The sequence below is a fragment of the Theobroma cacao genome, chromosome 4 (genome assembly GCF_053813885.1).
Source record: "Theobroma cacao isolate CCN51 chromosome 4, ASM5381388v1, whole genome shotgun sequence".
Lineage (NCBI taxonomy): Eukaryota > Viridiplantae > Streptophyta > Magnoliopsida > Malvales > Malvaceae > Theobroma > Theobroma cacao.
The window spans coordinates 36,827,385-36,899,064 of record NC_142642.1 but is presented as its reverse complement, the minus strand read 5'-3'; the positions used below and the strand labels follow the sequence as shown (position 1 = coordinate 36,899,064).

The following is a 71,680-nucleotide window of genomic DNA, read 5'->3' as shown; positions in this document are numbered from 1 at the left end:
TTGGTTACAGAATTAAGCAAACAGTTCAAAGAAATCAGCTTCAACCATTTGCCTCGAGAAGATAATCAGATTGCTGATGCTTTGGCCACCCTCGCAGCGATGTTTAAAATAAAAGAGGCGACCGATGTACTCCCTTTTGATTTAGAAGTCCGTGAAGTCTCCGCACACTGCTTGAATGTTGAAGAAGAGGTTGATGGTAAGCCGTGGTATCATGATATCATGCAATACATCAAGCACCAAACATATCCTGAGAATGTCACGGATAATGACAAGCGAACTCTTCGAATATTAGCAATGAGTTTCTTCCTTAGCAGAGAAGTGCTCTACAAAACGAGTCGAGATCAAGTACTCTTGAGATGTGTAGATATTGCGGAAGCCAACAAAATAATGAAAGAAGTCCACGAAGGAACTTGTGGAGCTCATGCTAATGGACATATGTTGGCTAGACAAATTATGAGAGCTGGTTACTATTGGTTGACATTGGAATCAGACTGCATAAACTTTGCTCGAAAATGCCACAAGTGTCAAGTATACGCTGATAGAATCCATGCTCCACCAGCCCCATTGCACGTTTTCTCGGCACCTTGGCCATTTTCAATGTGGGGAATGGACGTGATTGGACTTATTACGCCAAAAGCCTCTAATGGACATCGATTCATATTGGTGGCCATTGATTATTTCACGAAATGGGTAGAAGCAGCTTCCTATGCCAATGTGACACAAAAGGTGGTGTGCAGGTTCATCCAAAAGGAGATTATATGTCGGTATGGGCTGCCGGAAAGGATCATTACTGATAATGCAAGTAATTTGAATGGTGCGATGGTGAAGGAGGTGTGCACTAAATTCAAGATCAAGCATCATAACTCGACAACTTACCGTCTGAAGATGAACGGAGCGATAGAGACAGCCAACAAAAACATCAAAAAGATTGTCGAAAAGATGACTGAAGTTTATAAAGATTGGCATGAGAAACTTCCGTTTGCCCTACATGCATATCGAACTTCTGTGCGTACCTCCACCGGGGCAACTCCGTACTCATTAGTATACGGTGCAGAAGCAGTTCTACCTGTTGAAGTAGAAATCTCATCATTGAGGGTGTTGATGGAGACATAATTGGAAGATGCTGAGTGGGTCCGCTCCAGCTACGAACAGTTGAATCTGATTGAGGAGAAAAGGCTGGCGTCTCTTTGTCATGGTCAGATGTACCAACGAAGGATGATGCAAGCATACGAGAAAAAAGTTCATCCCAGGCAGTTCCGAGAAGGAGAGTTGGTTCTCAAGAGAATACTCCCTAATCAAACTGATTTTCGGGGAAAATGGATGCCGAATTGGGAAGGGCCATACGTGGTAAAGAAGGCTTTTCCAGGAGGAGCTTTGATTTTGGCTGACATGGATGGGGGAGATCTGCCTAATCTAATAAATGCGGATGCGGTGAAGAAGTACTATGCTTAAAAAAAAAAAACGGAAAGGGTTTGTGCTGAAAACCCGAAAAGGGCAGCTCGTACATAAGGGAGGAGGCTCATGCCGAAAACCCGAAAAAGGGCGGCTTGAGGCCAAAAAATAGGAGGATAGAATGGAATTTAGGGATGTCAGCCTAAGGATTGAGGTAGAAATACACCATGAATGGAGCTCCACAATTTCACAAAATAGGGGAAGCTAGGGAATCTGCAACCTACAGATTTGCTCAAAGCATCAATCAATGACAATTCTTGAAGTCGAATATCAGATTGTTTTCTCTTAGTGGTCGAGTGTTCATTATTTAAAGATCTAATGTTTGTCCTGTAAATTCTTTTTGCCTTGAATTATTTGATTTCTTATATATGAAATTCTCCTTCGCCTCTTTATTTTAGCCCTTTTGTTATTTACCATCCCATGATTCACATAGTGATTGTCATAGACATGAATGATAATTGGTAAAATGAATAAACTAATTAAGCAAGAAATTACACTCATTGTTTAGCAAAAGACTTAAGGATGAAAAAAGGAATGGTAGAGCCTTGAACCAAAGGCAAAGTCAGATGTCAAAAGAGAGGGTACTTAAGGGAAAATTTGGAGTTACCTGAATTCTACAGGAGGAAAGAAAACAGGCAAAGAAGATCGAAAGTTGCAGTGAAAAATCGGATGAAGCAAAAGGAAGGTCTTGGAACCTTAATGAATCGTAAACATGAAAAGCATTCAATCATGTCAATCATGCATACATGCTTAGCCACGCACTCGACAAGAATCAAAATTAATTCATGTCCCAAGCGTCGAAGGTAGAAAGTCACTCGACCTAAAGGGTTGAGATTGTAAAACTTTGATGGAAAGATTTGAGTTTTTTCCATTTTATGTTAATCCAATTAAGTTAGCATTAAAGAATTTAAATCGAATCTGTGGTGAGATAGGTCGAGCCTAGATTAAGTCTAGGAATTTCAATTTTTAGATCGAACCTGTTATGAGATAGGTCGAGCCTAGATTAAGTCTAGGAATTTCAATTTTTAGATCGAACCTGTTGTGAGATAGGTCGAGCCTAAATTAAGTTTAGGAATTTCAATTTTTAAATCGAACCTTTTGTGAGATAGGTCGAGCCTAGATTAAGTCTAGGAATTTCAATTTTTAGATCGAACCTGTTGTGAGATAGGTCGAGCCTAAATTAAGTTTAGGAATTTCAATTTTTAAATCGAACCTGTTGTGAGATAGGTCGAGCCTAGATTAAGTCTAGGAATTTCAATGTTTAGATCGAACTTGTTGTGAGATAGGTCGAGCTTAGATTAAGTTTAGGAATTTCAATTTTGTTTAAATCGAACCTGTTGTAAGATAGGTCGAGCCTAGATTAAGTTTAGGAATTTTAATTTTGTTTAAATCGAACCTGTTGTGAGATAGGTCGAGCCTAGATTAAGTCTAGGAATTTTAATTTTGTTTAAATCGAACCTGTTGTGAGATAGGTCGAGCCTAGATTAAGTCTAGGAATTTTAATTTTGTTCAAATCGAACCTGTTGTGAGATAGGTCGAGCCAAGATTAAGTCTAAGAATTTTAATTGAATTTGTTCTAATATGGGTCGAGCCCAGATCTAGTCTAGAAATTTTATTTTTATTTAAATCGAACTTATTTGGAGATAAGTCGAGTCTAGATCGATTTGATTAAATCAACTGGCTTCGAGATAAGCCAAATGTGGTGTCTACGTCTTTGCACTATCCTTGATTCTCAAGAATGTACAAAGAGGGGCAACTGTAGACACCTAAAACGAAAAATTTAAATTATAATAAAACCAAATAAAATAAATAAAAAAAATATATAAATAAAAAAAAAAGGATGGCTGGGCGTACCCTTCGCCATCCCTTCCCCCACCCACTACGCGTGATGGGGGTTCTGGCCACCAACTCCAGGGGGTGCCAGAACCCCATCACTGGGTTATCCAAATTTTTGGACAACCCGGCTCCTTAAAAACCACTTGGAACACAAACACAAAAAGGGGGGGAACAAAAACAAAAACAAAAAATCCTAGATCTACCAGCAGAAGAGCCTAGCCACAGAAAAACAAAAAGAAAAAAAAAACAAAACAAAAAGCAAAAAAGAAGAGGGGGTTAGATCTGAGAGAGAAGGGAAGAGGAAGCCGAAGAGAGGGAAAGAGAGGGGTCGGCCGGCGAGTAGAGAGAAGAGAGAGAGAGGCCGACGAAAGAGAGGGATCGATCGATAGAAGGAGAGAGATCTGCTAGGGGAGAGAGAAGAGAAGAGGCCAGAGAAGAGAGGGAAAGAGAGAGAGAGGCCGACGAGAAGAGAGGGGAGGACGCCGGCGCCGGCGAAGAGAAGAAAGAAAATCTTTTAGAGAGAAGGGAGAGGGTGTGGCTAGAGAGAGAAAAAGAAATTGGAAAATGGATAAAAAAAAGCTAAAAAGGGGTTTTTATACCCAAAGGAAAAAGAGCAAAATGGTGCCGTTTCAGTGGGGTAGCTGAAGACGGAAGGTCCAAGCCCAAACGACGTCGTTTTGAGCACCCCCACAGGCACCAAACGGTGCGTTTTGAAAGCCGCTTTGTGGATCTCAAGAGGCAGGCCGGGCGTAACAGAATTTGGCTCTTGCGGGCCACCGAATTGGGCCAATCGCAGCCCAACAAGGTATAACCCTTTTCTTTTTTGCTTGGGTTTGTTAGTGTTGGGTCTAGCCCATTTTAATTAAAATGCATTTATTTTTTAGGAAAGAAATATTTATATAATATGGACACTTATATTTAATATTAAAAAATCAAAAAAATAAAATAAAAAATAATGATAGTAATAAAAAATTATGGTAAAAATGCATGGCTTAGAAGAACATATATATAAAATAAGTAAATAAAAAATTTCATAATAATAATAAAAATAAAAATTAAAAAAAATATAAATAATAACAATAACAAGTGAATAAAAAATATTTATATTATAAATATACTTAAAGGCTTGCAAATAATAAAAAAATAAAAAAAATAAAAATAAAATAATAATAATAATAACCTGGAATACTAATATATTAATAATAACAAATAATATAAATGGAACAATTATTTGAGTATTACCACCTAAAAGGGGCAAAGAGTTGTCTCTTTCGGGTGGGTCACTTAAGTGCGGAGTTCGAAACAAATTTTCACCGAAGCGTCGAGATAAATCCGAATTCTATACTCCTATACCCATTAATCCGAGTAATTGTTGTTTAAAATAATATATATAAAATAATGGTATATAATAATAAACATAAGTCAATAAATTACCTGAAATTATTAAGCATGTTATTATTATTATCAACCAACTAATTAATAAACACGGTCATATAGATTTCATCATTTCATCCTGTCATAGCATGCTATCTTTATCCTGCAAATGGTGCGGGAATCCCGATGATGGGATTTCCTCGAGGAGCTTGTAGAGACGAGTTCTTCCGGGGATATCTCTAGGTGAGGAGAATTTCGAGACTTCACCAAAGCGTTGGGATGGTCTTCGAATAATTTTTCAATAAAAGATTACCGACTCCATCATTTAAAATAAACAAATCATGACATCATTCTACGCTTGCATCATATGCATACGTAAAACCAAGTGAGAAACTCAGTCTGACAATTCAATAAAAATTTAATTAATAAAATAGGGATTAAACTAAGAAAAGGCTATATTAAGATAACTAAAGATTAAATGGTACCGTTCGTAGAACGAGCGTCACGGAGGTGCTAACCCTTCTCCGTGCGTAACCGCACTCCCGAACCCATCTCTAAAAAACTCGGACCGGATCTCGTTCTTTCGACGAACCTAAAATTAATTTAGGACTTCGTCAATTAAGAATCGGGTTAGTAGGTGACCAATCACACCTTAGATAAAAAAGATTGGTGGCGACTCCCACACATGATTTTAATTTTCGCCCGACGTCTAGCGGACGGGTTCCCGAACCCACTCGTTACGACAGTTCTCTTGTTTGGATTCACCACCACCAGCTCTACTGGATTCAAGCCAAGTTCGATCCTTGCATCAGCTTCGGTCTTAGCTGTTTCATGTTCAACTGTCCAATAACTTTTTCTTGGAATATGCTCTTGTCTGTAACTCGTTTGGTGACCAAATTAGTCTTCAAAAGAGAATTGGCTTCGCCATCAATATCAAGATCAAGATAATGTTATGAAGTGATCGTGGTGTACACCAATGGTATTGTCGGATACGAGTGTACCATAGACTTGCTCTTTTATTTGGTCTGTGTGGGTGTATGGTACAGCCTTCACTTCTAGCACTCCTGTTAGTCCAACCTGTGGAGGAGAAACAATGGAAACTTTAAGAAATTAAGTAATTATTAGATCATCGATAACAGGTAAAAAGAGATAAACAGAATTTATCTACAAGAGTTATAGACAAGTAAAATGTTTACATTGTTAAGTATGTGCTCAAAACAGAGTCAAAACTATATTAGGAAGAAGATTTTTAATTTATATTATACCCCAAGTTTGATGGATCCACTTGGCTTGAATTCCCAATCAAAGACATAATCATAATTGCCAACAGTTGTGAACATTCTCACCACAAGGCTAACTTCTGGTCTCACTTCTCTTATCTGCAAACACCACAATTTATTATTTAAATTAAAACCGCTATTTTAAATCAAATCATAAGTTTTTTTTTCTCGGTCAATTAAAAAGATTTCATTACATTAATAAACTGCATAAAGCAGTGGGATTACAAGCAGTTTACTTTCCGATGCAAGCAGGAAACGACAAAGCAACAAAAAGAGATGGCTTAAGCAACAAAAAAGCTGGCAAAACTACCACCAACAAAGCAAAGCAGAAAAATGAAAATTTAAAACATCGTGAATTATCAAACCAGAGAGATAAAGCACCAACACGCTGAGAACAAAATGCCATTGGGTCTGAACAATTGACCAAATTCATCCCTGAATGACCCAGAAATAAGCTTCAGGTTAGAGATCTTTCAATTTCAGCACAACAGCAAAGCTAATGATCTTGGTTGCTTGATTTCCAAGCTTGAAATCCATTGTTTTGAATAAGAATAATTTACCTCTACATTTGGAATCTCTGCCTCTGTATGTCTCCACGTTATGTCCCCGGGATGTCTTTCAAATATGCACATTGCATCTTCCACTTTGACAGGCTTGACATCTTGGCCAGCATAGTAACCATCAAAGAAAACTGCATTGGCCGGACAGTCGTTGAGGGGCTCCAATGAAACTGCTAGGAGACCGCAGCCGAACTCGCCACAGTCGAAATATGTTAATTGGTACCATTCCTCGGTTGTGTCCTGGTATGGAATGAAGAGCTCGGATATGAATCCTCTATACATTACTTGACGATATTTTCTCTTCTCAGAATCGTAGATGGATGCTAGAAAGATTACTGCACCAGCTCGAACATCAAATCCTAGGTGGAACCTCCAATTCGCCCATCTGAATTAAATTGTTGCATTTGATTTACTTATCCCGAGGATTGAAAAGAATTCCGACTCCGAATAATATAAATTGGTCAGGAAAAAAAATTATAATAATTTAGTACGTCTTTGGACAACAGAATGAAAATAAATAGAGCATTGCGTCCAATTGAACAAACAAAAGAAGAATTATTCTTTAGCCTACACTTACAAGACAACAGTTAAAAGTCATAAAATGGTTCTGTTATCACGTTGTTATACTTGTAGATTAATTATTTTGTTAATATTTTGTTGTTCTGAGAGAATAATTTCTTAACATAAAGCCAAATGAAAAGGTTATTCTTCAATTATTCTAAAAAAAATCAATATCATTAACTAACACAAGTGATTACTTTTTGAATATATAATATTTGTAAGCAATTGAGAAATGGAATAAGCTGTGTGTTATTTTATCAAGGATGGCTACGAGTCTGTATATATACATTTGACAAAAAAGAACCAGAAAACTTGATTACAAGACTGATTATTTACGTCATATCACAATATCTTATTTACAAAGACAAAAAATTGAAAAAAGAACAGTGGTGAAGAGTAAAGATCGCATAAGAAAAGACATTAAAAAAGACATTGAGAAAATACATGTAAATTTGTATGTAGCAACTTTTCTAACCAATATTAATTTGCACTGCAACTCTCCCGAAATCATCATTTGTAAAAGCAAGAAACTATAAAGAAGACTGACCTGACAGTATTTCCATCAATCTTCAACCCTGTTTTGCCTGGTTGTGACGCGGGAGCACCATTGAGACGTGGACCGAAAGGTGGTGTCACCATGGAAGCTCGATACTCAGTTCCCTCTGCTTTTGGCATTGGAACCACAAATCTGTCAGTGTATTGAGAAATTTTCATCTCTTCGAGGTCAACAGCTATCGATATTCCTTCTATCGGCCTCAAGTACATATTTAACCGACCCATCCAAATAGTAACAATGGATTATCAGCTCTCTTTTGGTCTTCTCTTCCCCAAACCACCCAATGGTTTGAGTGGAGCAAACAACTTCGGAGGCATTAAGGCCTCTCTCTTTTTAAGTGATGCTAAAAACAGTTCATGTTTAACTGCCAAGCCAACCGCAGCTGCTTGTTCCTCGTTGGTTAGGAAAGGGTAGCCAGAGCCTTGTAGACTTCATCTGAAATAATGGAATGTTTTGACAAGTCTACTACAATTTTATGACTTTGTTGAGCAAAGCAATGAAAAAAGCTCGGTGAGGTGGGCTTTGACAGCCATGAATGCATGACTGGTTTGTCTGGCTCTTCTAAGCGTACATATTGGAAGGTTAGCTTGTACTTTGAACTGGGGCAGGATTGGTTGACAATGGCTAGAACATGGAGGAGCCCGGCTGTAGTCAGGGAGTCTAACGGATGGGGGTTAGAGGATGTGATATAGAGAAGATAGAAGAGACAGAGAAGAGTAGTACTACTTTAAATGGTGAAACCATTTTTCTTTGTGGGAAAACCTAGAGCTCCGTTGCCTTTTAATAGCCTGACAAGCGATGCAACATGGAAGAAAGCAATGCAAGATAGAAGAGGCATAAATGAATATCTATGTCGGGTGGAAAGTTAGGATTATATTATATGACACCTTTTGAAATAAAATTTTTATTGATCCACTTAGCCTAAATTTAGGTGATAAAAATAATATAGGAATATGGATAAAGTTCAAATGTTTGGAGAAATTGGTGCATGCATATATATGTGTATAGATATATATAAATTTTCATTTTGTACTATAAATTAATAATATATATAAAAGGAAATCTCATTAGAAAGGAATATTATACTATTATTAGATTTGGCTGAGAAAAAAAAGTGCGAGCAATATTCCTGTAACAATTGTTTGTAACATTTTTTTCTTGATTTTATGGTCTTTGTGTACGGCTTCTTTTTTTTCTTTATATTCTCCTATTTTCTTTCTTTTTTGACCAAATAATTTCCTATTTTATTTTCTCGTCTCTATTTGTTTTAATCTCATTTTTATTTTTAATATATCCTCATCACTTTTATAGTATATAGGAATGTTTACGTATGATTCTCATATTTCTTTTTTGTTAAATAGAGATTCGTGAGTTTTTCCAAATTTTAGACCAATCAATGGAACTTGTATATAACTTTTTTGACAACAAATAGTTGAGTGAAATGACATAAAGCAATTATAAATTAATGAGAACTAGATAGGAAACATTGATGCGAGGAGGGCAGAATTACCCGATTCCATATTTAACATACATTTGATAATTAAAAAATAATTTGTTATGAGAAAATTTTTTTAGTGTAAAATATTTTATAAAAAATTTAATGTTTTTAAATTTTTGAATAAATTATCAAAAATATTTTTTATCGTTTGGTCCATTTTGTGAAAAATATTTTTTACTATTTCATCATCATTAGTGGAATTATTTGGATGTTAAAGATGATAAATATGAGTTGATTAAAAAATAATAGTGTCATTTGGTTTTCTCTAATTCACGATCAAAATTAAAAATGAACATGAAAATAGGTAAAATCAATAATGATATTTTTTAAAATATTTAACATAGATCTATGATTAAAGTAAGTTCTGATTTGAAAAAAATTTCTATCTTATTGCTTTTTACCATAATATTATAAAAATATTAATATTTAGGAATTGTGTAAGACATTCAAAACCTATACTTATGTGTATTCATCAATCATTGAAGTATTTTTTATTATAATTATTAGTAAGATTTATTCAATTTATAAAAAATTTAATTGCATTTAATGATTTCATTAAAAAAATATTTTTAAATTTTAATAGTATTAAATCATTTACATATTAATGTTTTAAGTTAAATTTTTTTTTATTTTAATAATAATATATTTTTAATTTTTTTAATATATTAAGTTATATGTTAAAATTTATCAAACCTCTATTCCTAGCAGGGGCGGAGCTAGCCAATTTTTGTTGGAGGGGCCAAAGACGAAAAAAATAAAAACCAAAAATTTTTAAAACTAATATGTTGAATTTAACCAATGATCAAAATATTCATAATAGACAATAATTTTATATAACATGTAAATAAAAAAATAAAAAAAAACTTATAATAGTTATCTAAGAAAGTTGTGATCGACGATGTTTTCTAAATTCAAATTCATCAATTATTGACTCTGTACTGAAAAGACTGACAATATTTTTCTCAATATAAACAATTAAATTATCTGCAAGAAACTCATCATCCATTTTGTTCCGGAGTCTTGTTTTCACAATTTTTATTGCTGAAAAGGCTCTCTCTGTAGTTGCTGTAGAAACTAGAATAGTCAAAATAAGGCGAATTAATCTATCAATCAAGTGGTAATTCTTTGACTTTTCTATTTCTGCTAATTTCTGGCACAATTCAGAAAGTGTCTTAATATCTTCAAAACTTTGATGATGAGGTATATCGAGCTCGTAATACCTCAATTATAACCTCAAAATAAGCCTTTCTTATTCTGTGAAATCCTGAGAATAAAAACTTTCTGCTAACTTGCAGATATTATCAATATTGAATGATTTGTTATTGTTATTGGGATCCAAAACAGTGCTTAAAGTTAAAAGTTCCACAGCTGGCTCATTGAATTTCGAATTCAATTCTTGTAACTGAGTATCTATCGTCACTAAGAATATATCAACTCGATAATGATGCTCCACAGTTACATCTGGTTGACAAGATCAACCTCTGCCCAAGATATATTGTGCACCCATGTCAAGAAATTCTATCTCATGTTTTTGACAAAATTTTTTTACATTCTCAAGTAAATTAGACCACCTATCATCTCTCAACTTCTGAAGGAGTGATTTTGTAGTAAAAACAAGATGAATTGCATTTAAAATATCTTGAGAGCGTAATTGTAATGCTTGGCAAAGAACATTAATGATTCCCATGATCTCATACATCAAGTGTAATATAAAAATAAATTCAAATGATGCTAATATTTTACTAGCAGCAGAAACATCACCTCTTTGTGAATAATTGGCCCCTTCGTCAATAATACTTTCCACAACAGTGTAGGTTGCATCAAACAGTCTCATCAAGCTACAAATAGAATGAAAGTGTGAGCTCCATCGAATATCTCTAACTCTTTCTAGAGTTCCCACTTGATTTGCTCTTCTACTCGTTTCAAGTTCATTACTAGTAACCATGTTTGCAATGTCAATTGCTTGAGTAGCTTGTAATTGGTCATGTCTTTTGGAAGAAGCATTAACAATATTTACAATAGAAGTCAACTATGTAAAAAATTCATGAATATGAACTACTTCTCTAGATGCTGCAACCAATGCTAATTGTAATCTATGAGCATAACAATGCACATAATATGCGTATGGATAATCGTTAAGTACCAAAGCTTGTAAACCATTCCATTCACCACGCATGTTACTAGCACCATCATATCCTTGACCTCGAATACTTTCAACTTGAAGGTTATAATGAGAAAGAACAGACACTAACTCTTTCTTCAAAGTCATTGCACTGGTATCACTAACATGTACAAGATCAAAAAAACGTTCTTGAACAAAAACATCACCATCAACAAATCTCAAAATAATAGCCATTTGCTCTTTTTTAGACTCATCTCGAGCTTCATCAATAATAATACAAAACTTAGCATTTCCCACTTCCTCTCTAATTGAATTTCTCACCATATTAGCCAAAATATGCAAAATCTCCTTTTGAACATCATTGGATGTGTACTTAGCAACACGTGGAGCATTTTCCAAGACAAGCTTCTGAACTTTGTCATTGTAAGATCCTAAGAATTTCAGCATTTCAATGAAATTTTCTCTATTTTTTGAGGATAGACTTTCATCATGACCTCTAAATGCACAAGCTTGAAAAGTTAACCATCTAACACAATCTATAGAAGCTTTGAGCCTAAGCCGATTATTCAAGATCTCTTTTGATGCTTGTCTTTTGATAAGCCTATCAATATGTTGGGATTTTTTCAATAAATCCTCACAAGATTTTATAGCAACATTATGTGGGGAACTTGGATTTTTCCCAACATGATTCAAAAGTGGACAATGTTCTCCACTATTTACTTTCTTCCAACTTCTGAAACCATTTTCAATAAATGCATTTGAACTTGGACGATTCAAGGTGTTCTTACCAAAAAGGTAGCATGGCAAACAAAATATAGCATCTTTGTCACAAGAATACTCTAACCAAGAAGGATATAATTCAAACCAAGAAGCTTGAAAACGACGAGGATGATCATCATATGATAGAGGATGCGTCTTAAGAATGGGTTGACATGGCCCACGTTTGAGATAAGTACGACAAATTTCATCTCTTTGATTGATAGGAAATTCTCATATCATTGGTCGTAATCCAAGGTCAAGTTCTATATGAAAAGCATCGATTTCTTCAGGATTGAGCCTTGGATGTTTTGATTCGTACTGCTCTTGTTCATGAGTTGAAGTATTAAGGTTTGGTGGCTCAAGTGTAGGACAATCATTTGAGCGATCCACCTCTTTTTTTAAAAAAAAATTGTCAATTATTTTCAACTTACTCATATTTTAATCAAACTTGAAAAAAAAAACAATATAGTCAACATTCAATATTCTTATTTATTTATATTTAAACTTAAAAAATAAAACATAAAACTATAATGAATAAAATATAAATAATTAAATACAAAATACAAGATTTCATATAATAGTTAAAAAATATAAATAGAAAGAAGAAGGTAAATGAACACTTTACCTCTTTTTAAGTTTACACAATGGTGGTGGGTGATCTCTGTCTTTCCTTGTCCAAACTCATAAGCTCATAAATCTCTTTTGAAGAATAAGGTGTGTTTTAATAGTGAGTTACAAGAAAAGAGAAATAAAAATAAAAGACACAAAAGAGAAGAGAAAAAGAAAAAGAGAAAGAGGTGTAGAGAAACTTAAATTAGGGTAAAGTTAAGTAAGTTTGTGAGGTTGTTTGATTTTTTTATTTATATTAATTATTAAATAAAAAATTTGTTTTGAGTGGGCCATTAATAATATATAATAAATAAAAAATTTTAAAAATTTTGGAAGGGTCATTGATAAAATATATATATAAAATAAATATTTTTAAAAATTTTGGGAGGGCCACGGCCCCCCATTGTTGGCTTACCCTCGGCCCTAATTCCTAGGCTTAGCATAATAGTTTTTTTTTTATTCTCTAAAAAATATTTAACATCGACATAAAACATTTTTCATGATCAATGGGCGTTTTTTCAATTAACTCCTAAAATGATTTATATTTAGAATATATTTTTTATCTTTCAAATAAGTATAAGTATTGAAAATATTTTTTAAAAATATTTTACTTCAAAACAAATTAACCTTTAATTATATATAAATATCCATCCTATATATTGGGTCCTCAATAATTGTAAAGCCAAAAAAAACGACAAAGGGGTCAATAATTTTGTGCTTGCAAGCTGATAAGGTTTTGAGGGTGGGGCCCATTGTATCATTGGAAAAACTATTCTAATAATTTTTTCAACTGATCATATAATAATTAGATAAGCTCCCGTGTTATGTAGTGGGTTTATAAAGTATTTTAAAAACTTGGTACCATATTGATGGTAAAAATTGTGAAATTAGTTATTAATGTAATTTTTTTATTAATATTTGATATATGTATAAATAATATTTTTTAAAAAGTATATAAAAATTATCATAAAAATATATTAAAATTGTTTTTGTATTATATGAAAAAAAAAGAACAATAATGTTATTGATTTATATTAGACATATGTGTAAATAATATGGTACAAAACTTGTTCTGTAATTATGAATGAGCACAATGTTATCTAAAGACTAGGTGCTGTGTCATAGTTGTACAAACAGCAAGTTATGTATTACAAAAATAGATTTCATAGCAGTTGTTTGAGATCTGATTTACATCATATACCAAAACGTGATTTCACGATATTGAGTTGAGATGCTCAGCTATATTTGTTTTGTCCGCATATCACGTTGTAATAGGATAGGAATGATATTTTAATTAGTGCTATAAGGTAAATGTTGTACAATAATATGATAAAGATGTCATTTCTAGTATTTTACAAAAAAAAAAATAGTTGATTGTAGAACAATTGATACTGAATGAAAAACAATAACAATAAAGGGATGAATAACAATTGATGTTTCAGAAACTTTTAATGCTAGTAGAAAAAATAGGTAGAGATGCAGTCCATATGTCAATCATTGACTCTATCCAATATTTGTGATAATTATGAATAATTAGTTTGTTATCTGTGCATTGCACTTGGAATGGTAATTTTTTTTTAATTGAGTTAAGAATACTTTGTGAAATAGATATGTAATAATTATATTATTATATCAATTATTAGTGTACATTAACATATACAAAATATTATTTTACAAAATATATAATTATTATTATTGTAGCCATCGTGGTGGTATTTGTGATGGTGTTTCCATACAAAACACATTTATAAACAATCTCACGATAAAACAAAATTTTAATAAAATATCTAAACTTACGATCGAACAGAAAGAGAGAGGCAGAGAATAGAGAAGACTGTGGAGGCATGTGACCCTCAACAAATTCACACATGTCCCATGTATAAAAAGTCAAGGAAAAATTTAGAACATCAACTATGAGATAAAAAAAAAAATCTAAACTAAACCCAGCCCATCAAATCTCAAGCCTATGCCCTAAAAACCCAACCCCATCACACTTCAAGTCCAAGCCTCAAAAACCCAACCACATTTCAAGCAAGAATCTTGCCTTTAAATCACCAAGTGGCTAAGTGTGAAAGTCCCGTTACAATGTCCAATTTTTCTCCAATTTATTTTCAAAAATTTTTCATCAAAGGCATAACAGGAGCCGGATAGCACCCCTTAAATTTTAAACTATAATTATATTTTATTTTAAAAATAATTATTCTTTCATGTTTTAAAAAATAATTAATTTTTATTTTAAATCAAATCATTAATTTAATTTATAATTTTGTATAATATTTTAATTATTTTTCATGTAAAATTTTGAAACTGAGGCTTGGAGCTCAAACCAAGCAATCCAAATAATATTCTTGTATAGAAAATAGCATATGTTTCGTTCTAATCATGTTGTGGTGATTTGGTAATTGAAGTAAATCCCTCTTATCTCATAGATTTGAAGTTTCAGTTAATTGTATTGAGTGTTTATTTGACCTGATTTTTTTTCAGCTTATCTACTTCTTAAAAGTAAAAGTCAGGTCAAACATAAATTTTGAAAAACTATTCACAAAAAAAGTAATTTTTTTTAAAGAATAAAATTTTGAAAAAAAAAATTTCAAGAAAAGCTCTTGTGAGGAGCATTTTCTTCCCTTTTTTTTAAAAATATCAAAAAATTTTTATTTTTGTTCCAAAACTATCTTCATCTGTTAAAAAATATTATAATATTACTTTTTTTATAAAAAAATCCTTTACAATAATTTTAACTAAAATTATAACTTATAAAAAAATTTATCAAATAATTTTAATTTAATTTTAAAAATTATTATTTTTTATAAATTTTTTATAATAATTTTTAAATTAAAAAAAAATTAAGACAAACGAGTTCTGATAACAGTGTCCGTTGCGAGAACACTATCTCCACGTAGATGTGATTGATCCAATCAGTCGAATTTCTCGGCCCAAGTCCAAACCCAACACCCAACATCATTGGCGTTCCATCCTACTTCTGCCGCTCCTTTCATCACCACCATCCGTACGTTTCCTTCACCCAAATTTCTGATATTACTTGTGCTAACATGAATAGCATGTTTGGTTGAGCCATTCCTCCTTTATTTCCAAAGAATTTTTATTCCTTTATTTGATTGGAAAATGATTCAAGGAATAGTCATTCCTATGGAATAGCTATTCTTCAAAATTCTTTAAAACCAAGGAATAGCTAATACCACCCTTCTCCATAGTATTAGCTATTCCATAGTTGAGGAATAAATTTAAAAATTAATAAAGACAAAAATACCCCTTACAAATTTGAAAATTTACAACTTTATTAGTATAAAATATTATTTTTCTCTCTCTCCTCTTTCTCTCACTTGATTCCAATTTTTAATAAAATATTAATATTAAATTATAAATAAAATATTAATATTTAAATTATCAATTATTAATAAAATAAATTATAAATTATTCCTATTTAAAAACAAAATAAATTAAAAATAAATAAACATAATATCATTTAAATTAGATAAACAATATTAATAATTAAATCATCAATTATTAATATTTAAATAAATTACCAATTATTAATATTTAAAAAATAAAATAAAAAATTAATCATAATAAAATTTAAATTAAATAAAATATTAATATTTAAATTATCTATTATTAATATTTTAAATAAATAATCAATTATTAATTTTCAAAAATAAAATAAAATAAAATAATTGATCATCATAATATTTAAATTAAATAAAATATTAATATTTTAAAAAATAAATAAATATTAATATTGAAATTATCAATTATTAATATTTTAAATAAATTATCAATTATGAATATTTTAAAAATAAATAAAATAAAAATTAATCATAATAATATTTAAATTAAATAAATGTTAATATTTAAATGATTTATTATTAATATTTTAATTAAATTCTAGATTATTAATATTTAAAAAATCTAATAAAAATAAAATGTCACATAAATAATAAATGGTGTTTTTGTCTTTTTATTTTCTATTCCTTTCTTATTTCAAAATTATTGTTACCAACCAAACACTACAATAAGTCATAATAATTATTCCTGTTCTATTCCCTTTGTCATACCAAACTAAGTAATAACTATTCTATTATATTCTCACCTCATTCTATTCCCACATAATAACTATTCTATTCCATTCCTGTCTATTCCACCAACCAAACGTACCAGAAAGGTTTTAAGAGCCGCCAAAATACGTCATAGAATAAGATATACTAATTCAGTTTATTAGCAGGAACATGGTTTTTTTATAACTATGGTGTTCTATAAGTATGAATCAAATTAATATTTATGAATTTCAAATAAGAAGAAAAGGTTAAGAAATATAATTTAAGTAAAGTAATTCGGGATGGATTTTTTTTCCTCTTTCTCATTAATCGAATTAACTGAATGAATTATTTGCTTGCTCTTATTCATTACTTATTTTTTAAAGATAAAGTTTTGCTTAATCATTAATTAGGAACAATTTTGTCTAATTTGTTTAAAAAATATCCTCACTTTTATAATGATCTTCAATTGTAACCCTTCGTATAAAGTTCTAATCACATTCTTGAATTTCAAAACCGTTAAATAAAATGGTAGAGGTTATGCGATAAGAGAAGCGGTTCCTATTGTATAAGCTAAGATAATTCAATGAACTTTCATATACCGAAGAAAAAGACAATGGAAAATGCATATATGCGCATAACTGTCGTTCAAAATCATCAATACCATCGATCCCAATGGTGACCAGGCTGAGATAAATACCCTCTTGTCATGGAACAACATAAAATCCTTCACCACAAGACAAAATAGTAATAATTTTACCAATACGAACAAACTTGGTAACAGAGAGCTAGCAAGCAAGGAAAGGATAAGGAGACACCTGAGAGACGCAACAAAATGACTATTGATTTTAAGGGCCTTTTGATGAGGGCTTTGGGGCCATTATCATGTCTTCCCAATTCAAGAAGGTGGGTGAATTCATCATCACCGCTCAAAACCCTTAAACCCTTAATAGCGAGCAGATGATTCTTTGCATTCATGGTTGGCCTGCCAGTGTCCTATCCCGCATCAAAAATTTAATCAAAACCTCTTCTTCCTTTTCTCTCATGACCTGGAGTGAGGGCACATCACGCTGATGCCAACATCACCTCATATAAAAGCCAAAACCATGCTCGTAGCAGGGTCCCACACTAGACCTAAATTATGGGTGACAACATGGGAATAGCTTTCGACAAGTGCCAAAAGGACTGGATAAATTGGTGAAACTCAACAGCATCTAGAAGGAGATATTTGTTTTTGTTTTTGTTTTTTTTTTTTATCATGGCAGGGTTGAAAAACTTTTTTTTTTCCCAACTGCAAGAAGGATTTTGATGGTGATGGAGGTGATGATGAGTGCGCCTGCGCAGCACGCCCCATCCTCTTCATCTTTTCAAGCAAAGAGAATATGATGATGGCTTCAACTGCACGCCCTTCTCTTCTCTCTCTCTCTCTCTTTTTCTCTCTTCCTCCAACCAAGATTTTGCACACATTTTCTCAACAAAAGAATAACCAGAATTTTCGGCAATTGTCACCTCCCACACTATAATGATAATCATGCTATTTTATCCTTTTCCCTTCACTCTATAAAGGGTTCCATTTTTCTTTCCACCATCATTATCCAACATGCATTGCATGCTATCCTCCTAATTAAGCCTTGGCTGCTGAGAGAGAGCTGACCTTATACAGATATATATATATATATATATATATATATACATATATGCCCGGACATGACTTATCCAAGGTATAATATATTGCCTCGTCAAACTCAACTCAATCTTCTTAATATAAAAAGTAGCTTGGTCGATTACATGAATCTTTTTTTGTTACTTTGCGTTGTTTTGCCTGATATGATTTGAGATGTATCTTTATAGACGCTTAGGCTCCAACACTAGGAAAGGTTGGAAAAAAAAAAAAGGTAAAGGCAAGAATTTTCTTTTTGTTTTATTATTATTATTATTATTTTTACTAGAAGAAAGCATTATCGATCTGAGTTATCAATCTAGGTGCGTGTGGATGCATTTTGGTTATTTATAGTGAAACTGAGATGCAAATAAAATATAAATAAAGCCCTAATTAAGATGAAATTATTTTGTCAAAATGTAAATTCTTTAAATAAAAAGGGAAAAATAAATTTCCAAATAAAGAAAAAACAAAAAGTGAGTGCCGATATAGTTAGCCAAATATTCTTTCCTTTATTATCTTGCAAGTATATTTTTGGAAGAATTTAATGTCCATTCATACACGTAAAACATTAAAACCAGAGACTAATTCTCTGGCATATGTACATGCATTGGTGGCGAATTTGCATTGACAAGACGGTCACGTATGTACAAACTGCAAAGCATTTTGAAATTATTAGGAATAGAAAAGGGATAGAACTTTCATGTCGACCCGACCTGAACAAAACCACGCGACCAAATCAAAGTTAGAAATCACATATTGTCTTCCCACACTTTTTATATGTATCATAAAACTGCGGAGGATTCTTTTGGGACTCTTCTCTTTTTCAGGCCCCCTTAAGGAAAAAAAGAAAGAAAGATATTGTACGCCAACTTCGATAGATTTTTCACAGCTCTTCCATACCCTAAACCTTATCAAGTAATCATAGTTCCTTTTCGAATTCCTTGCCACCCTCGCATTTATATTCTCCGTCCATTCGTCCTTCCTCTTCACTCCCTTGGCTAGTTACTAATCTCTTTCTATCTTCTTCTCTGTCTCTGGTTCTCTTATCTTTCTTGGTTTCCAGTGTGTATCGGAGGTGATCCTTTGAGAGCTACTTGTTAAGGAAAAGAATGGGTGAAATTTCTTGCTCTAATGGGATTAACAATGGGAATGGAGTTAATGGGAAAATTCATCCATTAACAGGTTATAGAAAGAGCTGCTGGTACGAAGAAGAGATTGAAGAGAACTTGAGATGGTCTTTTGCTCTTAATAGGTAGTTTATAACTATATATACACGCACATTTATCAATAATATTCTTCTTTAATACTTTTAAAATGCAGGTTATTATCTCCTTTATTTAAAACTCAGAAGAATCATGCATCAGGCGTTCCAGTTTCCATAATAAGTTTCTAGTTTCCAACTTCAAAATTTGTTGTTTTTCGTTTTCCTTTTTTTTTTTTTTTTATGGATACTTAATCCTTAATTTTACTTTCTCATTCTTACTTTGTGTTGGCTTTTTTTTTCCTCTGTTTTTTCCTTGTCGTAGGGAGCGCATATGTTAGGCTGTTAGCAGATATCGTACTTGCCATTTTTTGAGAATAAATTATGTCTTCCTAGTAAATTTCACGGAAAAGAAACATGGACAAATCATTAAGAGAAGCTTCAAGAACTGAAAATATGAAAAAGTGAAACACTTTTCCATTGATTACGTGAGTCAGAAACGAACTATAGTTGGATTTCTGGATTTTCGGCTACTTCTTAGCCAACTAGTGGTTGTTCATTTTCATAATGGTAATAGATTTACAAAGTTTCACTTTCACAATTAAAGAAGAGAGAGTTCTATCCATTTTTTCCTTAAAAGCGAAAAAGGCTTCAAAATCCCGGTCATGAAAAGGCCAGACAAGACACAAGAAAGTAATCTTTTAATGAACAAAATTCTAACGACTCCATTCTTTCGAGTATTCGAGTAATCATTTTGTTCTGCTCCTGTCTCAGTATATTGCATACAGCGGCAACACAGTACCAGGACATTGCCCTGTTGGACACAAAGCCCTTTGGAAAGGTTCATATTTCTCTTTTTCCTTCAATGTATTTTTCTTTATCATTTTGTCTTCCTTTGATCAATAGTTTTCTCTTTGAGTCTTAAAACAGGCGTTAGTGATTGATGGAAAGCTTCAGAGTGCAGAGGTGGATGAATTTATCTACCATGAATGTCTTGTTCATCCAGCACTTCTTCATCATTCATAGTATGTACTTGTTTTCTGTCCATAATAAACTTTTTCTTCTCAGATTATTATTTGGTGGAAGGCCAAGTTTTCTTGATTTGGATCTTATCTGAATTTTCAATTTTAGTGCAAAGTCCATCTTCATTATGGGTGGAGGTGAAGGCTCCACCGCTAGAGAAATACTTAGACACAAGACTATTGAAAAGCTTGTCATGTGCGACATTGACGAGGTAAACTATCTCTCTGTCTAAAAGTCTTGAAAATTTTTTTCCACGTACTTTTTTTTTTTTGAAAGATGGATTTTATTAGCCATATCGCCGGTATGCCAATGTTAGTCTAAAGCTGTAATTCCACGTACTTAATAGTGACTTTTTCTTGATTTGGCTTTGCAATGAAAACTTTCTCTTTGTCTTGTTCTTCATTGTTCCCATTATTGAAATGTGAACTTGGAGTTTCTGAAGCTCCTTTATCTTCATATGTCTATCACCAAAGACAAAAGAAAAGGGTAAGCTGAGAGCAAGCACAAGAGAGAATCTGTCTTCTGCAAATTTCACGCTTACAAATAATTAGAAGAGACAAAAATAGTTTTTCCAAGGGAAGTTCCTATTCGTCGGTGATTATTACCAACGAAAACTTCTGCTAATGCTAATGGGAATTTCTTGTTAAATGTCACATGGTGGCCTGACTAAACAGTAGTAAAAACAAGAATCTATTGCCTGGCTAAGAAAAATTAAGCCAAACCATGATAAATTATTGGTGGTACAGGAGGTGGTTGAATTCTGCAAGTCATACCTAGTAGTTAACAGGGAAGCCTTTTGCGATTCAAGAATGGAGCTCATAATCAATGATGCCAGGTTCAATTCTGAAATTTACACATTCTTCTACTCTATCTCTGAAGTTATTGTTAGCTAGTATAATTTTGTTCTGACAATTAACATTTGGTATGCAATCCAGGGCCGAGCTAGAAAACAGAAAAGAACGCTACGATGTGATCATTGGCGACCTGGCAGACCCAATAGAAGGAGGCCCTTGCTATAAGCTTTACACGAAATCGTTTTATGAGCTCACTGTCAAGCCTAGACTCAACCATGGCGGCATATTTGTCACACAGGTAAGTGGTTATAAACAAGTTTGTGCGTACGTAGGCGCTTACGTGTTAATGAATGGAAAAGAGAAGATTCATTCACCAAGGTCATTTTCTTCTAAATTTGTAGGCTGGGCCAGCTGGAATTTTCAGCCACACAGAAGTATTCTCTTGCATCTATAACACTTTACGGCAGGTTTTCAAATGTAATTAATTAGCCTCTATCTAAGCAAATTTGCTTTTGCTTTTGCTTTTGCTTTTGTCTAATTACTTTCTTTAATTAACTTCCGCAATGCTAAATGCCTGATGTCAGTTGATTTGATGTTATAATAATTTTATTTCATGTGCAGATGTTGTACCGTATTCTGCTCATATTCCTTCCTTCGCTGATACTTGGGGATGGGTTATGGTAAAGCCGCCAATACTCTCCTAAGTTTTTCAGGAATATTTTTGCAAATCTTTAGAAAGTTGGTCCTTGACCAAATGGAATAAACTGCATTATACAAATAATCAATAATGTTGTTGACTACGATGAGAACATATGCTCTTACATTCGGAATTAATAGTATGGACTAAAGTTGTTGAACATGACAGGCTTCAGATTCCCCGTTAGAGCTGAGTCCTGAAGAGCTAGACCTGAGAATGAAACATAGGATAAAAGGAGAAAACAGATACCTGGATGGGAAAACATTTTCATCAGCCTCTACCTTAAGCAAAGCCGTTCGAAATTCGTAAGGCTTTTGAAAGTTTAAAACTGGTTTAATTTTCATATGTTAATGTTACTGATTTGAGTGATTAAAATTGATTTGTGGAATGGGAAATCTTGGCAGACTGGACAATGAGACTGAAGTATACACAGAAGGAACAGCAAGGTTCATATATGGGCATGGCAAACACTGCCAAGAATGAGAAATCGGATAAAAAGGAAGCCGCTATCAGCAAAGCGACACACAACACTGCAAGACACAATCTTCTGCTTCCCCTTTTTTTTTTTTTCTTGTTTGTTTGTCTCCTGCTGTTCTTTGTCTTGTAATTTATAAATTTTTCTTTCTGCTTGCTTATGTAGTTAACTCTAAGGAACAGTATTATTGTAATGTATGGGCCTTTTTTTCGAAGTGTGAACGACCACCTCACTCCCTGTTTGTCGTCGATCCATCAAACTCTTCACTTTTTGAATGACAATATATATGTATATAGTTGAATGCATGGAGCTAATCAGATCAAAGATGATTTCCATACATGTTGCGCAATGGCTGCAGACAATGCTTAGATTTAAAAGATATTCATATACGATAAAGACAAAGGACTGCAAAATCAAATGAAACCATTATTATATATGTTCTTTGTACCACAGTGATCTCTTTCTCGACTTATGTCAAGGAGACTAATGTGAAATCAGAATGTAATGCAAAAGTAGTACTGTAGTTCAAAGATTCTTTATGAACAACACTATTTTTTAAGCCAGCTGTAAAAGAGTTAAAGTTTCATAAAACATCTGATAATGTTAATTTTTTCTGTTCTTTTAACATAAACCAGCCCCTGGTTTTCAATTGATATAAGTCAATGAATCAATTGTATTTTGATAAATGCAAAAGTTCATTTATATCCGACTAAAAACGTTATGCTTAAAAATCTCTTCCCCAAATCTTATCTAATAAAAAAAAATCTATGAATCATCACATAATGTGTACTTTCTTTCCTTTTTCACTGCCTGCGCCATGATTTGATTCCTTCAGCCATTAAGTTCTGAGGTAGCAATCATCTTCTGAAGTACTAGTAAATACTAATGTGTCGAAGTGCTCGTAACAAAGTTTGCCCATGGGACCTACTTGACCACTATGTCAAGCCCAACATTTAGTGGGGCTTGGAAATGTGGAAAAGTGCCCAGAAGCCTTCTTGAAATATACACAATATAGGCCTAAAAAGATAAAGCATCCTCAGACCTCTAGGCCCATATCCCAAGAACAAAAACAACAATCCCAATAAGGAAAAAAATTAAAGCAAAAAATTGGGCATTTGGGAAATGGACCCAATCCTATTCATCAATTTCTTTTCGACTTTTGTGATGATAAAGAACTTACTGTACGTTTGGTTTAGAGAATAGTTCTCATGGTTTTGCTCTATGATATAGCAAGGAATAACTATTATATAGTAATAACTATTCTTTAAAATAAGGTAAAACTCAGATATAATTACACTCGAGTTTCTTTATGGGTTTTGCTATTTCATGACTAAGAAAATAGCTCTAAAATGTGATAAGATTAAAATATTTTTTATAACTTAAAAATATTACAATCTTAGACCTATAAATACTTTTTTTTCTTCTCATTTTCCCTTCTTATTTCTCTCTCTTCTTAAGTTCTTTTCTCTCTCATTCTCTCTCTAACTAGTACTCAACACCGGAGATGACATTGGTGGAGGCAATGACGACGACGACGGTTTCACTACCGAATATGATCGAAAAGCATCAATCTAGTCATTTCTGATAAGATTCAACCAAGATCCAGCTAGATTTGATCGCAGAAAGCACTGGATCTGGTGCTTCTCAACCAGATCTTACGGTTGGATCTGACACTCCACGGCTAGATCTAGCAGTAAGGAAGCGCCGATTTAGCACCGTAGTGGTCAGATCTGACCACCTGATGGGCTAGATCGGCATTTTATTACACCGATCGCCTTAAGACACGTTTGGTTTGCGAAATAGACAGAAATAAAATATAATGGTTATTATATGAGAATGAATGAGGTGAGAATAGAATAAAATAAGTATTACGTAGTTTGATATAATGAATGAAATAGAATATGAATAATTATTATGACTTATTACAGTGTTTGGTTGGTAGCAATAACTTTGAAATAAGAAAAGAATAAAAAATAAAAAGATAAAAATACCATTTATTATATATATAATTATTTATTTTTATTTTTATTTTAAATATTAATAATTTATAATTAACTAAAATATTAATAATTAATAATTTAAATATCAATATTTTAGTATAGTTTAATTATTAATATTTTAATTAATATTTTTATTTATAATTTAATATTATTATGATTAAAATATTAATAATTTTTTATTTTTTATTTATACTCATTAAAAATTTAATATATTAATAATTTAATAAATAAAACATTAATAGTTTAAAATATTAATATTTTAATATTTTAATATTTTAATCATATTAATATTAATAATGTTTAAATTATATATATAATATTAATATTTTAAATTTTACAAATAAATTTTTTTTTTATTCTATTTTTTTCCTTTTTCCTTTTTTCTTCTTCATGGGTCGATCGCTGAAAAGACGACCGATGTAATAAAACACCAATCTGGCGCACCATGTGGTCGGATCTGGCCACTACGGCACCAGATCGACGCTTCCCTGTAACTGAATCTGACCATAGAGTGCCAGATCTAACCGTGATATTTGGTTGAGAAGCACCAGATCTGGCCGTTGAGTGCCAGATCTGGTTGGATTTTGATTGAATTTTGTCAAAAAGGACTAGATCGACGCTTTTCGATCATATTCGATAGTGAAACTACCGTCGTCACCGCTGTCGCCTCTGCCACCAACGTCATCTCTGGTGTTGAGTGCCAGTTAGAGAGAGAATGAGAGAAGAAAGAACGTGAGAAGAGAAATAAAGAAAGAAGAAGGGAAAATGAAAAGAAAAAAAAAGTATTTATAGGTTTAGGGTTGTAATATTTTTAAGTTATAAGGGGCATTTTAGAGACATTTTCTCAGTCATGGAATAGCAAAACCCATGAAAAAGTTCAGGTGTAGTTATGCCTGAGTTTTACCCCATTTTAAAGAAGAACTATTACTAGATAATAACTGTTCCTTGTGGCATTGCTGTACTAAATGGAGGTAGAGCAAAACCATGGGATTAGATAGCGAATAGCTTAGCTATTCCCTGTACCAAACGTGCAGTTACTATCTTTTTGTTGTCATTGACCAATCATCTGCTTACTGTGAATGGAATTTTGTTAGTACTAAAGAACAATAGGGTCGAGGGAGGGATTAAAATGTTGATGTCTGTTATAGATATTGGGAAAATGGAGTTATAAAGTTTATCAAATTATGCATAATCATTGTTCAATGTTGATGTATGTTATAGATAAAAGACAGAATATACTTCTGTAATCTTAAGATCAAATATGATACCATAAAAACTATGTAACACCTAGTTGTTTATTGTTATTGTAAAGTTCCATACACTGTTCATTTAGTTTTCTTTTAACTTTCAATTAATCTTAGTCAAATGAAAATTCGTGCTTTATTTATCGCATATAAAAGTATATATACACTAACAATATGCAACATCTCTTGATTTATTTTTAGCGGTTATTACTCTCATTTGAAGGGTAATAGAGATATAAACAATAATTGTAGTGGACGTCTCTCTCTCCCCCTATCAATATATGTAAACTCCAATCTCTATAGTGGGGGATGATAAGGAATCAAACAAGGCCTGTTTCTGTTGATTGACCCAAAAATATGCCATTATTCTTCCCTCACAACCACTTATCATATTAAAGATTAGCTATGATCCCACTTTTATCCTATGCAATGTATAACTAAAAATGCTAGTGATTTGCTTCATACCCAAATCATATATATATAAACTCCTCATTGTTGTGAAGGTATCATGTTTAATATATTTTGGCGTGAGGTGGGCGCTAGCTGTTGCTGCATCAGAACTTGATGATGGGGTACCAACGTCCATGTCCATCCGAGGAAGACAAGGCGAGGTGTGGTTCCAACCCCACATAATAATTATCAATGTAAAACATCAATCATTTCGAGGCCACGTTTTATTTGTGTCCATATTCATCATCTTTTAAAGTTTTATACCAAACCAAGGGACCCAAATGCCGTGAATGAATTAATATTGTCTTTTAGCGTTAGCGGTGTGAAATTTATGTTCAGTCGTAACATCAATGACAGCTCCAGGAGGCAACAAATTGGTACTGAAATTTTCAGAAAAAAAAATACAAAATAGCACTAGGAAAGTTTTCTTTCGACCAAGCAAAATCAATAACATCATTGCAGATTTTTTTTTTGGCTGACTCATTAATTAGTTTGATATCTCCTTTGATGTTTTACCTAACCAGGCCAAAAGATCCAAAGAGTAGGGTGAACAAGTGATGTATATGATGTGGACTTATTCTTTATATCTTACGATCGAATTTTTAAATTTTATAAAAGAGCTTAAAGAGTGAACAATTGGTATAAGATTAAATTTTTAAAATAAAATATTAATAAATTAATTAATAGATATGCGATAATATTCTAACCTCACTTAACACTTACGTATTTAAAAGTTTTATGTTAATATATAGAATAATGATTTTTTTCAAATATTTGTTCTTGATAAAAATTGTGAAGATAATATTTTAGAATTATGATGTTGTGAAAGTTGTGAAATTATTCTAAAGAATTATCCAAAATCTTATCCAATCAATAGAATAAAGAAAGAAAGAAATCAAGCGCAAGAAAAATATTACAAAATTTGGAGTTCAATGTGACATTTATTTTGAAAGGTTAACTATATCTGTCACTCATAGGTTATCATATTTGTTAAAGTGGCTAATGTTGTAATCAAATATTAAAAAATAGAATGGGAAAACTCTTGAACGATCATTAGCTGTCCAATGCTATGTTGACATAGCAATTAATCCAACTGAATTGTTAAACTATCAACTTATAATTATTTTCCTTTACCTTGAAAGGAAAAATGTTTATTTTATATAGTTCTACTATATCTTATATACCCAATAAAGATATATCTACCTTTCAGAAAAAAATAGTTCTACTATATCTTGTATACCCAATAAAGAATCATGGTTCACAATTCAATTTCTTCATATCAATAACTGTTTTATAATTTATTGAAAATTAATATAATTTACATTGTTATATATACTTGAATTTTGGTGCTAAAGATGTCCCGCAGTAAGTGAGAATTATAATATACGCCATTCCTATTATATTCATTTTAAATTTGTTATATCAAAGATATAACAATTCATTGTTTTTTTTTTTTGTAAAATTATTATTTTATTATTGTGTTTAACAATGAACAATTGGAAAAGGAGTCAGAGGCAGCACCTTGCAACGACTTAGTTGGAAGCAAAATAGAGTAAAAATACAAACATTAAGTCCTCTCACCCAACGTCATGCCTAAACTTAATTATCTGTTCAATCCCATCATCTTAGTACAAAGCTGCCTAACACCATTTAAATTACCCTACGATAATCAATCATAGCAAAACAAAACCCTCACCCTCATCGAAACAATTAAACCCTCCCATCCAACATCCTGCCTAAACTTATATGTTCGATACAATCATCTTAACACAACAAGAAACTGCCTAATGCCAATTAAATTACCGTAAACCAAACCCTCAACCTCATCGAAACAAACCAAAAATTTGACTACATCCACAACATAATTCCTTCTCCATTTCACGTCAAATAACAGTCTATTTATCCGAATACTCTCAACTTGAGCAATAAACACTCTAAGTACAGACTTCATCGGAGAACTTCTCAATTAGAAAGGTTCTTCACACTAAATTTTGACCACAAACAGGTTAGCTCTATCTTCACTAATTTTTGTAAGAGAGTCTGCAGGCCTTTGAACTATTTTTTTTAGATTAATAAAAAATGACTCGTGTACAACATATAATCAATTTAGTGGGAAAAAAAAAGTCTATGTAATAATTTTTCGAACCAATTCTTTAATCAGCCACTCCTTATAAAAATAATTCTACCATTACATGTCCAAACCCTCATCGAGCTTCCAAGCAAGTTATCTTGAAGGCACGCTTTTCAAAAAAAATTAGTCTGAACGCTCGTTTTCAACACCAACCTTTGAACCATATTGGAATTACCAAAACAACCTACAGCTTCTTTAATTTCCCCATACACTGCATTCTAATTGGCTAGCCATGTGCCCCCAACTGATGGCATTTTTGTCCATTTGGAGAACATAAAAATATTCTGTGGTTTTAAAAGGGCCACCGCGTTGGGGTTCTTATAGACCGACAATTCGTGTTTTCATGTCGTAAATATGTCAGATACGATTAAATACGAAATATATTAAAATTAAACACGAACACGATACGTTTAATATTCGTATTTTAAATTTAAAACATGAACACGTTTAATAAACGTATAACACGACACGATTAATACGTTTATTAAACGTATCAATATACGACACGACACGATACGATTAATAATACGTTTAACACGATTAACACATTTAACACGATTAAATAAAAATATTTACAATTAAATATAATTTTATTATTTAAATTTAAAATTTATAATTATAAAAATAATTATAATAAAATAAGAATAATAATAACATTAAATATAATAAAATTTAATAAAAATAACATATGTAAAATTCATTATCATCTAATATAATAAAATACATCATTAACATTTAACATTCAAATACTAATAATATCAAAAAGCATTCATAATTTTTAATCGTAATAATTACATTATTATTTTTATAAAATTAAAAAAACTTATTAAAACAATTATTTAAAAATATTTATATAAAATTAAAATAATTTTTAATTATTAATTTTAATAAGTTAATAAATATGTCATGTATACAAATTTAAACACGATAACACAATTAAGTAAACGTGTTTTAATTTTCATATTTTAACGTGTCGAATACGATTAAATACGAAACACGTAAATAGTAAACTCAAAACTTATTTAACTTATATTTTCTCATACAAACGTGTGTCGTATATAAAATTATCATGTTAGCCCTTATCTAAGTCTATCTGAGAATTTGCCGAGGTAGGATTTCAGCTCCAAGTCAGCAACTTCTTTATCAGAACTTATTAAAAAAAAAGTCAAAAACTTCCACCCTTGCCTATAAATTACTTCCTTTCTGCCCTTTGAAGCTCGGCCTCTGCTTTTGCTTCAACTTTCAAAGCTTCAATTTTCTCAAATTTTCTTCACTTTGTCTTCTTCATCGTCGTTTCCTTCTTCCATTTCTCAAGCTATGGCTTCTCCTTTCGATTGCCTCTTGTTTGGTAAGTTCTTCATTTCTCTTTTCTCTTCCTTCAATCAAATTTTCTCTGCAGTTCCTTTTTTTTTTTTTTTCTGATCGTTTCGGCCCTGAGTTTTGCTTCTAAACAGATTTGGATGACACCCTTTACCCTTCCACCACTGGATTAGCTCAAGGCCTCAAGAAAAACATCGATGGTTCGTGGCGGTTCACGAAAAATTCACCAAATAATTTCTTTTTATATTCTGACGAATATCCAGATAAAATTGTAACGATACAGAAAACGCTGACAATGATCCATAAGCAAAGATGATATGCAAGCATTTAAGAAATCGGTCATAACTTTCGTTTTTACTATTATTTTCTCCAGATTTTCTGATAGAGAAATTTGGACTCTCGGAGACCAAAGCTTCAAGTCTCAGAGTCGAACTCTTCAAAACATACGGCAGCACTCTCGCCGGTTTGCGAGTAAATATTTAATTAAAATAAACTTTAAAATAATTCCAAAAACTAAATGCTTAAAAATATGCTAAGTTGGGGTTCCCTCTAAATTGTTGTTGCAGGCGTTGGGCTATGACATCGATGCCGATGATTACCACGGGTAGGAAACAATCATTGTTGTCGTTAAATTTATTTGAAAGAAAAAGAATTGTTCTACTTTTGCTTTGTTTGGAAACCGTTTAGAATTAAATCATGACTTTCTTTATTACTTTCTTTTTGCAATTGCCAGTTTCGTGCACGGCAGATTGCCATACGCCATGATCAAGCCAGACCCTCAGCTGCGTAATCTGTTACGTAGCATCACCCAAAGAAAAATCGTAAGTTTGAAAAAACAAAAACGAAAAAGAAAGTCATCAGAACGAAATCAAATTGCTTACTACTTCGAGATGGTCAACTTTTTTCGTCTCTTTTTTGTTTGCAGATTTTTACGAATTCGGACAGGGTTCATGCGATTAAGGTTCTGAAAAGACTAGGATTAGAGGACTGTTTCGACCAAATCATTTGTTTCGAGACACTGAACCCTAATTTGCCGAAATCAACGCGTCCCGATGAATTCCCTGTCGTCTTGAAACCTTCAATGGATGCCATGAAAATCGCTCTCGATGTCTCCCATGTTGATCCTGGACGCACTGTAATAATTCTTACAAGATTCTCATTAATTTAATTCCCTCTTTTTTTCTATTTTATTGTTTTGACGGTGAATGTGAAACTAAATTATTTTAATTTTTCTTTTGTGCAGCTCTTTTTCGATGACAATGTTCGGAATATCGCCGCTGGAAAGGCTTTGGGCCTGTGGACTTGTCTGGTAATTTCTTTTATTTAAAATTAATTTTAATAAGGAAAATCTCAAATTATTTAGCGTTACTCTTTAAATTATATCCAAGCAATGCTTTTGCAATTAATTAATGTAATTTTTTCTTTCGTGTGTGTGTGTGTTTCAAGGTTGGAAAGACCGTCAAGACAAAGGAAGCGGATTATGCAATCGAGACGGTCAACAATTTAGAACAAGTAATACCAGAAATGTGGGTCAACGAAACGGACGGTGGTGATGAAAGGATCAGTAGAACCAGCAGCGAATTGGATGCTATTCTGGCGGCAACAACACCCGTTGGAGCTTGATCAATTCAAGATCTCCGGGGACCTAATTGACAAAAAAAATGTTGGATTCTCGGGTTAGCACTTAAGGTCCCATATTATGTACATAATCATGTCGATGGCAATAATGTATCAAATGTGCATCTATTGATATGTGTACCAAAATGGACTATCCCATCAAGTAAATAAAGAATATAATAAATCATTGCTTTCAATTTCAATTGCAAGGTTATGGACTTATGATTTCTGTTTCAATTTAAAATTTTAAGTTTTAACTCCCCAGAAATTTTCTTTAAATATAGACCATTCAATTATCTTCAAAATGGAAAGTAATTATTAGAGAAAAATTCGTCCAAGATTTGTTTACTGTTGTAAAGTCAGATAATAAAATTCTAAAAAAATATTAACATGTTAATGATATATAATATCCAAACTCACTTATTTTAAATCAAAGCCATATATTTTTATCTTTATTTTCGTCTAACTTCACATTTTACTTTTTCAGAAACTTCAAATAAATTTATGAACGGTGTAACATTAGGTGATATACAAGCAAGGCAGAGTTAACCAACTTTTATTGGAAGGTTCAATATGAAGAGGAATAATATATAAAATATAAATAATTAAATACAATATGCAAGATTAATAATTTTTTTTATATAAACAGTATTGTTTAAAAATTAAATATTCAAAAATAATTTCCTTTCAACTAAATATAAAACATAAAATATATAAAAAAATATCTTATATAATCAAGATTAATAAAAGAATGATATATTGATAAAATTTTAAATAACAATCAATAATACAACGCTACAACGCATATTTGAGAATACATAACAAATAAAATATGACAAGTATAAGATAAAACTATTTAACAAAAAGAACAATATAATTGATGATTCATAGAAATTTAAAGAAAAAAATTTATAAAAACTTATAACATATGATCAAATAGAATAGAATTGAAAAAAATAAATATAAATAATAATAATATAATTAGAAAATGAAAGATAAAAAAAGCTTTAACTTTTTATGATTTCACAATGAAAGAATAAAAGAGAAGAGAAAGACAAAAAGAAAGAGATAGAAAGAGGTGTGAAGAAACTTAAAAGAAAAAAATTTAAGAATTAGATTAAAATTAAATGAATTCATAAGATTATTTTATTTATTTTTTATTTATATTAATAATTTAATAAAAATTATTTTGGAGGCCCATTAAAAAAATTTATATATAACATATTGTACTAATAATTTAATTAAAAAATTATTTTAAAGCTCATTAAAAGAATATATGTGATATATAAAAATTTTTAAAATTTTTGAGAAGGGACGCTCCGCCCCTGTACACAAGGTGGCTTCCATTCATGAGCTTCATTTATTTATTGAACCAAATAAGATTAAATATAATGCTGATCCAAGTAAGCGCATCCCATACTCCACTAGTTGGTGTCACCCAAAAGTGAATCAGGTAGAAACATGAACCACCACCTTGTCATCTTAATATTAAAAAAAGGACGAAGATAGAAAACCAAACACCAGAAACCACATTACATAATTATTGCTTTCACGAGAGAACAAATTATTTGATACACGTAGTAGGGGATTGATTGCATGGCTCAAAGATACCAAATTTGTGGTTGTTAAGGGATCAATGGATGTTCTTTTCATTCTTAAATTAAATAATCATCAATCATAGTTAATTACCCGAAATATTAAGATGATTCTGTTGCTGATAAGGACTTTGGGTAGGTCAATCACATCTAAGGTTTGTTTAGTTGATTATAAAATAAGAAGTGGTACAGACTTTAATTAGGTTGATATGGGAAATGTCGGTGTCAATAGTCTATAAAAAATTAATTGTTGGTCATGTGCTTTGGTTTTTCATTAGTTTCTTAAGCACATGATTAGGGATTGTGACGGGCAATTTAAGATCATTTAGAATTTGAAGATAATCTCAAAGAGAAAAATGTCAATTATAGAATTAACTTGATCTTTAAATTTGTGAGAAGCTCTTCAGAAAAGGGATTTAAATTATCAAATCATATAATTTTAACAGAATCAAAATAAATATATGAAATCCGTGGTACGGATATTCATTAAAATATTTTATTATTAACATGAATTATTATTTGTTATAATCATGCAGCTTTTCTTATTTTTCAGGTGTTGATTTTTTGTTGAGAAGTTATGGGGTGGGTTTTGGAAACTTAAAAAGTAGGAATGATTGGGATGGGAGCTTTTCTTTATGCTTAAAGTTGGGTTTAGAGAAGAAGCTAGGAGGTCTAGGGATAATTTGGCACTGTTTTGTGTGTGGCATTATGCTGTGCGATTGCCTAATGTCTAGGTTGGTTTTGAATGTAACAACTCTAGGAATCTGCGGGCACGGTTTTGAGTGAGAGATAGGACAGGCGGCGGGGGAGGGGGCGGGGGAAGCTATTGAGAAGAGGGGACTGCAAAGATAAGTTGGATATGTGACATAGGAGTGATCGGCGTGGTCCTGGTCTGTCTGGTGTTGGCCAATGACGTGACGTTGTTTTTGCGGAAAGGATGTATGATGCTGGGTTCGAAGTGATTTTGTCGTTTCTTCGGATTTTTGGAAAAGCTTGAAGAAGGAACAAAGCTAATGCAACGTTTATCACAAAGGATTGTGTGTTGGTTAGGTCGATGCCTGGCGTCTGATCTTTGCAAAGAGGTTTCTGTGTTGATGGACCTGCTGATCATAGGTCCAAGGTCATCTCCAGGCCTTTTTGGACCCAATAAATACATCTGAAGAACAGATGCGATGTTGCAACCTCTCTTGTTGCAGGTAGATGCTCATTCGATCAGAGTTGAGAGATCTGTTTCCTGAGTTATGAGATACGCTGGGCAGTGGCAAGGTTATGGTTACATTCTTTGAGAACCCTTTAGCCTGTGGATGTCTAATGATAGTTGATAGTTTTTTCTTTTTTTGCTTGCATATGTTAATAGGATGGAACACAAACATGTGGGTGTTTCCTGGTAGTTTGAACTAGTGTTAGGTCCATGTGCTGCAACGGCCATAATTTTTTTGTTGAAGGGCAAGTTGAGCACTGTTTTGTTTGCAGACGGTTGTATCTTGTGAGGATGGGCTGCCATTAAAGTTTTGAGCAGCCATGTTTGTACTTTATGTACAGTTAATCTCGCCTGAGCCGCCCCTTCCATGCCATTGGGAGTTTTTGGCATCGACCTTAGACCAACAATGGCATATAGGCAGCAGGGGTTAATAAAAATCAAACTTTAAAAAAAATGAATTATTATTTATTTTTTTGTGAATAACTTCAATTATTATTTATTTATGAATTATGATGATAACAGCTGCTACTCCACGTGAAATTATTCAAACAATTTGTTACTGATAGACCGGCCAACATACTTCTCTCTAAATGAAGCCGACCATTATAATTTGACTGGATATTGTTTACATTTAAATAAGAAATTAGGTTTGAAATTAATAATTTTTTTTATAATTAATAAATTTAGCTTTTCCTGTAACAATTGGCATAATCAGATTATGTGGTTGAAACATTTTGGTTTAATTTGATTCTTTATGTGTGCTGCTTTGTTAAGTGGCCAATGAGCTTAATCATTTTATATGGTTGAAACATTTTGGTGTAATTTTCTTTTCAGCATCTAAACAGTTACTTCTCTCCTCGATGAAATCTATTGCTAGCAAATCATGAAATTTGCTTTGATTCAGACATAGAATATTGTCCTGTTCTGAGCAGAGTAAAAGTTTCATTTAGTTGACTCTCTTTACATATTGTTAGAGGTAAATGTCCAATATATACATGTTTCAACAATTCTCTGAAGATAGTTTGGAAATCGGAAAAAAGAAATTGATTTAAAGAGGATTGAAAAAGAGGAAGTTGGGTATCCTCCCTCTATGCCCAGAGCAACAGAAAAAGGAAAAATTTATAATTATGGTGTGTGAAATCCTATATATCTAGCATCCAATAAAGGCTAAAAGCATTATACAAATTTGCAAACCTTTGCTATATAGTCATGTAGCTATTTGAAAAAGGTACTAAAAATACAACAAACAATATTAAACAAACAAATCACAAATAATACATCACAAATGCCCTTAATTTTGCTCTGAATCCTTACAGATCATAGACTTGCTTGCCAGTGAACTTGACCTCAATTGGGTTAACATTCTTTCCAATGTTCCTGAAATTCAGTCCCACTCCTTGGCGACCAGGGTTCACTTTCTCAGGGTACACTCCATCTTTAGGATGCAAATACTGAACTTCCCCATTGGGGAACACCCTGTAAAACTGATAGTTGATCTTGTACTTGGACCTCAGCCTGGTCCCCAGAGCCAAGCACTGCTCCTTCCTAGCCAATTTGAGCAGGTTCGGACCTTGCCTCATGATGGCTGCTCCCCCTGTTGGCATTTCAAATATTTGTTCCTTGGGTGAGTCCCAAGTGATCACATAAAACTCTTCTACTTGTGCCTTACGTAACAGCCCGCCGGTGCTGCCAGCAAATATTGGTGATGGGGTACTTGGGTCCAGCTCTGGTGGGGTGAACCCAACCGGAGCCTCCTTTGTGGCAGTCTCAGCTTTCTCTTCCGCTGCTTCTGCCTTGATGGTGCGTGGCGCAAATTTTTGTGACTTGAAGCTGGGGAGTGTCACGAATGATGCTTGTTTCCATGGCACAGCAACTCGGTCGCTGGATTTTGGGGCGGAGAGGGTGGCTGGAGTGAAGAGGGAGGTTTGTGTTGCCATGGCCATTGAGAATTGAGATATTGGAAATGGAGATGGCTAGTGATATTTTTTTTGGTAATGAAATTTGGTTTTGTGGAGATGAAGAGCGTGGCCATAGAGAATAGGTGGTGGAAATGTTGGCAATGGATAAGGTGGTAGTAGTTGTTGGACCAATTAGAATTTGTGATTTTGATGCTTAGGCTTACCCACACCTATCCCCTTTCTTTCTGTAAGCTTTTTCCTTTTTCTTTTTTATTTTGTTTTTATGTTTCAAATCCTTACAGAAACAAAGAAAATATATAAAATAATCAATTGCAAGTGCTTTCATATGTAATTTTTTATTAAATGTTATTAAAAGAAGTAATATGATTCAAAGTGATGGATCAAATTTATCATTTATCTTTAAACTATATAATTTTATAGTTGTACTTTATAATTTGATAACAAAATGTCAAAATTTACTTTGTAATTTGAATAAAAATTGTCAAAAATTAATAATAAAAGATAATCTATTAAAAATAAAAAGATAAAATATACTGATATCTTAAATTTTGATCATAATTTCACATGAATTCAATAATATTCGAAATAGACCATTCACCTCAAAAGAATATCATTTATTTATTTTTAAATAGATGTAATTTTATAATTGTACTTTATAATTTAATTTAGAAATTAAAAAATTATTTTATAATTTAAATAAAAAATTAAAAATTAAATGTAAAAATATTTGATTAAAAATAAAATAATATTTAACAAAAGATTTTAATTTTTTATTATTTTTTAATCAAATTAAAAAGTATAATGCTAAAACTACACAATCAAAAAATTAGTAGTAAATTTGATGTTCACCTTAAGTAAAGTGATAAATTTGGATTTCATTCCAAATAATAAAAATTTGCACATTAATTATTCTCAAAAAGTTATAAGTAAGTAATATTAATTGAATAATTAAAATCTATCGTGATATATTTTCAGAATATAATCTAAGTAAACTATTTTTAAAAGTACGGCATATTACTTAAAATCTATCCATTCATAATTAGTTTAGGGTTTGGTTCTTATGATATTCAAAAAAAAATTAATTGAAATGCTTCACTAAAAGTTACTTTTTTTTTTCACTATAAGTTACCTTAAACCCACATGAATTCTTTTGTTTTTTTTTTTTGCAAGAGAAAAGTGCATGTTTCAAAATTCCTTTTTTTTTAAAAAAAAAAAAAAAGGGCCCTGAAAAGAATATGCAGGAAGGGTAAACGAAGTCGTTTTTAGTACTTTCAAAACAAAAAATAGTTCTTTTATCCCTTGTGCAAACAAGTGACACCTGCAGCATGCAACCAATAGGTAGATATTGAGATGGCTAGAGTGCTGTCCCTGTTGCTTTCTCATAGTGGAACTTGGAAACAACTTTGCTGTTCACCGCTCTCCCTGGTGCCAATTCAAGTTGAGTACAGTTATCTTTTTTTTTTTCTCTTAACTTTTTTTTATTTAAAGCAATGAAGTCTTCTTTCTTCTTTAACATCGCTTAGCTGCATAAATTTGTTTTCTTTGAGTTTTTGGCTTAATCTCAGCACATAGAAACACCGTGGATGCACGAACAAACTTTTTTATTTTCGCTTCTGTAGACCCGTTAGTTGGAGCCTGGACAAAAAAGCTTCTATCATATTAGTATAATAGATTGCTTTCCTGTCAGGGAAAAGCCTAACAAGAAATTTGTTCTTTGGTCAACTGCAGCAAGATTTTATACATACTTGTTAGCAGGCATTGTGGGATTATAAGATATTTGTGTTCTTTTGTTCTTATTAGAAAAATCTTTGCTGTATTTAATCTCACAGCTGGGATAATCCTGATCATCCCAGAATAGTGGTATGGTCTTTGTAGTCTTTGTAGTTTTTGCACTAATCGAGAATCCTGTTTTAAGTCTGAGATACTAATCGCAAGTCAACCAATTGTAAACACATGGAGAGAGTCTACAAACTGAAGTCTGCACCTTTACTTAATAGTAGCAATACCATATTAAGAAAAATTGGTACACCATGCCATTGTGTTACAAAACAAATTGTTTTCAGAAGATAGCTAAGAATCTGCACAACTCTTTATCTTTACTACGATGTGAGAAAACTAAACAGAAAGGGAAAATGCAAAATCTAATCAGCACCTTCTTTTACTATAATAACTAAAGATGCTGACTATGTACTTCCTTCAGGAATATGCACTTAAGATTTAGATTGAGATACTGTTTGGGATTCCCTTACCGGTAAGCCCACCTTCTCTAGAGTAATCTGAGGTGTTAGGATATAGTAAGGTGTATGGCATCTTCACCGGTCCGGTTCTGTTCTTCAGTCTGCTGTCATTGTTTCGGTCCATAATTCTACTTTCGATTTCTATTAGCTTCTTTCCAAATCTTTCAAATGCAGCTAACGGTTCAGCATCAGAAGTCCACTCAGGAGAATCTCGCTGCCCAAGGTATATTTCGTCGGCTGAATGCCGGGACAAAACCTCTATAAGGGACACACCAAGTAGAGTTTGGAATTGTGCTGTGATTGTTTTCAGGAAGGCCAAGTCAGGGTCCTTCTCAAGCTCAGCATATTCAGGGGTGCCTGGTTCTGGCATGAAGCGACGGCTAACTGTAGGCCTGTTAGGGAGGTAGCCAGCATAAGGGTATTGTCCGAAATTAACAGCTGCATGGAAAGCAGAAGCCACCCATATGATAATTGTGCATGCTTCGATGAGCTCAGCTCGCGTCTTTATCTCAGGCCACCATGGTTCATCCTTCAAATCACCGTGGCCCTCAGTTCGGATCTCCGCCCACCATGATTGGATTTCATTATCCTCTTTTACTACTTCATCTGATGGGTAGTAGAAAGAGCAATACTCAGTGACCCAAGTTTCAATAGCTGACCAGATTTCTAATCCATCGACAGCATAAGGATAGTCCTGTATCAGAAGTCTGACACCGTGGGGCAAGCTAGCGTCTGGAACTGCCATCCCTCTGAAATGAAGGGTTTGAAAGTTGATTGCTTAAAAATTCATTTTGCTAAAGACCAGATAGAGAAACATTTATCAAAATTCTCTATGGCTCACCTTTTAACTAGATCAACAGGGAGAGCCTGGTCAGGGAAAACCCAAGTCTTGTAAATAGCAGAGGACATTTCCAGTGCATATCTACCCGGAAACACAGTCAGCTCAAGCACCCCGCCAGCATTGATGAGGGTCTGACGGGCCAGAGCATTTATGTTCATTGTGTCACGGAAGTGGGGATGCAGAAGCTTATATATGGGGTGAACCACACTCAACTGTCTATTACTTGCAATTATGAATGGTTCAATTACAGCATGAGTATTTAACCTGCAAACATGGTAAAGTATCTTAAATCATAGACAGCTTTCTAACTTTTGCTACATGGAGCATGGGTATTTCAGCATCATACCAATGACAGATGAGCTGATGATAGCCAGAATCATTCACAGCAGCATAAGCTTTGGCCAACTGCCAGACTGAACCTTCAACCCCGTCCTCTGCTGGGGTGAAAACTTTGCTGACAGCACCATGTTTGTCGCTTTGTGGATGTGGCAAGCTCAACTCGATTGCCAATGGCTTCAGTGTGTCATCATCTTGCAAGAAGAATAAAGTTCTGGTGGCATAAGTCTTTGTGCTAGTGGAATTTATCCGCCGCAGGTATGGCATCAATGCATCATGATGATTCAATATAAACAGTTTGTTTTTTTCTAAAGCCTGAATTGAGAACGACCAAAGCAAACAACAGAAGACAAATTAGTAATCTAGAAAGAAACATTATAAACTGGTAATGTGATAAAACCAGCAAAACAGACGAAGCGTGAATGGTACTTTTTCTACAGTAAGTCCATTCATGTTCCTCTCAATGTGTTCCTCTGTAACGGTACTTTTTTGGTTCCCATATGTTTTAGGATCAAGCTTGCTGGCTGGTGGAAATTCCTACAAACATGTTATAGTTAATTATTGAAGCAGGAGACCACAAACATTTCTCTAGATGAGGAAGAAGAAATATGAGCTAGTTAACAAGAATGTGGTGTTTACTCGGAGCCGACGGATCATAACTGGGTTGACTCCAGCTAGAGTTTCTCGTGCAAACTCTTCATCTGTCCTCCAGGCAGACCTATCCTCTGTATCCACACAAGGCAACACACATAATTTGCAAGTAAAAGTTTGAATATATCTAAGCAACAAGAATTCATGTAGCAGACCCCAGCTTGTTTGGGATTAAGGCTTAGTTGAGCTGCATTGAGTTGCTACAACTCAGCCAAGAAATGTATGGGAAAATTCTTGTATATACCTTTGATCACAGCAGGCATTGGGAATTTCATCAATCTCTCACCATCGTTACGAATAAGTTCCTTGATCATCTCCCAAGGGATGCATTCCCTGATTTTCTTAAGAGTGGCATTATTTGGTAGCTTTACACCACCTTCATAGAGATCAAGTACATCTTGAAAGGAGTCAAACTCATTTATAGTTTTGTCACAGACGGCTGCTATCTCGGGGATCAATATTTGAAACAGAGACTTCAAAGCATAGGCAAGAAAATCTGAAAACTTCACTAGGTTAAATCGTTCATCTCGCGGAACGTAAATGTTTAGGCTTAGAAGAAATAGTCTGCTCTCTGTATTGGGATCTGGTAGAATGGGAAAATATAAATTAGACTGCGGATTAAAATATCAAATCAAATGCTGCTTATGCTAAGATTCTAACCTTTCTTGTGTGGTTTCCGACCAGTTCTCCCTCTTCTGGGATATGGACACTGCGATCCACCAAGAATTGGACGTGCATATGATGAACCCTTCTCGGGCATTCCCAAGTCGTTGTAGCAGTCATAAGCATATACTCTGTCCCATTCTTTGAGTTTTCCTTTTCCATTTCCTCTGAGATTTACCAGTTCTTCTTCCCTATACTTGCGTAAGGGTTCGGGTGTTTGACATGGAAGGTAAGTCTAAGACAAATATAGCGAAGTTTTCTGTTAGTGAATCTGCTTGTTGTCTCCCCAAATCTTAACAAACAAACAAACAAACAAAATTTTCAATATTATTGGTAGATTGGAAACGTTAATCACATAACTTTTTCACAATGCATCAACTGTTTATATAATTTCACACCTTGACTAACATTAGCTTAGCATCAACCTGACATTAATTTCTCCTTTTTAACATTTTAGAAAGCATTAGGTAACTAATTTTTGCTTCAAACAAATTTGGAGCAGTGTGAAGCTTAAATACAAGGAGACATGGCGTGTGAGAGAGAATTTGCAAACAAACACAGAAGAAGGAAAACGACAGTTACGAAAGTGCAGATCTACCTTTGAGATCAATAGAGTGTGATTTTGCCAAGGTAAACATACAAGTCAAGTGTAAAATGAAGCCTCAATAATTGCGTTGAAGGTAACATTCATGATAGGAAGCACTGCCAATATGTTGGCAGATCTGATTATACCAGTTCAGAAAGTTACAATCTTCATTGCATGAACATTAAGCATCAACCCTTTAGATTATTCATCAAACAAATGGACAGCACAAGATTATGACAAAGATTAAAGTTTTGTCCTATTTTTTATGTTAAAATTTGCAAATGAAGTTACCTTGTTGGAAAAGAAGACGCGATCATACTTGTACCGATGTGCTGGATAAACCCAGGAATTGCAAACAAAATGTATCCGGCCATGGCCGGGAACGTCTTCCAGAGTGACTGTCCTGAGGTAGAACTGGCTGTGATGATGGTTTTTAATAATGAAAGCTCCAGGAACACCCATGGATTCATCCCAGTCAAATGTAACGGAGAACGTAGTTTCTCCTGCTGTTAATGGTGTCAGTGTTGTCACCCACTTCTCCAAATATGCGGGCTTTCCAAGCTTCCCTCCCAACCCATTGGCTGAAGACACGTGTGTTACAATTCAGTTACAGTTACAAACTCATCAAAATCTAGTATTCTTTCCCTTACTTGCAAGATTTAAATAAGCAATGTAACGAAGACAGGTAGAGATTGCTTAAAGGACATGAATTTGCCACTAGGACTTGTTAAATCAATCTCTATATTTGCTGTACTGTACACCTCATACTTTCTCAATTCTACCATCTTACAAACAAGACTGAACAAACATTGTAAGAATAAATGAAAGTTACAGGCATGGTTAGTTAAATTATGATAAACTTTTACCAAATTGAGCTGAAATGAGAAGAAAAAAGAAATAGGAGTGAAAGAAGAATTTGAAACCTTAACTAGAGAAAAATCAGACAAATCCAGTCATATCTTTTCAAATCTTTTTTTTTTTTTTGGGGGGTGGGGTGCGGGGAGGTGTTGTGGGGGAAAGTTCCTCATGTTTACCACCATGACCGCACACTCTTTCTCTGTAAACTATCAGTCCTGGTAGCTTTCAAGAAATTCCAAAACAGAGAGAACAACAGAGTTGAAAAAAATTAAAGAAACTAACCAGGGTCGGTATGAACAGCACTGATAAGCTGCAAAGAAACACCCTTGCCAAAAAGCTCGTGAACTCGATCAAATAAAGAAGCTTTCATATCATTCATGTCCAACACATTTTTTTTCATCAAAACCACTGCTCCTTTGATCTTCTTTTTGTCCTTGCACTCTTCAACCTTGCCTTTAGCCTCTGTTTTTGGCTTTGCGCAGCACGTCACCATTACTTTATTGAACATCTTTGAACTTGAACAAGCTAGCTCCCCAGTTAAGCTTCCAGGAAGACCAAAAACAAAGATCCTTTTTATTCAGAGGGTTGATAATGTAATGAATGTAAAGGGTAACAAGATTTATGTAGGCGAAGGTTTTAAGTGAGCTTTGATAGACAATGTGAAAATAGATTTCTCTGTTTGTCTTGACCTGAGCAAGACTTGGTGAGTAGATGAACATCAAGGTATTAAATACTTCCCATGACAACTAATGACAGTGTCCTTTAAAAAAATTCTTTCTTTTTTTTTCTTTTGATTGGAAGGATTTCATATCTTTATCTCTTTATTAACGGATAATTAAAGGACCTGATTCCCCTCCTCGCCCAATGGGTCCATGGTCATTGGTCTACTACTTGTGGAATTTTTTAACAAAGAAATACCACTATACTATACAAGTTGCAAAATAAAAGAAAAAAAAAATAGTTTTTGCATTTTATAAGTGATTGGTATGCCATATTTTATATGTGTACTCTCTAGGTTCACACGTGGTCTACTTCTTTTGGTGGATGTCCTTAGTCCTTGGCAACCATGTTTATTAATTATATAACTTCCTTACGACTACCATGTTTGTTACGGACAAGTTAATCTTTGATCTTTCCAAAGAGCATTTAAAATAGTTAATTATTAATATTACTATTCTTTTTTGTCACTCTTGGTGTCACTCTCTGAAGGAAGAATGGGTGCCGTTGACTTAAAAGGTTTAATTTGCTATGAATTATCATACAGTATTTTCACACATCCGAAAGTGATCCTCTTACACATTTTAAGTATGATGACATAAGAGTTATCTTGTTAGATCTCTCCCCACGAGATTAACAATCCATTGGAATTGTCAAATCTCAAAGGCATGAAACTATGGATTTGAAGTGATACAAAAAGGGGGTTTTGCGAGGTTGTTAAACCTACTCAACTTTAACTAAAATAAATAAAAAGTTTTGACAGATCAACCTGTCAGGTCACTTGGTAAAGTTCAACGTCTCGCTTCTTCCTTGTTACTTCAACTTCGCATATGGTTTGTCTCCACGCACAACACGGCTCATTCAAATATTTTTTCTTCTACTACAAATCATAAGATTGGGTTATATTGTACATAGAAAGTAGTAGAAACTATATACCTTTTTTCATTGATTTTATCCTCATTTTTTACTCTAATTCTAAGACCCAATTTTGTATCTCTTTAAGGAAATTGAAGCAAATTTTTTTTTCTCTTTTGCATTTTATTTATGGTGAATCCTTATACACCCAAAAAAAAATAGTATATGACTATCGCTTGCATCAAGAAAGAGAGATTCAGTCAAGGACATGCATGGCTTGGACCAAGGTCATCCCGTCAAAGAAATGCGAGCAATGAGCATAAAAAAAAAGGTAGTATATGAATTTTTTTTAAAAAAAAGTAAATTTATTGACCTCCACAACCAGTCTGTCATTATAGATTTTTTACGTTTTTGACAATAAACTTTCTATAACATAAGAATCTGATTTGGACAAAATAAAATTTGAGCAATTAAAGAATATTATTACTGCATAAAAAGCTATTAGTGGTATTGCTCAAAAACATTTCTAACTGCATCCAAAAAATAAATATCGCAACTCACTGCCCCTAAAACAAAAATTAAGCATTAAATAACTTAAAGGCAGAAACACATCTTCTATCTGTTCGTACTAACGTAATTGCAAAACCTCATTCCTACTCAATCCTAGTTCATTGCTGGGTGGAGCAAAATGTAAAAGGGGCAAAGTGACCATTTTGATGCAGAAAGCGAGAGAATAATGGGGGTAAGGGTTTTCCAAAAGATAATTTAAGCAACGGAAAAGAATTCTTTCGTCTGTTTCTTGTAAATTTACATGGGGTCAATTTATGTATTTGACACCAAAATATGGGAAGCATTAGGGCTGCTTACATTAATTTTCAGTATATTAACTGAAACCAAATCAAATTCAATTATTCATAAACTTGAACAGAATCGAATTTCTCATTATTCAAATCAATTTTTAATTATAATTGATTCATAAGCATAGTATTAAGAGCATATTAATTATAATTTTTTTTTTCATTACATTTCCTACAATAATCCAATATCACTAAGTATCAACTAATGATCTTCTGGTCAGACTTTCTAGACTGGATCGAGATATGAGTTGTCCTTTTTTGATGTATGGAATGAGATGGTTTCATCATCGAAAATCCTATCGCCTAATCACCTTCATATTTCAGTCTCCTATATATGAACCAAAGACCTCAATAATTGAAAAAAATATGAGATCGACAACAGCTTGCAAAACTACTTAAAACAGTATTCCGGGTTGTAGCTCTGAATCACAAGTTGGAGTCTGTTCTTAATCAATTATTTTTGGAAAATTATGAGCAGATTAGGAAGGTTTTTGTCTGTGGGGCCCTTGTTTTTTGTCCTAACACCCAGCACTGTGCAACATGACAGGGAGAGGATGGGCAGGAAGGCAGGGACCAGGTAGGTAGCAGTGTTGCAGGCAATTATAAAGGCACCATCAATGCGGTCTCCGTCTGATATTTAACCATATAATTATGAATGGGATAAAGATTGGAACCATATCTCGTATAGTTCTGTTTTGAATACAAATTCGAGACGGTAAGCAAAGTCCTCAGTGAATAACAATGAAGTTATTCTTTAAGAATTAAATTGGGATAACGAAATTGCTTATTGAATCCGATGAACAAAATGATTTGCTTTTGGAATATAATAATTCCCTCGGCTAAAAGAAGACTTGTAAGTCTACTTCTAGATAACCAAACAGCCCCACATGATTGTTAATTTAGAAAAGTTAAAAGGTTTTTTTTTTTAAATAGACCTTATGCATAACGTATTTTTAACAATAGACTTCCTCATAATATTAACTGTTTTTGGTCAAAAAAATTAAAATTTAGACAAAATTACCCTTAATGAATCGACCCATTTATTTGGTTTCACATCTCAACTCGAAAGCTATTAACGAGTCAAGTATGTTTAGATTTGCACCTCAAACTGACTTATATTTTTTGAGCTTTCCTCACCAGACTATTCATCTCTGGAGTATTTCTTATCAGAAAGAAAAACGTTTAAACATTTTGAGCATTTTGGAGTAGTTTTTGATACACGAAGAAAATCTGTGAACGTTTTGAGCAGTTTTGAGCATTTTTAAACATTTTAAAGTGTTTTTTGATATATAAAGAAAAACTTTTGAACATTTTGAGCATTCATATTCGTTAATTATATTGTTAAATAGAATATGGTGTATCGTTTGAAGTTGTTGATCTTATTAAATGGAATTCAGTAGTTTTGATGATTTTTGAGAATTACGTGACTAGTTTTTAGGCATTACGTGACTGATTTTGGATATTGCGCGACTGACTTTGGAAATTGTGTGACTAATTTTTAATAAGGCATTGCGTGACTAATTTTTAATAAAGCATTGCGCGACTAGTTTTTAATAAGGCATTATGTGACTAGTTTCTGATGAGGCATTATGTAACTAGTTGATAGGCATTGCGTGATTAACTTTAGGTATTGCATGACAAGTTTCTAATAAGGCATTGCGTGACTGGTTGGAGGTATTACATGACTAACTTTGGGTATTGCGTGACTAGTTTTTGATAAGACATTGCATGACTAGTTTCTGATAAAGTATTGCGTGACTAGTTAATAGGCATTTCGTGATTTGTTAGTAATGCATTGCGTGACTTATTAGTAAGGCATTGTGTGACTAGTTAGTAAGGCATTGTGTGACTTAAGCATTGCTTAAAAATCAGTCACGCAATATCTAAAAACTAATCATGTAATGCCTAAAACCAATTACGTAATGCCTAAAAACTAGTTACATAGTGATTCAGTCACGCAATACTTAAAAACCAGTAAACTCAATTTTAGAGTTCTATACATAAACCAATAAATTCAAGAACTTAAAAAACATACTTTTTTTTTTTTTTGCTAAGCCATGAAATTGTGCATTTCATAAAAGATAAGTTACAAAACTCTATAACCCTCCAAAGTAAGAGAAAATATATCCCTATCGGGGAGGCCTTACTCACTCCCCTTATTCAAAAACAAAATATATCCTATTTACAAAATATTTTCTGAACAATTTCAACTCAAAATCTCATAAAAAAATCAAAATCCTTAGCAAACAAACAATCATCCCAATCTCAAACACAACAAAATCTTGAACCATCATAAAACCCATCAAACATGCTTTAGCTGTTCTTTCTCTCTGAGCAAAATCACTACTTACAAAGAGCAAAATCGATATTCATCACCCTTAAGAACTCCAAGATCCACCATCCAAAAAAAATAAAACAAAATAAGAAAGAACTTGATGTCATCTCTGCGAATTGGATGACGAGATAGACATATTTGAACAGAGAGAGAAATCGAAATTTAATTTTGAAATTTTTATCTAGATGACGGGAGAGAAAAAACTGAAACTATTTTAATTTGTCTGAAATTGTTTAAAGAGTATTATTGTTAAGTCATGCCAAAAATGACCAAAAATAGTTAAAATTATAAAAAAATGATATTTTTGAATTGGGCTTATGAAAAAGGTTATTTCTCACAATTTCCTCAAGTTAAAAAGGGTTTAATAGATAAAAAGTATATATTTGGAAAAGCTTATTTTCAAAATCTAATTATATATATTTCCAAAATTAAAATTTAATATTAAATTCATAATTAGATTTGAATCGTATAAAATGGGTTTTTTGATATTAAAATGTTTTTGAATACTTTGATGTTTCCCAATACATTCAAATGGTTGCTATATGAATTCTAGAAAAAGAATAAATATCTAAATTCAATTATGAGAATACAAATTGTACAAGAGGTTAGTAAAAATAAGAAAGTTAAAAAATTATTATTGATTGATAGATTAATTTGTTATGTTTTAATTTTTTTGATTTCTACAGCAACTACAGAGTTAGTCATTTTAACAATAAAAATTGTGAAAATAAAATTTCAGAATAAACTAGATAATGAATTTTTTACAAATAATTTAATTATTTATATTAAGAAAGACATTATAAACTTTTTCAGTATAGAGTTAATAATTGATAAATTTAAATTTAAAAAATATTGTCGAATACAATTTTCCTAAAAGACTATTGTAAATATTTCTTTTCCTATTCATTTTCATTTACATGTTATATAAAATTATTGTTTATTACAAATTTTTTTGTTATTAATTAAATTTAAAATATTAATTTGAAAAATTTTTAATCTTTATTTCCTTTTATTTTTAACTCCTCTTTAAAAATTAACAAGCTCCACCCCAATGGGGTCCCCCCTCCCCCCCTACTCGAGCATACCAGTTGTTGGACTATTAATTTGAATCCGTTATCGATGATGTATTTCTCATGTTCTGAGTTATGCTAGTTTATTTTTTGGAAAATTTCATTCCAATTCAAACTTTTTTATCCTTAAAGGCTTGCACTGCCAACCTTTAATGCGTATATATAGTATATAAAGACAGTCAGATTTATTAGAGAGAAGTCAATATAATTTAGTTAAAGTTGTAATACAACAGTATTAGTTAGTTAGAGTACAATATTTAGTTAATTGTTATATTTAATTAGGTTAAGATTCTCCCTCTGTATATATAATTTAAATTATTAGTTTAAGAATTCTCAATATATAATTTAAATTTTTATATAACTTATATAATTTTATATTTTTCTTCCTTTCTTCTAACAAGAGAGACAGGGGGTTGTAATTTTTTTGGAGCATGAAGATACTCGTTAGATTTTAAACGTGCAACAGGATATGATATAATTAACACATTTATTAAATGTTTTGAATTAAATTTTATAAGACAATTCATTCATATGATGAATACAATTAAAAGTTATATAATTTATAACTTGTTTACACGTTTAAATTAAAATATACTTCTATTATTAAAATTTATAATAAAAATAATAAATATCATAATTTTTATCAAATATAATCAATATCAATAAATTAAATATTAGTTAGTATTTATATAAGTCAATAAACGAGTCTGAACTGTGTACTTAAACAAATTTACTCAACATGTGAACACGATTAAATAACTAGATAATAAATGGGTTATGGATTATATAAATACACAATATCACAATTAATTAAACGTGTTTTGGACGAATTTTAAACCCGTTATGTAGGTTTGACACGATTAAGAAATAATTTATTTATGTTTCTACTATATCAACACCACTAATATACGAAACACGATTATTTTAAATCCAAACTTACTTAAATCTGCATCGTATTCATATTGTATTGTCATACCATATATAAAATTATCCGATCTAGTATTTGCTTTACTCTTAATACCATTTAAGATTTTGTCAAGAAAATAGTTTTTCCTTGAAAGATGGTGTAAATCGTTACTTGCAAGCTAATGACTGGTTGCCCTGTTACTAACTAAATTTAATTGCAGTGAGCCCATTGCCAACAGATTACCAGGTTTTTCAGTGCCCATTCTCCAATAATTGAAACATCAAACTTCACATTTAACGAAACATTTAATGCAACAGTTGATTAATTTGGTCCCAACCCTTCATTGGATCCACTTTTTTAAAAAAAAAAAAAAAATTCTGGCCTGATTTTTATTTCTAATGCTCCTTTGAAAGGACTTCATCACAAGTTCGCCAAAATTTTGTACTGTAAAATTTTGTTTTTCACTTTCTGTAACCCTGTTAGCTGTAATTAGCTCCAAATTATTTAGAAATGGTCTTCTAGAAATTAAAGTTGATGGAGATCAAGTCCAATAACTCTCTATTTCTTCAGTATATTTACCTCAAAAACCTCCTAAACAATGCTTTCTGGGGGGTACACTTGCAAGGAAATTTAAAAATGCTAATATATTGTAACTTTTGCACATAATTGAGTAATCAAGACTAGAAATCAATATTTATTTGTCAAATCTTGAAAACTCTTTATTGATCATAAGGCCACTTTTTCCCTAGTCTGCTGATCAAGAACTAGCTTGCTTCTAAATTCTAAGTTATTGATGCCATGCTTTTCTTGTTTGCCATGAAAGGAATCAGAAGCAAAGATATAGAAATTAGAGGGAGAAAAGTGAGTGAACTTCGATAAAGGATTCAGATCCTTCAAACCGAAAGTGCAAACAAAAAAATGGAGAACACAATATAATAAAGACGAAGCACATTACAACCTCCTCTTTTCTCACTATAAAAGCAATATATGAAGTGATTAAAAAAATTGAACGGCAAAGATGAAACAAAAAGTACAAAAGAGAAAATTCCTTCTAGATTAATATTCTTTACTTAAAGTATATTAGGATATTGTCTTGAATTTAATATTCTATTGTAAAGTAGGTAATCAAATAAGCGTAGCCAATGGAAAAAGGAAATCAAAAGAGTTTTCGTTGAAGGTGACATTGACCTTATTAATTTGTAAATTACATCGGTAAAGAGGACATCTTCTTCTCTCTTTTTTTTTTTTTTTCTTTTCTTTTTAGCATATATATATAAAGGAACAAATCTAATATAATGCTCAATCTAATTAAAAATAGTGATATTTAAACCTATCGAAGCCAATTAAAGACATATCTCTGTTTTTTTTTTTTTTTGTCCTTTTGAATTTGTTCCTTTTTTATCTTGAAGCTTTCTTCCCATTTTTCACTTTTTTTTTTAATTTTTAATACCCATAAAATTCATCTCATATGTTATAAGTAATTCAAGTAGAATGAGTCAAATGATTATTCTTACAATGATTTGGTTGTTGTGTGAATCCACATTTATATATATATTCCATTAGCATGTAGTAAATATTGTTGGAACATTTGTTCCTAATCCTTAATTCAAAAGGTGAAGGATATTATTATTAACCTTCGGCAAGAAAGCTATGAACTTATTGAAATTTAAAAAAAAAAAAAAAAAAGAAAGCTATGAACTTAATGATACCAAAATTCCATTATCTTGGTGGAAGTAGATGCTTTGGAAACCATGTCAAGCTTTCATTCATAAAGTTGTGCTCTATGATCAATGTCGACTCAAATATTCTTCCATTTACCTTTTTTTACCCTAGCCAAAAATCCTGAAAATTAACCCTTTCCTTTTTCACCTTTTTCTTTTGAAACAACCACGAGAAAAAGTTGGATTACTCAATGAGCAGGGGAGACAGGAAAGGTCCCAAGGAAGAATGCCAGCCCCTTTCCAGCCTAAGACGAGTTTCATCATACAAAAAATTTGCCTCAACAAATTTGGAATACAGCATCACCATTGCGCTTACCAGTGAATTGTGAAAAGCTAAGCAATCTAGGCCGGCCATGCCGCCTGGGGCTGCCGGGGCTTCCTTCTCATCCTTGGAAGGTTCGGTAACAATTGCTTCAGTTGTGGTCGCCAAAGAAGACACTTGCAGCATCTACCAAGGCTGTCCTTATGACATTCAATGGATCAATAATTCCCTCTTTTACTATATATATATATATCACAGCGTTATTATTATAGAGTGACATTATCTCACGTTAATTAAATTTAAAATTTTATATAATTTTACATATGTTCAATTTTTTTATTTATCATTAAATTGATTTTAAATTAAATTAATAATAATTAAAAATAGCATCATTTAATCTGTCGGCTGTAAAAATATTTTCTGGAGATATGACAACTTATACACGAAAGACATTGATTTTTTGTCCATGCATTGAGTAGTCGAAAGCCCGTTGATCATGTACTCGTCTTCTTCGTGGCAGAAGCACTTTTCACGAGCCATTTTCATAGCTTTCATCGCTCTTTTTCTTCTTTGTTTTTTTTCGACGATTCTTGTCTTTTGGTGATCTAATGAGGGCTTCATATTGTTTCTCGAGAAACGAAAATTTATATCTTTTTCCATTTTCAAGCTCTGATTATATAAACCACACACCCGCCTCCAGCCAGGCCCCATAACGAGCAGCATTATATCGTGCTGTACCTTTTCAAATTGAATGTAAAATACAAAGAAAAAAAGTAAGAGAAAAAGCTCTTATTGCTTATCCTGTTGTAACTAAGTGATCCATTATATTCCACAGGGCTACCATTATGAACAAAGCTCCAGCTGAGCATAAGGGGAACAAAATAATTTTAGAGAGAGAGAGAGAATCAAGACAACTATAGGGAAAAAAAATGAAGAAATGATGTTTCCTTCACTATCTTATCTCTTATATTCTGAATTAGAGTGTAAATATAGATGTGATGTGAAGGGAACAAACATAATTTTCCACATGCATGCATGATTTAAATGTGGTGCTTACAAGTAAAGAAAAATTGAACTCTATTTTTTTAAAAAATACGTACACCTAATATCAAGTATTTTTCAATTTTTGTAGTATATATTACTTGTAAAGATTCATTAGACTCTGAATGAAAGTAGTTCTCTTTCATTCATAAAATTAGACATTTTCTACGAAAACTCATTTATTAAAATAAATATTATAATAGAAATGTGAATCACATGGATGGAAAGGGTAGGTACAACTGCCAATCAAGTTTGAAGAGATGGCTTCACCTTCACCACGCGTTTCTCATTTTCCATTTACAATTTTTCTAAGCCCACAATGAAGAGGACTTTTTTTTTTTTTTTTTTAAGGTAGATGTTTTATTGATTGCTTAGCAGCTAGTGTGCTCTCCAAAGTTTTAGACGAAATGATTTAAAGACTTTTAGTAGCATAAGAATTTTTATTTTGACACAGGAAAACACTGTATAATTGCCTCATGAGAAACTGCTCAACAATAGAATTTTATTTTTTTTACTTTAAATTTAAAAAAAGATTCAAATTATATTTTTTAAATAAAAAATCATTCACCCATCAATAAATTAAATGTTGAGTACAAGAGAAATTTTAGTTTAACTCCTTTTTCCTTCACAAATTAATCTAATAAAAAAAAGTTTAGTCAATATCCTTGTCATCATTGATTGCGGACATCATGAGTTTGATTGTCCCAATCCCCCTTAGTTTCCAAGTGCATCACGCATTTCAATATTGTTTGTATTTTGTGAGAAATGTAACATACTGTAATAATCCATGCTATAATGTTCTTCTTGGTCACTGTCAAAGGTTCTTGCCCTCTCATGGCAATAAACTATTGTGTCCATTAGTTATGGGATTGATAAACATATATATCTATATATATATCAATTCTAATCATCAAAACCACGTCAAATTCCCACATAAATGATAATTAGTCGAGTCAACTTAACAATTTTATGAAAATGCTAGAAATAAAGATGAGTTGTCAATTGTGGTGCAGTCATGCTCATGTAATTTTTTTTTTGCTTTTCGAAGTTTATGAGTGATGTCGTCTGGTGCCTAGGCCCAGAGGCCATAGCGAAGCACGTGATGACTGATCTTTCTCCATCCGCCAGAGTATGCATCGTCCAATCTCTCCACAACTTTAATTGAAAAATCTCTGATAAAAACAAAAACAGAAATGATATATTCTCTTGTACTTCCCTTGATTTTCTAGGTGCAGTAATTCAGTTTAAACAAACATTAATATTATGTTCCTCATTATGGAACGAAAACAGAGGAACTTTTATCGCTAAGGAATTTCTTATGAAATAAAATTAAAAACTTGCATTAATTTCACTCAAAAGAAAGTTGCCAAAAACGAATAGTTTCTTCCCAACTTCACAATTTAAAAGAAAAAAAAAAAGGTAAGATTCTTTTATAACTTAAATTTAACTCAAGACATGATGAATTAAGAATGTAAGAAGCCACTGGTAAAGTATTTTCCTTTCTTCATTTAGCTGAGAGTGAGTTGGAACACTTGCCAACGAGTCAAAACTTGAAAAGCCAGCCCATTTTCTTTTCTGGGCTTAACCGTGGAGTTCCCTTGGGCCTCAAAATCCAATCCCTACCAACATGTCGGGCCTTGCCATCAAGTCCAACTCTTTTTGCACACAATTTGCAGGTGGAAAGTCAAATTGATAATATGTCCGAAACCCCTTTGATGTCTATGGTATTGTTGTCTAATATAAAGTTTTGAACGAAGAAGAAGGTTGCCACTTGTAAGGTGACAAGAAGTTGTGAGATTAGGAATGGAGTTATCACTAAAGTTGGTGGCCTAGTGGCTTGTTTGTGCGTCTACTTCCTTGTTTAGTTCTATGGTTTGAGGTCAGATTATAGCTCCAAATGACGGTTTGTCTGTTTACTTCTAATTATTAGTGCTTACTCTCTAAGCTACACTGCCTTCTCTAAACCCTAAACACTAAACAACAAAACATGGGAATTGCCTTTGCAGAAAATCTAATAAAAAGTTTCCCACTGAGAAAACACTGGGGGGGGGGGGGGGGGGTGGGTTTGCTAGGCTCAAGCCCGATGCAGACGTCCTTTTCTTCGGCCCCCTATTTTGAACCCACTAACAGACACTCCAAGCCACAATCAGCCATTCTATCCACAAAAGAGAGAAAGGAGAAACCCCAACAAAGGACTTTCTTTTTATATTTCTTGGTTGTACCCACACTACAGCATCATTGCTAAGCAACAAAACCGAGCTAGAAGATAGGACCAACATACCTTCTGCCGTTTAACAAGTGACAGACAATCTAGGGCTAAGATTGAACTCCACCTACAAAGGTTTTTTCCTGGAAACTTCAGCTCCCCCCATTATTTGTTTGTCAAATTCTCCATCCACTGAAGGTTGATACAGTTTAGACTTTTACCCCTTTTCTTCTTTTCTACCCAAAAACTTGGAGATATCTTTGTACACTATAACTAACTCCAAAAGTTTGTAGACAGTTTGGGAATCAGATTTTGTTTTGTCATATATTTGTAAATTTATAAAATAAAAGAAGATTATTATCACTAATTATATAAATTAATTACGAAAATAATGATTAAAGGAGGCCTACGTGATTGCAACTTAGACGGATAAAAATATCTGGTAGCATGTGAAATTAGAATCAAGATAGAATTACTTGAAATATGCCTAAATTCTTTTGGCATATTCTCCTCTCATTATAATTTTATCTGGCGTGTGAAAAATAAATTCAATTAAAGACTTTATTAATTTTTAACAATATAGTTCTTCTTCTGTTTTATTTTTTAAATTTTAATATAATTAATCATCAGAAATATAGAAGACAGATGAAAATCCAACTATAAATGCAAACAATTAATTTCTTGTAGTGTTTTTATGCGTAAAGGAAGAAATGCCACTCAAAGATCAATCTTTCAACAAAAGGCAATCCTTGTTATTCCTTGCTTAAATTTTCAACATTATTAAAAGAAAAGGGACAAAATTATCATAAAAGAAGAGCTTTTGTTGTCCGGCATCATCCTCGGCACATGCATCATCATCGAAATAATTGCATCTTGTTGGTTAGTCTCTCAACCTGACCTTCAATTGTTCACATTAAAATATTACTATATATTTATATATATATATATACTAATATATAAAACATCTTGTCTGTATCAGACGTCAATTTCTAAATAATTAAAAAAACTATATTCTAAAAATAATGAAAACTTTAAAAGCAATAACATTTGGATATTGGATTGTTTGTCGTTACAACATGTGCCGCATTCCAAGATATGGTTGTAATGTGATTAATTGGTTTTCTTTTATTTTATTTTGGTATATAATATAAGAATATTAATTTTTTGCTTTGAAACCCCGAATTATTTAAAAAGAGATAACAATAACAAATAGATCGAGTTTGGGCTTTTTTTTTTTTATAGAGAGAGTCTCTTGAGTATTTATTAATTAAATATACTTAAGTGCAAGAAATTTGTGGTTAATGATTGGGTGGATGTGATTATTTAAAAATAAATAAATGAAAATGGGGGTCTAATAATGATAATGACAGTAGCAAAAGTGACATTGGTTCGGTGGGAATTAGCTTTTATCAACTATTGAACCATTCAACGTGAACAGAAAAAATATTTCCTTTGCCTTTAATTGTTGACTAATTTGGCTTCCCAATAGCAAAAATAGAATAAAAATTATTATTATTTGCATAGATGAATCTTGGACCAACAAACACGTAAATTCCTGCTGACTGCTACGGTGTTTTATCCTTAATCCATAATTTAATTACAAATTTAAATAAGAAGCACGTGCTGACAGCCAAATTGTTTTTCGCTTAATCTATTAAGATTTAATTAAATTACTTTGATTTATTTACTTTTGGTGGTTTCATTTCTGAATGAATTACACCAATGGGTAACAATGTAATTTTAACCTTTTACTAAATAAACAAATTCTTTTATTTGATTTATGTATGGAGAAAGATCTAAACGGTCGTTCCTCTTTTTCACGTTGAAGTGAGAGATAGAGAGAGCGATAAAAGCTCAAAGTAAGAAGAGATCTTCACGCAAAAATGACTCTTCCCCGCTTTTGATTTCTTCTTCTCTAGATCTACCATTTTATTTGAAAAAAATAAATTTATTGTTTGTATTCGTGATTGAAAAGAAAAATGCTTGATTCCCTTTCAAGTAATTCGATCGTAGCCGTCTGATTCTTGCCCAGAATCAAAGCTTTTTATCCGAGAAAGGGGTGGATATTGACGAAAATTTCAAATTTGTTGAAGAAATTGTAAAAGAAAACTGGAACTTTTGTTTTTAATTGTAGTATCTGAGTTTGGAGATGGGGTCTGGCAAAGGCGCGACTTCTTCTTCTCAACAGATGGATACTTCTATCGAAGGCAAGTTTTTTAACTTTTTAAAGCCCTTTTTTTTCTGTTAATATTAGTTTTTTTCCCTCTTGAAATTTTGATTTTTGTTGTTACTTTCCCTTTTTCTGCCATTGGATTTTTTGTTTTCTCCTCATTTAATTTATTTAATTAAGAACTCAAATAAAGTTGGGTTTTTTTCTAGATCTTTTATCGTTTATGGATTTGTCTAATTGGATTGTTTATGATGTAGTTGTTGTAAAAATCAATAATTGTGTTAACCGAGTCTCTCTTAAAATTGGTTGGTTATTTATTAGTAATATGAAAATTAGCTGATTGTGAGGGAAGGATTAAAAAGAAATAGATTTTGGGTTTGACGATGCAATGAGGCAATTTTCGAATACTTTTTGAACATGAAAGTTAAGAGCTTGTGCATCTTAAAGAGACTGCTTTTTAATATTCTGGTAAAGCGGCATGAAGGAAAAAGAAATTGTGTAGCTTGTTTTCACACGTTAGTGTGTCAATTTGAGCAAGATTCAATCTGGGCTGCAATCTTTGTTAGCGGGAAAACATGGGTTTAGCTTATGGCGGCTGCTCTTGTGAATCATGAAATCGAAAAGTTTCCATCTTGAGGAGCACTTTTGTTGGTGCAATGTGTGGTTTTGAGAGTTTAGATGTTATATGGACTTGGGTTTTTCTGGCAACAATGCTGTGGAAAAAGAAAACAGAAGTAAACTAAGTATGGATTGATGATATCAAATCTTGGAGATTGTAGCATAAGGACTTAGGACTCAATTTGGTGTGTCAAATAAAAATGCTGAAAATATACTCACACATGTATACATTTTCTTTTTGGGTTGACTTTCTACCAATGTATGTTAATCAAGGGTCGGCAAAATTATTAAATTCTATTTGTATTTACGCTGCCTCTTACCCATTCAGCTTCCATTAAAGTATTGGCTATCTTAACCTCCCTCCATGAGATTGATTCAAAATTCTCTCTACCAATCTTAAACTTTTAGTTGAAAGTAGTCATGGCTTTTAGTTGAGCAGGAACAGGTCAACATGACACATATAGGTCTAGGGGTTGCATATTCTTGTTGAGATTTTGGATTTTATAAAGAAAAGGGGATGGCTTTCTTAATCAGATTCTCCTAGAGTATGGGAAAACCATCTCTGAGATTGGTGCAGACCCGTATTACCAATGTTGTATCAAGTCGACTGCCTTATTTCTTAATATTGACGAGTGTAATGTTGTCTTTTAATCTATTTGCTCATCTGAGATTCTGTTCTTAGAATATGTAGAACCTCTATATCTAGTATTATCGCAGGCATGTTTACATTTTTGTAATGTATATAATTGCTTTCTTTTCCTCAGTAAATGAATTAGATTTGGTTATAACAGTTTCCTTTATGGTGGCATGGTGATGATATTAGCTTTATTTTGGTTTTCAGTTGAACAAGAAAATGTTGAGTCATGGACTTCTACTGAACCCTTAGCTGATAGACTTGTTACATTTTGCAGATTTGCGTGAGAGACATCAGCAAGAATTAGAACATTTAACATTGACAACACAGCCCTTCAAAACATTAAGGCTTTTTATTCTGGCTATCTTTCAATATTTTAAGCGATCAGTATTATATCTTTTGGCAAAGGGTGGTTGGCTTATGCTTTTAAGCACTCTAATAGCAGCTTTTGGAATTTTGCTTGTGACAATTGAGGGCCCTCATGAAAAGGTAATAAATTTTGTAGGTTATTGTCTTTGTCATGCATTTCTGTTGATATACAGCCCTTAGCTATGTAATTGAGAGATGCAAATGGCTCATTATTATTTTGTTTCCCTAACCTTATCCTTTCTTTTTTTGGTTGGGGGCAGGGGGTTGTGGAGGTGTTATACTGGCTTCTATATCATCACCTGATGAGCTATATATATTTTGAGCCTTTTTATATAGTGAAGATGATAAATTTGTGCACATTATTTTGTTGAATTAATTTCTGTTTCGTTCTTATTCTTCTTCCTTTAGTGTGACTAGATTAGTGGAAACAATAAGTAACAGTTGATGTCTTGATTCCCTTTTTCATCAGCATGTTGAGGAAGTTTCTCGGTATGTGCGGTTTGGATTATGGTGGACTGCCCTTGGTGTTGCATCTTCAATTGGTCTTGGTAAGAACATTGATTTCATAAGATCTTTTATGATAGTCTGGATGAGGATGCTTGATGATATAGCTTGATTAGTATCAATTGGCAATTTTGTGTTGCTGTTATACCTGTATGATTCATAGGCTATTAAACTCTTCATACAAGCAGTGGTAGACTAAGCAGATGTAAAATTGTATTTGTGGAAATATGCAATATTTTGCATTTGAAAAATAGGTCTTCTATCTTTTAGATGGGTTTCTTTGTAATTATTGCTGTTTTTTGAATTTTTAAGGTGGCTTTGGTTGTCTTGATCAGTTTTATCAATTGTCCAAAAACTAGCAAACTGGGATAATTTGAGCATTATCAGTATCTCTTTAATTGTTGCTCTCAAGATTGTTATCTATGGTGTACACACATGTTTAGAACATTTTAAAGGGATGAAAGGGAGGAAATAAATTTGTCTGGTTTCTGCTATCCACACATTTTGGCAAGGAAAGTTTCTGGAGTCTTTAAATATTCAGTGAACTGATTATACGCAGATACGGCTCTGTTATTTGCTATTTTTTGAACACCCTAAGCAATGCGCCTTGTTCTCATATGTTATTTGTATATCTAACCTTTCTCCTATTCCAGGATCTGGTCTGCACACTTTTGTCTTATATTTGGGTCCTCATATTGCTTTGTTTACAATAAAAGCAATGCAATGTGGACGAGTAGATCTGAAAAGTGCTCCATATGATACAATACAGTTGAAGAGAGGTCCTTCATGGCTGGACAAATCCTGCGGAGAGTTTGGGCCCCCTTTGTATGGGTCATGGGTTCCTCTTAGCAGCATATTGCGGCAGGTGCAGATGGAGGCTATCTTATGGGGTATCGGGACTGCACTTGGGGAGCTTCCTCCTTACTTTATCTCAAGGGCAGGTATGAGCACCGTCTTTTATACTTGAAAGCTGGTGACAACATTTCTGGAAGAGGCCCCTATCTATTATTCTGTCTGAAGTTCAAAACCCTGGCTGTTCTTTGCTGCTGAATATTGTTATATGCATTTTGATCTTGTACAAGGACTACTCACTGTTAAAATATAATATCCATCTTATGTTGATCTTCTGCTTTATGCAGCTCGTGTGTCAGGCAGCAAAATTGATGCTATGGAAGAATTGGATGCTTCTTCAATTGAGGATAATGGATTCATAGCTACTCACTTGAAACAGATCAAACGCTGGCTATTATCCCACTCCCAACACTTGAACTTCTTCACGATTTTAGTGCTCGCCTCGGTCTGTCATAATTAACACCTTTTTCATGTCATAGCACAATATGTTAAGCAAATGCAAAAGATTGAGTCATTGATGCATAATTAGTAGCTTGTTTTTCTAAGTGAATATTTGTTTTGTGTGAGTATGTTATGCACTTAGGCCTGTTTTTTTTCCACATACACACATGAACAAGAGTACACCTAATCATACTTTGGCCTAGATATGTCAATGTTCTGATGCATTTCTCCTGGGTTAAATCATAACATTCATCTTGGTAAAATTTTCTCAAGCTACATTTCTTTTTTTTTAAGATAAATTTCATGTGATAACTTCATCACATGTCACATATGAAGTTGTGGGAGCATGACAGAGATGGTGTTTGAAGACCTTTTTAATTATTTTCATTCAAATATAATATAAGTTGACCATGGTTTATAAAGGCTCTTTATGCTATTGTTGACTGATGTTAATATGTAAACCTGCTGATGAAACTGAATTATCTTTCAGGTCCCAAATCCTTTATTTGACCTTGCTGGCATCATGTGTGGACAATTTGGAATTCCATTCTGGAAGTTCTTTCTCGCAACATTGTTTGGAAAGGCAATTATTAAAACTCACATACAGGTTTGTGATGTTCCTTTGTGATTTTACATAAAAGCAGGAGCTGCTGTTGATTACTACCAGAAGAACAGAAACTTCTCTGGTTTTTCTTTTCTTAATCAAGCTAGATTACTGATCTTTATTTTGGAAGTCCAATGTGAGTATCTTATAAGTATCTATTTGATATCTTTTCTGCAGACGGTTTTTATTATCTCTGTCTGTAATAATCAACTGCTTGACTGGATAGAGAATGAATTGATCTGGGTGCTCAGCCTCATTCCTGGATTTGATTCTTTCTTGCCTACGCTCACAGCAAAACTTCATGCTGTGAAAGAGAAGTATTTGACCGCCCCACGTCCTGTGCCTTCAAATAGTAAGGTACTCCCTTAAGCCAGAGCAAAAAATCCATCTATTTTAGCATGAGTTTCAACTGACTAGTACCTGCTTTGGAAAAATTTTTATTAACCTGTTCTGCAAAATGTTGCTTCAGGAGAAGTGGGATTTTTCATTTGCTTTTATCTGGAACACTGTTGTGTGGCTTATGCTCATGAACTTCTTTGTCAAGATTGTTAACGCGACTGCTCAAAGGTATCTGAAAAAGGAGCAGGATAAGCAGCTAGCAGAGACGTTATCTGCTTCAACACATTCCGATTAGGAGTGTGACCCCGTTGCCTTGATGAAGCGGCTACACTGTCTCACATCGTCTTTTCTTTTTTTCTTTATTTACAAGTAGCGTTAGTGAACTAAAAGTTAATGCTCTCTCGTAAATTACTATTGAAGCTACTCAAAAAGAACCCATTGCACTAGCTAGTCCCCTGTTAGAAGCTTGTATAGAAAAAATAGGAACACAGACAACAGAAGCAACAGGTTTAATTATCCTGTGTAATCCTGGGGGTGATCATTGGTTTGGGCTGTTTTTCTCCCATTGTTAAGTACTGTTTTGACACTGAAAAATTGGAATCTCATCATTCTTTGGCAATGTGAAGACAAATTATCTGGCCCTTCAACATCTAGTTTTGCGTTCCATCTCACTCATCATTACCTTGTATACAGGGAACCATTTTGCTTACTACTGCTTCAAGCCCTGATGGGCATTTTCTTTTGTTTTTGAAATCATTACATGTACCATCAATTACTATATGCTAAATGTTGAAATATACTTAAAAAATGCACTTTTATCCACATTTGCCTACAGTATTTTATCAAGTAAGCTTAACAAATTCTTAGCACGAGATTAAGGCCACTTTCGAAATTGCTTTTAAATAATACGAATAGATTTGATACTCTCTCTCTCTCTCTCTCTCTCTCTCTCTCTCTCTCTCTGGCTACAGTGAGGGGTTTTTTTAGTCATGATTAGAGGCAGATTAAATTATGAGTAGCTAGCTAACAGCTCCTCTAATCCTATTTAATCATTTATAATTTTATATTAGTGGAGACATACCATAGTGGGCATCTGCTTTCTATCTTCAGGCTTTGAGAGCTCAAATTTTAAACTTAGAAAAGTATAATTATTTGGATGAGTATGATGTAATCAATGTTGTCATTTATACAATAATTTCAACTGAACTGAATTAAGAGTTTTAAGTGAATTTTGAGTAATAAAATCTGATAAGACCATCATCCAGTCAGCATTTTAACATTGGAGTTTGTGTCACACGTGGCTTAGATCAGGGTATGATTTGGACCTCAGTCTTACCAAATAAACTAATCAATCTTAGGTGATTGCCATGTTAATCTGGCAGTTGATTCCCTAATTAAAACAAGTTCAGGATAGTCTTTGGCCAACCAGTGCACATAAATATGGCCTGTCTTTACACAAATGTCATGTAATTAAAGCAAAACCCCAAGCATTATGGGAATAAGAAATTATATTTGGTATTTGATTTAAAGAGGGAAAAAAAAAAAAACATTGAACTAGATCGCTTCAGGTAATCAATTAGGAGTAATGATCTAAACCTCCACATTAAATAATTCAAGGAGAATATTTCAAGAAATATTGTAACTTCCACCTCAAGAGAAAGTGGATGTAACAGAGAGAAACATACATTAACAAACAAATTATATGTATTGACATTCGTGGAGAATCATTTGTTAGAATAACGAGAATTATAAAATTGAAATAAACGATAATTTTATGTATTAAAATAAAACTTAGGAGTATGTAATGCTTTAAAATATACGACCAGAAAAAGGTTTATCTATGAACAATATAATAGTTGGAAAATTTTCTATAATTCGCCTTTTCCAACTAATATTGCCTTTTTAGATTGGGAAATCTTCCATTGGTACCAAAAAATGGCCATTGTCATCATTCTATTAATTTGATATTTATTAAAAAGTGAAAATAAATTGCTAAAAAAAATATGTGGAATTTAAAATGTTGGAGTTTAAGGTTTTTTTTGTTTTTTTGTTTGTTTGGTTGGTTTGATGTTGATTGATAAATTGTGTTATAAACTTAATTTTTAGATTCCAACTTGCCACTACTCCAAAAGTTAGGCAAATTTTTGGATTAACCCTTAAAAGGGGGAGACTTGAAGATAAATTAGTTGGCAAGTATTAGGTATTATTCCATTTTTACTGACTTTGAACTCTTTTTTCCCAGAAAGCTGGGGAATTTTCTGCAAAAGCAACCTTACCCTTAAAGTTATCCACAATCCAATGATTCAAGCTTTAACCAAATATGTTTGACAAAGCTTGCCAAAGTACATGATAAGCTTCCTTAGTTGACAAGAAATGGGTTTAGGGTTTAAAAATTTTCTTGAAAGAAAAAGTTTTTACTGTTGTTAATAAATTTCAAAAGAAAGAATATCAAAGCTGAAAAGCATGACTAAACCTCTTTTAATGGAATCTCTTAAAAAGTCAATAAAATATAAAAATATTTGGCATTCCAAATTGGCCCCATATTAACATACGTGGAAAATACAACACCCTGGTGCCTAATGCTATCTGACGTGGCACTTAATAGCCGAATAATTATCCTAATCAAACAATCAATCATTTTAATCCCTTCTTTTTTGTATTAGTTATCCCAATCAATCATTCTAATCCAATTCTTTCTAAACCAATGTATATGATGAGCATTTGAATTTTTTGCTTGTTTCAATTTAATACATTATTTATTTTTTCATTTGCAAGAATAGTTTTATAAATACTATCCTAATGTCCAAATTATTAGTTAAAATTACAAAAATAACCTTGTGCAACTTTTCAAAGTCAAAACCCGTCTTAAATATCCTCTCTAAGTCTAAGACTTAAACTGGCTTGTCACATCGCCCAGATGGGAGAAGAGGGACCCGCTTTTCTGTTCCTTGGCTTATATTTTCCACCGCGAAAATATATAGATAAATTAATAAAAACTTATATATATTTTTTAATGCTAACGTGACAGGACATTCACGCAAACTCACATGCAACATTTTCAATTTACACCGGAACAATTTGATTGGATGAATATGGGGCAGTGGCAGCCCACCACCAGGATCTGGCTGATGCAGTGGCAGACCCACCCCCCCCCTACAATGGTGGGGCGGCGCCACAATTAATGGGGGGACCCTGTGATTTGAATAAACATTACTCTAACATAAATAATGAATCAGTAAAATCTAAATGATGAAAAGGCCAAAAGGGCAAAAAAAAAAAAGGAATGACATAAGGTACAGACAACACAAGGAAACAGAGATACACTTGTTAATTTGCTGCTCTAAACAACAAGCGTGTGTGATTGTGTCTTCTTCTTTTTTTCTTTTTCTTTTTTTTTGGTTTATACGCCTTTATGGGTTTTGTGGAATTTTTTGGAGTTTCTGACAACACGCTCGTGGGTGGGACCCTTCTTAGATTTTCTTGGTCTTTTTTAATAAAAAAGAATTTTAATGATATTTTATGTTTTATTATTTTTATATATGTAGTTGGGTGTGTGGGGTCATATTGCCTTCTAATCCTACGTGTCTGCCTGAAATGGTATAATGTAGTGTCACAAGACTGTGATGTAAATATGGCGTCACCCTCCTCCCTGCCCCACCCCACCATGGTAAGAACCAAGAAAGAAAGAATTAATTGCCCTTTGCTAGCATCTGGCCTCAGAGCTTTGAAGTTGTCTACTGTGGTTGGTTTGGTACTTTGGATAATGTGTGATGTTGTAGGATGGCCAACAGTTTATGGAAGGGAAATTTTAGGGTCCAAGTTGGGATCCATCAAAGTTTTGAACCATATATATTATAAAAAAAATGGTTGAAACAAATAAAAATTAAATCACATTATATATATAAAGAAAAGAAATCAATTTATAGAAGCAAAATCTAAAGTCAATTATAGGATAAGATTTACATCCTAAATACCAAACAATATAGAAAATAATTAAAAATTAGGTATAATTAAACCCAATTAATCAAAATACATATATATAAGAGAAGTAGAAGGAAGTAATCAATGTCACAACTTATTTTTTGCTTAAACCCTTAAATGCATTCCTTATTAAACACTTTTGAGAAATGCATGCATGTATGTAAAAAAGTTTAAGGATTAGTTAAATCATCTTAGCTATAAACTCAATATATAATTCAAAGATGATGGATTATATATATATATATATATATATATATATATATATATTATCTTGATTTATCAAGCTTGTAAAATTCGCAAGTTAATCAAGCACCATAAGTAATGATTTTCGATAAAATAGGATAATTATTCACTACAATAAATTTGATGTAAAAGTGTTCATTTTTCAAATATAACATTAAAAATGTTTTTATATATTTTACAATATCTTTATAAACTCAATATATAATTCAAAGATGATGGATTGTATATATATATATATGTATTATATCTTGATTTATCAAGCGTGTAAGATTCGCGTGTTAATTGAGGACCATAAGCAATGATTTTTTTGATAAAATAGGATAATTATCCATTACAATAAATTTGATTTAAAAGTGTTCGTTTTTCAAATATATTATTAAAAAAATTTTTATATATTTTCCAACATCTTTATAAATTTGATTACACTATATAAAATTTTAACAGTACTATTAATAAAATCATTTATTGATTTTACATACATTAACAAAAATTGTACATCCTAACATTTAAATAATTGATTTTTTTAAACATTTCACTCTATAAAAAATATATTATAGTGACAAAATTACCTTTTTAAAATTATAAATATATAATTAATGTGTGATGTAACAAAAACGACTATTTCCGAGGTCTGATCAAACAGTGAATGTATATGTTAGTGCAAAACCTCAAAACCGTGGGTTTCCAAGCTACTATCGTTGTCCCTTTGGTGGGTAGTACCAGTTTACAACAATTTTATTTCACTGTTCAATGGATCAAATTATATCATTGCACTTTATACATAACTCACTTCAAAAGTTAAAGCACTTTTTCTAATTCAATAAAGAGAGCATATATATTTGAAGTGGATGAAGAATATATATTAAAGATTTTATAAAAGCTTAAGCATGAATTAATCAAATGGAAAAGATTTGGGAGAAATTAAGAACCTTATTTTCAATATCATGATAAAGACTTATAGGTAAATACTTTTAACTATGTGAAAATGTCAATCATAAAGAGTTTTTTTTTTTTTTTTTTTTGCATATTCAAGTACTAATAATTTGAAGTCGTGATATATGGTTAGTATAAATTATTCTTAATATTTAGAATTTTTTAATAAAATATATGTGCCTCAAAAAGAAAGCGAATGTTCGTCAGAAATTACTATAAAGGAGATTAACAAAGGTTTATGCCTTGACCACAAATTCAATACCAAAGCTAAACTTTCTACTTTACATATGCTTACGGCTGTTTTGGATGGCCCATTTGCTTCACACAATATTAAGCCATGGCTGCATTACAATCTCCATACACCAAGTCGCTTTATATTAATAGGGTCTATAGATAAATATTGATTAAGGATAAAAAAAATTAATTAAAGTATTGTTTGACTAAATTCAAAAAATATATATCATATTAATTACATTCTTTTCTTAAATATTATTTTTAACCATTATTCCGTAAAATAATGCTTTAATGGACTTAATTCCATGCAAGTTATATATATATAACGGAATCTCGATATAACTTAATTATAATCACAAAATTTAACTTCACAATTAATATATAAAAATTTACTCAATTAATTAAATTGGGCAAATTTGACTTGGAATAAAAATTTGGTAAAGATTTCTTGATAACTCTCGAGTCCATAAGATCATTACTAATGCAAAATTTTGATTGCCTTTGAAGTTTGATTAATTTACACCTTGTACTATCTAGTCGGACTGATGAGTACTGTGGGAAATTAATAATGAAATGTTGTTACCATATATCTATGCGTAGTGAAGAAAACTTGGTTCTGTTTATCTCAACAATAGTTACATGCACTCACAACAGTCAAATGATTGAAGCAACGACCAGAGCTTGGGATCAAACGAAACCTCATATTGCATCAAGCATTGCTGAAGTGCTTGAATGTTTTTCACAGGTTTTTGATCAAACTCTGTAATGATTGGAACAGTTAAAACCGATTTTGACCTAATACGATCATTCAAGTCACCAAAATGAAAGGAGATGGTTTAAGTTAAAATAAAATATAAAGTTACTGTCATGATTTGGGTAGGATGATATATATCAGCATATCAATTCTTCCTTGGGCACATTTGTTTTCTTGTGGCCCCGTAAATATTTGGTACGTCAGCTAGCAATTTGGTTGTAAAGCTATAACAGTAAAGCACTAGCAATAGCACCAATCTTATAGCTCCATTAACCCATTTTGCTTGTCATATCTTCTAGAACAAAGTAGGTAGGGCTTTCTCTGTTTTAAACCCAGGGCAAAAAAAAGAATAAAAAGGGTGGTGATAAGAGTGCTGTTGGTAGTCTTTTTATCTGTCCATTTCGTTTGTGGTCAAGCCACTGTTGAAGGATGTGATATGTTTCAAATATTCAGCCCTTCTTCGTTTTAATTATCATGACAAGTTGTTGCTAAAATATGGATTCTCAATTAGTAAAATCATAACTTGGGCCTCCTCCCAAAAAACCAAAAGGTTTTGCATACATAACACAATGAATCCAGACAATTTCATAAAACATAAAGCATTATTTGTGTGTTTGATGTAATATATATAAATGCTGAAGGATGACCAAACTTAAATTTGTTGCATCAAAGGCACCAAATGTCTTTAAGGCATTCTGTGCCTGACTTGCATGGCAAGGTAACCCTAGCTGATGACAACGACGTGAGAATAGCTGTTCTTTTGTTTTTCTTTTCAGTTATTTTTGAATTATTTATATTCCCATCATCCAATATTCAAAGATGTGCTTGACCTTAAAAAGGAAAGTTGAAAATTGGTTTTCATTCATTGACCCAATTATCAGATTAAAATAATGGAAGTGAAAATTGATTTTCAATGCTGCTGATGAAATATTGCTAAGGAAAAGTCATAAAGGGCCAGTTAACAGCTGTTCAAGCCCTTGCTCATTTACTCCAATATATTCCCTTTTCCAGGGGGGTAATACCCAAAGAAAAAAAAAATTGTTAACGTCACCAGGATAAAAGGAAAAGCCAATTTATTAATAATAATAAATATATAGACAGATTTCTACTCTCTTGCAAGGCCTTTCCCTTTCAAACAGCTTGTCCCATCATTGTTGGCAAAGGGTGTAGAGCTTTACAGTCATTTGATTGTCTTTGTTATCCAGTGGAATCATTGATGAATCCCTTGGCACCATTTGCTGCAGCAAAACAAAACCCTTTAGATGTGGACTCACCATGGCTTTCAATGGCTGATGCCAAGGGCCCCTCCATTTTTGGGTCACTTACCTTTCTCTACCTTTTTTTTATGTTGTTGTTTGATGATGCTCCCCTTCTTTGGTGGATGCCCACAATCCCCCACACTTCCATTGTATTAAGGCTTTCCTCATTTTCTCAACTTTGTTGGCTCTTTCAAAATTATTTCTTGTTGGAATACCATTGATTTGAGCCAATAGAGAGTGACAATTAGGTCTTTCAATTTTTTTTTTGTTCACATTGAGGCTTTGTTTTTGGTTCAAAATAACCTACCTCTATGTGCATGTCTATGTTATTCGATATCAAAAGGGTCAACATTTTTTATTTAAGTTGAAATATAGGTACTTAACAATCTCAATTTTTTTAGTCAATAAGTGCATTGATTTATATGGCTCAATCATGATGTGATTTTTTTTTTTCAAATAGCACCCTATAAATATATATTTTTTCAATAAAAATCATGTGGATAATTTTTATTTTTAATAGGGATAAAACTAAACTCACCCAATAAAATTAGGAAGATATCTTTAAATATGAATTAATATGTTAAATTTTCCTTTAAAATGTCCAAACCCTGTTGTAATATGGGGTAACTGCTAAATAACGAAGGAGAAGATATGTAAAGGGTATTATTCACTCCAATTGTCACATGTGATTAATAGAATTAATCCATGTGTGTAGAGTGGATAATCTAGTGCATGCAAATGTTAGTTAACATAACAAGGAAATCCAATCTTTAAGCCAATGTAATTCGGACAACTAAGTGGTATCCTTCCATGTCTTTCTGCCTCTCGGATGTCAAAGAGCCTTTGATAACGTACTCTTTCAAAAAATTGATTGCAATTCCGCCTTTCTTTCTTTCTTTCTTTGCTACTTCTTGTAAATAGTACGGCGGCATGGGGTTGAGAGGGGGCTGCTCTTTTCCATTAATTGATTCCTTTTGTAGGACCCCATTTTGCCAAAAAAGAAAGAGAGAGAAAGAGAGGGAGGAGGAAAAATATTGTGTCCTTTATTGCAACCGTCCAAATACTTGTGATTATTACCCCTCCTAAGTTTTAAGCCATTTTCAAATGATGGGTTTAGTTTAATCTTATTTTATTAGTAGACCCCACCTTTGTCAAATATTTTTATTTCTTTTTGGGATGTGGCCCCCACTCCCGACACCATGAAAGACTGAAATTTATACACATATATATATATATATATTTATTTATATTAGACTTAGTAGTATTATTTTATTAGATTTTTTTAATTTTCAAAAAGGGACAAATTCTTTTATTGGTGGGGTCAATATCAACATCCACAACCAAAATTTGGAGAAAAAGGGACGAACCCCACTGTTCCATTTTGGATCCATGCAACTTCAACTGAGGATTACTTACTTCTTTCTTCTTCTTTTTTTTCCACTATCTTTAATTTTTCTTTTTTTTCCCCTTTATATATAATTAAAAGGAAAAGGAAAATAGGAAAATAGGAAAAGAGTTGCGAACACGTGTGAAGATGAGAGCAGACTGATAAGTCATCCTTACAGGTAAGGGTGACAGAACACATGTCCTACACTTTTCTTTTGCGTTTTGGGACCCCCCCAACCCACGAAAGGGGAAAAGGGTAAACTTGGAAAACCGTAAAACATATCTTTGCCAGGATATCCTTCTAAATTTATTTTAATAAACATACCCTTATCAATATTTATTTTAGTTATTAAAACAAAATAAATAGATAAAGTTAAGATATCTGCATAATGGACAAGAGCCACGTGTAGGATGCTGACAATTAAGAGAGGTGCCCTTTTCAACAATCTCTGCTTTTTTTTTTTAATTTTTATTGTTTGTCAAAGAGAGCCAAAGCAAAAAATAATGAGGAGACTGCACAGAAGAGTGTACGAAGTGGGGGGATGAATGGCCCACAAGTTTAGAGCCCCCATATAAATGCCAAACAGAAGCCACAGAAGTGGCGGTGAGTTTTGTAAGTTTGTAGGGTACAACAACTTGGCCTTTTTCATTTAAAGTTCCTCAGGCTCAAATTTATCCACACATCTTCATTGCCTGCACACTATCTAATCTCTTTATCACCAGACAGAACAATCAACACAAACCTCTCTCAGAATCTTCCCTGCTGCCAGTGAAACAAACCTTACATAAAGTTTTAAAGTACTCTATTTTCTTTGAGCCAAGTATATGAAATATACAACAGAAAGATATTGAATCGAGTAAGAAGACCGAGTTAGGCATTACTGAAAAGGGGCACAATCAGAATAGAGAGAGAGTTTAATGAAAAAATGGAGAGTGGTTACTCTTACATGTGCCGGACATATACATATACACCCTTCAGTTGCATAAATATTATGTCAAAAGATTTGTTTACTGATCTATTCTGGAAACTTCTAAATCCCAAAAGAAAAAGAGCAGGAAAAAAAAATTAAAAGAAAATGAACCCTCCATTACAGCCCCAAAAGATGGAAAGTAGTTGTGTCGCTCTTCCTTTCTTTTCCTCATTCCTACCATCTTTTTGCCCTACAAAACATTTTTAACAACCTTTTCTTTTTCCATCTTCTGCCCCCCATCAAACCAATCAAATTTAACTAGACTTCAGGATCAACCTTGTCAGATAATAAACACAAGTGTACATATATGATGCATACACATTGCAAGCACAATCCACAAGGAACAATTTCCACCCCCCCCCCCCCCCCCCCCACCGCATTAAACTTTGCAAAATTGTGGGTTAAGTTCTACGCCACATGACAGCTTCAATCATTTTCCTCCATTCTTTGCACTTTCTCAAGTCTTGATGGGCTACCAGAGAGCACGCTGTCATTTCTGGGGCAAGAAACCAGTGTCCCCTTCATAAATTCAGTCCCCAATCTAACTAAATCTCTTTTCACAGCTGTATCTTGTTTCACTAAATGGGGGTTGCAATATGAATCAAAAAGGGACATAATTCTACTCACCAGCAGGTTGTTTCTGCTCTGCTGGTTTTACCTGAACAGCAGCAGGGACAGCGTGAACATATGGGAAGCCTGGCACAAGCTGATGCGGCTTTCCAGACTGTGTAGTAGCAAATTGTGCAGCATGCACGAGTCCCTGTGATGGTAAGCCACCTCCTTTCATATTCCCAGCAGCTGCAGCCGCTGCAGCAGCAGCAACTACTGCCTTTGCAGGGTCAGTGGTGCCAGAGTTGGCAAGAGTAACTGGGGAACACAACGACAACATTGAAGTTGATGAAGTTGTTGATGAGCCTGGAGACTGTGCCTGCTGTTGCTCATTACGGTGTCGTTGAAGATAGAACCCACTAGCAGCTGTTCCAGTTGCAGTTGAGCTTGGTGAGTGTTGAGCTTGGGGCTGCATGTAAGCATTAGAAAAGAACAGCTGCGCTTGATGCAATGTATGCTTTTGATGCTGCTGCTGCTGTAGCACCACTTGGGGCTTGGTTCCAGAATTCGAAGATGAACTGATGTGGGGGTTTCCCAAGACTGATGGCACACTCCTTCCACCAACAGGAGATGACTTCCGACTAGGCACTGATGGTGAGTTCTTGGCCTGCTGAGATGATAAACTAGTTGCTTGGCCACCTTTGTTG

At 32.8% G+C, this 71,680-nt stretch overlaps 6 protein-coding genes and 2 pseudogenes across 9 annotated transcripts in view; 3 read left to right on the top strand and 5 right to left on the bottom strand.

The window, feature by feature from the left end:
* Positions 1-8,363, bottom strand: part of LOC18602964 (amine oxidase [copper-containing] alpha 2, peroxisomal-like) — a 19,692-nt pseudogene extending 11,329 nt beyond the window's left edge.
* A 2,228-nt stretch (positions 8,364-10,591) lies between these two features.
* LOC148763362 (uncharacterized) lies at positions 10,592-11,982 on the bottom strand (annotated as a pseudogene).
* Positions 11,983-19,118: 7,136 nt separating this feature from the next.
* Positions 19,119-22,771, top strand: LOC18602963 (thermospermine synthase ACL5-like). The gene is made up of 11 exons (XM_088805566.1): positions 19,119-19,237; positions 19,386-19,574; positions 20,298-20,364; positions 20,454-20,548; positions 20,655-20,757; positions 21,293-21,381; positions 21,482-21,638; positions 21,742-21,817; positions 21,962-22,020; positions 22,206-22,342; positions 22,442-22,771. Exons 2-11 carry the CDS (start codon positions 19,432-19,434, stop codon positions 22,518-22,520), a joined length of 1,005 nt encoding a protein of 334 aa, XP_088661692.1. The 5' UTR covers positions 19,119-19,237; positions 19,386-19,431; the 3' UTR covers positions 22,521-22,771.
* A 6,759-nt stretch (positions 22,772-29,530) lies between these two features.
* On the top strand, positions 29,531-31,471 carry LOC18602962 (Haloacid dehalogenase-like hydrolase (HAD) superfamily protein). The gene is made up of 8 exons (XM_007034664.3): positions 29,531-29,685; positions 29,792-29,857; positions 30,031-30,128; positions 30,224-30,261; positions 30,391-30,478; positions 30,583-30,792; positions 30,901-30,966; positions 31,104-31,471. The coding sequence occupies exons 1-8, from the start codon at positions 29,655-29,657 to the stop codon at positions 31,278-31,280; spliced, it is 774 nt and encodes a 257-aa protein (XP_007034726.1). The 5' UTR covers positions 29,531-29,654; the 3' UTR covers positions 31,281-31,471.
* Positions 31,472-35,246: 3,775 nt separating this feature from the next.
* On the bottom strand, positions 35,247-36,090 carry LOC18602960 (photosystem I reaction center subunit II, chloroplastic-like). The gene has a single exon (XM_007034662.3). The coding sequence runs from the start codon at positions 36,011-36,013 to the stop codon at positions 35,381-35,383; it is 633 nt and encodes a 210-aa protein (XP_007034724.1). The 5' UTR covers positions 36,014-36,090; the 3' UTR covers positions 35,247-35,380.
* A 1,864-nt stretch (positions 36,091-37,954) lies between these two features.
* LOC18602959 (putative linoleate 9S-lipoxygenase 5) lies at positions 37,955-42,951 on the bottom strand. The gene is made up of 9 exons (XM_007034659.3): positions 42,444-42,951; positions 41,595-41,884; positions 40,715-40,952; positions 40,299-40,637; positions 40,043-40,128; positions 39,833-39,940; positions 39,414-39,718; positions 39,068-39,331; positions 37,955-38,975 (listed from the first exon to the last, which is right to left on the bottom strand). Exons 1-9 carry the CDS (start codon positions 42,667-42,669, stop codon positions 38,207-38,209), a joined length of 2,625 nt encoding a protein of 874 aa, XP_007034721.3. The 5' UTR covers positions 42,670-42,951; the 3' UTR covers positions 37,955-38,206.
* A 13,056-nt stretch (positions 42,952-56,007) lies between these two features.
* Positions 56,008-61,294, top strand: LOC18602957 (vacuole membrane protein KMS1-like). Its single transcript, XM_007034655.3, has 8 exons — positions 56,008-56,339; positions 57,832-58,043; positions 58,393-58,471; positions 59,081-59,368; positions 59,567-59,724; positions 60,211-60,327; positions 60,502-60,681; positions 60,794-61,294. Exons 1-8 carry the CDS (start codon positions 56,282-56,284, stop codon positions 60,956-60,958), a joined length of 1,257 nt encoding a protein of 418 aa, XP_007034717.3. The 5' UTR covers positions 56,008-56,281; the 3' UTR covers positions 60,959-61,294.
* A 9,007-nt stretch (positions 61,295-70,301) lies between these two features.
* The window catches only part of TIC (time for coffee), a 7,196-nt gene continuing 5,817 nt past the window's right edge, over positions 70,302-71,680 (bottom strand). For all 4 annotated transcript variants that reach the window (XM_018119151.2, XM_018119152.2, XM_007034653.3 and 1 more), the window contains exon 12: positions 70,302-71,680. This exon is cut by the window's right edge and continues 1,844 nt beyond it. In XM_018119151.2, the coding sequence (XP_017974640.2) occupies positions 71,044-71,680 (637 nt within the window). In that variant the 3' untranslated portion in view covers positions 70,302-71,043.

What these genes read in the sequence shown, in the direction of transcription:
- LOC18602960 (XM_007034662.3), bottom strand. Translation starts at nt 36,013, where the DNA reads ATGGCCATGGCAACACAAACCTCCCTCTTCACTCCAGCCACCCTCTCC.
- LOC18602957 (XM_007034655.3), top strand. Translation starts at nt 56,282, where the DNA reads ATGGGGTCTGGCAAAGGCGCGACTTCTTCTTCTCAACAGATGGATACT. An exon ending in GATGGATACTTCTATCGAAG is followed by an intron (nt 56,340 to 57,831) that starts GCAAGTTTTTTA and finishes TACATTTTGCAG; the next exon opens with ATTTGCGTGAGAGACATCAG. An exon ending in TTACTTTATCTCAAGGGCAG is followed by an intron (nt 59,369 to 59,566) that starts GTATGAGCACCG and finishes TGCTTTATGCAG; the next exon opens with CTCGTGTGTCAGGCAGCAAA.
- LOC18602962 (XM_007034664.3), top strand. Translation starts at nt 29,655, where the DNA reads ATGGCTTCTCCTTTCGATTGCCTCTTGTTTG. An exon ending in TTTCGATTGCCTCTTGTTTG is followed by an intron (nt 29,686 to 29,791) that starts GTAAGTTCTTCA and finishes GCTTCTAAACAG; the next exon opens with ATTTGGATGACACCCTTTAC. An exon ending in GCATCACCCAAAGAAAAATC is followed by an intron (nt 30,479 to 30,582) that starts GTAAGTTTGAAA and finishes TTTTGTTTGCAG; the next exon opens with ATTTTTACGAATTCGGACAG.
- LOC18602963 (XM_088805566.1), top strand. Translation starts at nt 19,432, where the DNA reads ATGGGTGAAATTTCTTGCTCTAATGGGATTAACAATGGGAATGGAGTT. An exon ending in TGGTCTTTTGCTCTTAATAG is followed by an intron (nt 19,575 to 20,297) that starts GTAGTTTATAAC and finishes CTCCTGTCTCAG; the next exon opens with TATATTGCATACAGCGGCAA. An exon ending in ATACTTGGGGATGGGTTATG is followed by an intron (nt 22,021 to 22,205) that starts GTAAAGCCGCCA and finishes TGAACATGACAG; the next exon opens with GCTTCAGATTCCCCGTTAGA.
- LOC18602959 (XM_007034659.3), bottom strand. Translation starts at nt 42,669, where the DNA reads ATGTTCAATAAAGTAATGGTGACGTGCTGCGCAAAGCCAAAAACAGAG. An exon ending in CATCAGCTCATCTGTCATTG is followed by an intron (nt 39,332 to 39,413) that starts GTATGATGCTGA and finishes CCATGTTTGCAG; the next exon opens with GTTAAATACTCATGCTGTAA. An exon ending in CCTGTTGATCTAGTTAAAAG is followed by an intron (nt 38,976 to 39,067) that starts GTGAGCCATAGA and finishes CCTTCATTTCAG; the next exon opens with AGGGATGGCAGTTCCAGACG.